This window comes from Brachyistius frenatus, unplaced genomic scaffold (genome assembly GCF_029030835.1).
Source record: "Brachyistius frenatus isolate BFR_SWC_R1_liver_20210118 unplaced genomic scaffold, ASM2903083v1 Contig_422, whole genome shotgun sequence".
NCBI lineage: Eukaryota > Metazoa > Chordata > Actinopteri > Embiotocidae > Brachyistius > Brachyistius frenatus.
Window position 1 is genome coordinate 2,459 of NW_027211021.1, and position 70,920 is coordinate 73,378.

The 70,920-nt window shown below is 43.5% G+C and overlaps 5 protein-coding genes across 10 annotated transcripts in view; 3 read left to right on the forward strand and 2 right to left on the reverse strand.

Moving 5' to 3' along the window:
- Positions 1-6,918, forward strand: part of ednrba (endothelin receptor Ba) — a 7,208-nt gene extending 290 nt beyond the window's left edge. Inside the window, exons 2-8 of the mRNA XM_069725423.1 lie at positions 870-1,352; positions 2,452-2,564; positions 3,132-3,336; positions 3,808-3,957; positions 4,662-4,795; positions 4,934-5,042; positions 5,930-6,918. Of these exons, the coding sequence (XP_069581524.1) occupies positions 939-1,352; positions 2,452-2,564; positions 3,132-3,336; positions 3,808-3,957; positions 4,662-4,795; positions 4,934-5,042; positions 5,930-6,067 (1,263 nt within the window). The 5' untranslated portion in view covers positions 870-938 and the 3' untranslated portion in view covers positions 6,068-6,918. The remainder of the gene's footprint in view (positions 1-869; positions 1,353-2,451; positions 2,565-3,131; positions 3,337-3,807; positions 3,958-4,661; positions 4,796-4,933; positions 5,043-5,929) is intronic.
- A 7,922-nt stretch (positions 6,919-14,840) lies between these two features.
- On the forward strand, positions 14,841-28,407 carry LOC138636996 (ETS-related transcription factor Elf-1-like). 5 transcript variants are annotated; one of them, XM_069725409.1, is made up of 9 exons: positions 14,841-15,006; positions 15,083-15,127; positions 18,830-19,221; positions 19,398-19,524; positions 22,532-22,639; positions 22,877-23,032; positions 23,131-23,205; positions 25,119-25,314; positions 26,313-28,407. In XM_069725409.1, exons 3-9 carry the CDS (start codon positions 19,129-19,131, stop codon positions 26,893-26,895), a joined length of 1,338 nt encoding a protein of 445 aa, XP_069581510.1. In that variant the 5' UTR covers positions 14,841-15,006; positions 15,083-15,127; positions 18,830-19,128; the 3' UTR covers positions 26,896-28,407. The 5 variants fall into 5 exon arrangements, with proteins under 5 accessions (XP_069581510.1, XP_069581509.1, XP_069581511.1 ...); XM_069725408.1 differs by having other exon boundaries at positions 14,841-15,127; XM_069725410.1 differs by lacking the exon at positions 15,083-15,127.
- A 2,189-nt stretch (positions 28,408-30,596) lies between these two features.
- sugt1 (SGT1 homolog, MIS12 kinetochore complex assembly cochaperone) lies at positions 30,597-51,946 on the forward strand. Its single transcript, XM_069725414.1, has 13 exons — positions 30,597-30,701; positions 30,794-30,842; positions 31,451-31,541; positions 31,721-31,790; positions 32,297-32,367; positions 33,902-33,955; positions 35,824-35,852; positions 36,046-36,068; positions 36,363-36,459; positions 37,816-37,923; positions 47,386-47,476; positions 48,915-49,087; positions 51,156-51,946. Exons 1-13 carry the CDS (start codon positions 30,688-30,690, stop codon positions 51,255-51,257), a joined length of 972 nt encoding a protein of 323 aa, XP_069581515.1. The 5' UTR covers positions 30,597-30,687; the 3' UTR covers positions 51,258-51,946.
- Positions 51,947-53,955: 2,009 nt separating this feature from the next.
- On the reverse strand, positions 53,956-61,985 carry LOC138637003 (leukocyte cell-derived chemotaxin 1-like). Of its 2 annotated transcripts, none has more exons than XM_069725421.1 (7): positions 61,901-61,985; positions 61,477-61,617; positions 59,692-59,832; positions 59,079-59,192; positions 55,482-55,632; positions 54,969-55,084; positions 53,956-54,214 (listed from the first exon to the last, which is right to left on the reverse strand). In XM_069725421.1, the coding sequence occupies exons 1-7, from the start codon at positions 61,970-61,972 to the stop codon at positions 53,990-53,992; spliced, it is 960 nt and encodes a 319-aa protein (XP_069581522.1). In that variant the 5' UTR covers positions 61,973-61,985; the 3' UTR covers positions 53,956-53,989. The 2 variants fall into 2 exon arrangements, with proteins under 2 accessions (XP_069581522.1, XP_069581520.1); XM_069725419.1 differs by having other exon boundaries at positions 54,969-55,108.
- Positions 61,986-63,217: 1,232 nt separating this feature from the next.
- Positions 63,218-67,317, reverse strand: LOC138637004 (protocadherin-8-like). Its single transcript, XM_069725422.1, has 3 exons — positions 64,503-67,317; positions 64,181-64,406; positions 63,218-64,073 (listed from the first exon to the last, which is right to left on the reverse strand). Exons 1-3 carry the CDS (start codon positions 66,978-66,980, stop codon positions 63,721-63,723), a joined length of 3,057 nt encoding a protein of 1,018 aa, XP_069581523.1. The 5' UTR covers positions 66,981-67,317; the 3' UTR covers positions 63,218-63,720.
- Between the last annotated feature and the right edge of the window lie 3,603 nt (positions 67,318-70,920).

The following is a 70,920-nucleotide window of genomic DNA, read 5'->3' on the forward strand; positions in this document are numbered from 1 at the left end:
GAAAAAAAAACAACCCAAAAAACAGACCCCACCCAGGTTTATTAATGTTTTTTTGAACCCTCCTCTTTCTGTGAATCCTCCTATTGAAAACTGTAACACCTTCCCCACAACAAGTACACATTTTGTAGTATAAATTAGAACAGCTTGTTTGCTCATGTACTCCAATTAAAATCATAAAGATCCCCTCTGGACATGTTCAAAATAAATACTCTGCAGTGAATACTAATGGAAATAATTTTTCTTTGATCATGTATCTGGTTAAACATTCTTAATGTGTCAACACCTCATCCCTCATTGAAAAACCCAGAGACTATGAATATGCAGTTGTATTTGGATTAGCATCTACATTAGGTGCGATGTCTCAAATCACACCTTAAATCCTAATTACAGGTGAGCTCAGAGAAACTTTCCTATTTTAAAATAAAATTGTGAAAGCTCTCCTCTGCTTGGGAACTCCGAACAAATACCATTCTCATAGTGAGGCTAAAACATTTGACAAAAACTCACTTTGACTTTAATATCTTCTAATTTGAGTCACAAAGAATGTCTGAAATACTGCCAAAAAATTAAATGACTATCCTACTTTAGGCCAAAATAAAAGTTACAAACTCCACCTCCTTCCCTAATAATATTTATATAGTCCCTAAAGTGAGTGAAAAAGTACTGTAAGGCTGCAGTAGGGTGGGTCTGTGGTCTTAATTGATTTATTAAAGATGCCTGACAGCTGGATCAGTATAAATTCTGGAGCCTAATATGCCCCCAAGGACCTGTGGTGTGCAGCCTTGTAGGCCTATTTCATATGGTAACCATATTCCTGTAGTCAGACAATAGGCCAGCTCAAAGTACTCACTTGAGTTTTTGTGTTCCAGGCACATTAAAGAGGATCAGTTGCAGCACTGTTTGTTGGATAAAAGCCACATTCAAAATCTAACTCCGGGATGAAGTCTCGTCTCCTCTTCTTGGAGTTCATCCTCTTGGCGGCTCACATACTTGTGGCCAGTGGCCAGCTGGAGCCAAAGAAGCAGCTGCCCCAGGAGCCTCTCAGCGTGACCCAGAGGATCGGGCTCGTCGAGAGAGATGTGCAGGGTCCGGTTAGGCCCAACATCACCATGCCCCGACGCCGCCTGCCTCCAATGTGCACCGGCCCAACGGAGATCCGAGACACATTCAAGTACATCAACACGGTGGTGTCCTGCCTGGTGTTTGTCGTCGGCATTATCGGCAATTCCACTCTCCTGAGGATCATCTACAAGAATAAGTGCATGCGTAACGGACCCAACATACTGATCGGCAGCCTGGCACTTGGAGACCTGCTGCATATCATCATTGGCATCCCCATTAATGTTTACAAGGTAATGCAAGGTGCAGCATATAGCCGAATAAAAAGTCTATACCACAGAGGGCTGGTAACACGTTTATGATAATGATCCTCTGCTTTGCAGTATTTTTTTTTACCTGCAGTCAATTCAAAACTCCTTTAACATTTCAATTCAGTTTCGTTGAATTCTTTTTCTATATAATATCTCTGTAATGTTTATCACAATAACTTTTTACGGTCATATGCAAATATTTTGCTGCATATTAGACTGTAAACCCTTCACACACACACACACACACACACACACACACACACACACACACACACACACACACACACACACACACACACACACACACACACACACACATTCATGACATGCACACATAATCAAGCACATACGTACACACACAAGTAGGGTTTAACATGTTATTAATTTAAAGCATTCTGAGCCCTTCTACTATCCCCTATGTCTCTGGTATGTTATTATCTGTTGGGCTCATTTTGTGTGTGTGTGTGTGTGTGTGTGTGTGTGTGTGTGTGTGTGTGTGTGTGTGTGTGTGTGTGTGTGTGTGTGTGTGTGTGTGTGTGTGTGTGTGTGTGTGTGTGTGTGTGTGTGTGTGTGTGAGAGAGAGAGAGAGAGAAAGAGAGAGGACCACAGTATCTGTATATTTGGGTAAGGGGGCAGGCTTGTTAAAACAACTGGTCAGAGTTGCATACCAGAGCAGAGACAGGACAGACAGGGTGGTATGGAGACATACAGGGCCACATATGATTTCAATAGATATCCACTCACATTCCAGTCGCTGTTTCAAAAGGGCATAAAAAGTCTCATATTGTGCAGGTTTAGTAAAGTTTTGTTGTTCTCCAGGAGCTACTGTAAGCTTTACCTCAAGGGGTTACACTGTCTGGAGGTCAAGGAGAGGCCTCACTGTTTTTAAAAGAAAGGCTGGAAAGAAAAAAAACATCTCTGGATCTCTGGATCTCTGGATGGTCACGGAAACTGATAAATTCAGGGTCATGCATATCTGGCTTGCTCTGGACAGCTAAGGCTGATAAAAAAAACTTTGTGGAGCCAGATGATTTGCTTCAGTCTCTACATGGTTTAACTCAGTCATCGACTCTCTCTCCAGCTCCTGGCTGAGGATTGGCCGTTCGGGGTGACTCTATGCAAGCTGGTGCCGTTCGTGCAGAAATCCTCGGTGGGGATTACAGTGCTGAGTCTGTGCGCTCTGAGTATCGACAGGTAAACAGCCCACCAACAACGTGCTCCCACTTTTTCATTCCTCTGACAGTAGTTAACTGGGATTAGAGAAACATTGTCAGAAGAGTGACTTTTGACCTGACCTTTGACCTCACTGCAACTGCCTGCTTTTGACTCTAACGATCTATAAATTGACACTTGAGTTTCAAAATCAAAACTGCCATTAGTTGCTTTTTACCTGCATACCTACAAGCTTATCTGCTCTTTTGCTGACAGGAAGATTGATGTCATTCTCATGGCAGCATTGTTAGCTTAGCACCAGACTGGAAGCAGGGCAATCTTCGGTCTGTCCAAAGATTAAAAACAACTCTAAAGCTTATTTATTCTTACATTATATATTGTTTGTTTAATCAGTACAAAACCTAGAGAGTAAAAACAGCTCTTGGTTTAGAAGTGCTGGTAGCTGCTTGCTCTAGCGATATATTCACCATACAGATATGCTAATGAAATGTAAAGCACTCTTTGAAAGAGAGCAACGTTTTCCCGACATGTCAAACTGTTCCTCGCATTAATTTTCCGTACTGATTGCACACTAAATGGATCTTCCAGGTATCGCGCTGTGGCCTCGTGGAGTCGTATCAAAGGGATTGGAGTTCCAAAATGGATGGCTATTGAGATCACCGTCATCTGGATAATATCCATCATCCTGGCGGTGCCAGAGGCAATAGCCTTCGACATGATCACCATGGACTACAAAGGAGAACACTTGAGGATCTGTTTGCTGCATCCCATGCAGAAAACAGACTTCATGAGGGTGAGTTTTGACACCTCGACCTTCAGAGAAATGATGTGTACATGCTACAAACATGCACATATAATATACAGTGACAAGCACAGACATACTGAGGTGCAGATGTGTACGCTGTGTGTGAATATATACGCGTGCTGAACTTAAAAACATTCACTCACAGTCGTGCTGTGATAATGACAGACTACATCAGGGTTAGAAAGAGTTTAGAGAAAATGAAAAATGTCAGATGTAAATCAGGAGTTTAGGTTACAGAAGATAAATAGCATAAATAAATAGTTTTATTTCCACTGAAGTCTTTAGATAAATTGACATTCAAAAGCATGCCAACAGCAATTTGAAACACACCCTTGAGTCCCCTGCTGCATTGCAGGTCAAGCTGCGGATACACTCCATTAAATCTGCTTCGCTTTTTAACTCAAGCTCTCCAGATGTTTGTGCATAACACAAAGCTTTTCTCCGATTTTATCTGTGCAGTTTTATAAATCAGCAAAGGACTGGTGGCTGTTCAGCGCATATTTCTGCCTGCCGCTGGCCTGCACTGCGATTTTCTACACGCTGATGACCTGTGAGATGCTGAGGAAGAAGAACGGAGTGCAGATTGCTCTTAGTGATCATCTCAAACAGGTCAGTTAAGACCAGTCACAGTAATAAGCTTATTTGTTATTAATTGCTGACTACCCAACGAGAAATGATGCAGTGTTCAACGAATGTTTGAAGTCTTTTACTTTGTTTCCAGAATGTTTTTGTAAAGGTGGGATAACGTTCTCTACAAATATCATAAAACGCTCTAGAAATATGTTACCACAAAACATGTGTAATGTTTTTAAAACACTTTTTATTTTTTAAACTTGCCGCTAAAAACATTTTAGGAATGAAGCATAATGTTCTGACAGTGTTATGATAAACATTTTAAGAATGTTAATAAAATATTCCTAGACTGGTTTTTGGGAACATTATCGTACTTTTAAGAAGAGCACTCTGGGAACAAAAAGAAATACTTTAAAACCTGAATACCTGGAAACATCCCAATAACATTGTATAATATTCTGAGAACTTTTAATTTAATTTTGTTTTTTGTTTTTTTGTTTTTTTGTTATATAAGGTTCATATTATTAATTATTAAATCCAATTGTAGCTACAAAAATTGTTAGGCCTTTTAGCACCAATTTAGGCTTAAAGGAGACTTAAACTCAATTGTATGTGATTTATAATAACAAATATTTTAGATTTTAGAAAAGAAAATGTGTCTCCAGTAATATAAAACTCAAATTTCACCTCAGGTATTTCACTTCCAGCTTGTGATTTATGTGTGTTTGTGTGTCTCTCAGCGGAGGGAGGTGGCTAAGACGGTGTTTTGTCTGGTTCTGGTCTTCGCTCTCTGCTGGCTGCCGCTGCACCTCAGCCGTATCCTGAAGCTCACCATCTATGATGAAAAAGATCCAAACCGCTGCGAACTGCTCAGGTATGGAAGGAAATATAAATCCTACTGTTTACGAGGGGGAAAAAAGGAAACACTTGACAAGATAATTTCGCAGAAAAATGAATCGCCCCTGCAGGAAGTGAGAGGAGGAACATTAATGTGTCTCTGTAACCCTTTTAGTTTCTTTTTGGTGTTGGACTACATCGGCATCAACATGGCGTCTGTCAACTCTTGCATTAACCCAATCGCCCTCTACATGGTCAGCAAGCGCTTCAAGAACTGCTTCCGGGTAAGATCCAACTCACTTCAGGAAATAGCTAAACATTTTGGTAAATGTGTTCCTGCACTTTACGATTGATATCCAGATATCCAGATATTTCCTGCATCCATTTGCATAAAGAGTGACAACAGTGGCAGCGGCAAGCTACCAGCACCCATAAACTATATATAAAAATGGACATAGTCTCAGGTTCTGAAAAGTAAAGCCAATGTGGAAATGCTTTAAAGTGTAATACCTCTGAGGGCCACCAGGGGTGGGCGCCCAAAAACCTCTGGGTCCAATAGATTCCCATTGAACAAGTGTCAACTTCTCATTAATTAGTAAGTCAACTATTTTTCCACAAGTCATTATGGTATCATGAGCTAAATTTGCTCCTTCTGATTAGATCCACGGTGGTCCTTCTGAAAATAATTCCATAATTAGTTAGATATTAGGCCTCAAAGAGAGTTATGTTTGGAGCATGTCTGGGGTTAAGTTAGGTTGCCAGTATAGGTGGGTGGGCACGGTCTCCCCTACTCCTCCTCGTACAAATTTGATGTTTTATGGCGCTAAAAAACCAAGGTAGGGAAACTGCATGGTTCAAAATAGTTCACAAACCAATAAGAGATGTCATGGTGGGCTCCCACTTGCCAGCACCTCATAAGATCACATTAATGTGTTTAATTTATATAAAAAAGAACACAATTACATCTTAACCAGACTTAATCTCCTGGGCTAAACGAACCAGCTGCCGGCTTCAGCTCCACAGTAATGTGCATGGAATTCATATCGATCCAACTCCCAGCAAGAAGGTGTATTTCCCACAATGTTTCAATATTTCTTCTTTTTTTAAACTGTTAATAGTATTTGCAGTCTGGGCCTCACACTTTCCCTCATCACTTTTCTCTCCTATCTAGTCCTGTCTGTGCTGCTGGTGCCTGCCGGCCGAGATGTTAATGGGCGAAAAGCAGTCGTGCATGAAGCTAAAAGTCACCGACCGAGCCTCCGACCAGAGCAACTCCCGCATGACCAACAAGTCCACTACCACAGCCTGAGGAGAGGCCTCGAAGTGACAAAACAAGCGATGTAAGGACAAAAAAAAAAAAGGACATGAATTATTGAAGTATCATTAAGTGAATGAGGATAAGGTCCCACTTCTGCCTCATCTACGACATCAGCCACAGATGTGCCTTTGAAAATCATTCCAACCTAAAACTCTAAACTGTGATTACGGAGGGCTGCACACTCTTTCTGTCCAAGAAGAAACAAACATCGGTACACTTCAAAAGCTGTATTCTCGGAAAACAAAGAGTGTGAAAAAGGCAAACTGGTGTAAATACCATAAAAAAAAAAACATGGAGAACTGAGCGGGGCAAAAGTTCAGCAGTGTTGTGTAAAATTGGGGTTCAGGGGTCGATTAGCAAAGACAGCTCATCAGGCTCATAGCCTGGATAGTGAATGTTACTTTGACGCTATTAATCCTGCGTTAAGTTCTGGACAGTATTCAACTGTGACGCCGTGTTACATGTCGCTAACGTATACTGCAGCAGCTTGGAAAAGGTTCAACAGCGACTTTAATGCTCTTGTATTTTGTATGTATTTCCTGTAAAATGTGTGTATGTGTTCAGCATCTTGCATGCTTTTGCACACGTTACCACTTGTCAGCGTAGTGACTTTTAAATGTATTGTTTCTATGTATTTTCCCACTAGTTACTGAACTACTGATGTTGTGTGATTTCAGCTGTGTGACCATCAGCTATTGTATAATACTGTTCATTATTGAGCCTTTAATGACTGTATTTGCGCTTCATTATCTTAATCTCACTCCTCACCTCAGCTGGTACGACAGGAGGTAGGTTTTTATTTTTTTCAATGAATGAAAAAATAAAATGATAAATATAATAAATTAAAAACTAGTCAGTTGTGAAAAGATTTTTTTTCCAAGAAAAGTAGCAATTTTCCAGGAATTAAGTAATCAGACACACACGCTCATAATCATTTATGAGCGTGAATCCTTTAGCCTGTTATCGGCCTGACTGTGTCCCGCATTTGTGTGTGTTTGTGTGTGTGAGAGTTTGTGCATGTGGGCTTGATTTGAATGTGACAGCAGGCAGCATCATGTGATGGTGAAGACTAACAGAACATTACTGTGAAGTCTCTATTTTTCTCACTACTTCTTCACTCCAAACACACACACACACGCACACGCACGCACACGCACACGCACACACACACACATACACACACACACACGTCTGACCTGGGAACGTTGCTTTAGGCTAACCCAGTGTCACGCATGTCACATTAGCTGTCAAAGAACCTCTCTGTCCTGTGATCTCTCACCACCACCCCTCCTCGTCTCATCTCTTCATCCGCTCTCCTGGCCTTCACTCTCTCTCCTTTTTCTGTCTGTTTTTACTTGTTTTCTTTCTATTTTTTTTTTTTTACCTCTTCCTTGCCCTCTTCCCTTCCCTTTCTCCCTGCATTCCTGTCTCAGCGTCTCCTCATAACCTCTCTGCCTCTGTTCCTCCAACATGTCTTCAAACAATCCAGTGAGGTTTGACAGATTTAATCAAGCCCACCGGTGCTGCAAGCAGGCTTAATTGAGAGAAATCACATTCAGTACATTCCTCTCTGAATTACCTTCTTTTCTTCTTCCAACAGAGGATCAACTCATGTATCTGGTTTGGATACTGCTGGCCCTCTACTGATAGGATGAATCTCCTCTAACATCAGTGCTACAAAAAAGTCACAAACAGCTGTAAAGAAAGTAGCTGTTATAGTGATCTATAAATCAAACGGTAATTGGCTTGGGGTCAATTTAGAATCACATATTCACAAAATTAGTGATTAAAATTAAACTCGTTTATGTAACCAGGCAGCCTTGATTTATGGTCATGTAGAAAGCAGTGCTGTTTCTGTCACAGAGTTTATATAAACGCTTTTTACTGGTTCAGTACGTCAACCTATGATAAAAGAATATTTTGACACTTTTTGTTCGAAATATTTGCTTTCTTCCTCGTCTTTACATTAAATATGAAGTTAATTCTAGAAGGCACTTAGTTTAACAGAAAGAAAAGAAAAATGGCACTCAAAAGTCACAAAATCTGCCTATACACCAGACATCTGTGAACTTTAGCTTGAAACATGTGCCCGCTCTTTTGGGGGAAAAAAACAAGTGACATTCGTCATAGACTTTAATGTAAAATAGCTGTAAAGATAAACCAAACTAAGAAAACCACCAGTTCAAATGACCCAAAGACACTATAAAGTAAATATGTGTCTACTCTGCCTGCCATTGAACATGCAGAATAAATCAAAAAGTTGAATTTGATCCCTGTTCAGTCCCTTCAGTCTATTTTTACCTTCTCGAGTCTCCAGGGAAGCAAATTACAAGTGAAATATTTCACTTTTTAGTCCTGCTCCACAAACAGTATGCTGGCTAGCAAGAACACTGTGCTCTGACAAGTAAGCGTGCCCCATTATAGCCCACAGAGTCTTCCCTTCACAAAGCACGGCACCATAAAGCCCTTCTATCGGGATTGTTTTCAGGACATGTCAGGGGAACAAATCGGACATCAGATTTTTACATTATGTTGATGCAACTCTTCAACATAGCGTCATTATTTAAACCGGTTAGTTTAAAGTAGAAGTTTAGAGCAAAGTCTAAACTGGCTTCAGTTCACCCTTGCCATCAATGCAGTACTTGGGATTGTTTTCCCCCAGAAAGGGGCATGGTGACACGATGAATTAGCACATGAAGTTCACATTATTAGTCATTTGTTACATTAGAAGAAAAAAAGTGTAAAAAAAATGGGGGTTTCCCATGTGATGGTAACTCTGTGTTAAGCTAAGTTAATGGGCTGCAGGTGGTTAGCTGGTTATCTTCATATGAATTATATCAACGTAAGAGCAGAAATTAGCAAACATTTGGCAAGAAAGTTTGTTTGTAATTATTTTTGCATGTGGACAGAGCCAGGCTAGCTGTTTCCCCCTAGTGGTCTTAATGGTAAGTTAGGGTCTTTACACATCAGAGGTACGACGAATACCTGGCACAAAATACTCACCAGCGATTGTTTTGGATAATACCTATCAATACTCCTAAATAATGTAAAGTGATGTGAATTTGCGTCAGTTGATCCAAAAAAGTTCCTTCTTCAGAAAAATTATGGATTCAAAATGGCAAAATGATCTTTTTAAAATCAGTGCAGCTGGTATGAAGGTACACTGCTGTGAGAAACTTCAATTCTGTCATAAACATATTCTCCTGTTAAACTGAGACAGATGCTTTAACATCATCTGTGGTTTGGTTGAGGCTTCACTTTGTGGTGCGAAAGCTCAGAAAACTAGACCTTTCAAAAACATAAAACTGCTGTTACTTGCGTGAAAGTCCTCGAGAAAAACAACAGTTTGTTAAAACATATTTATGTATGAATTAAAAGTGCCCCCAGTGTGCAAAGACCTTTAAGATAACCAAATTGTTGCTTGGACTTCATAATAGACAGGAATTAGAGTGTTTCCAATCAAATAAGTGTATTTCCCAAAATGTCAAACTAATGGTTTGTGTGCAAAAAATATTCAGCTTAAGTTATCTGTCCTTAATTTCTTATATGCATGCTTTCTATCAAGATTGTTGAAATTATATAGGAAACACTTGATGTTAGGAAACTGTGCTACAACTGTTATGTTGCTGCTGTATAGATTTACCCTTTTATTACTAGAAAATTCTTTAAAAACAGATTTAAAGATCAAAGACTGCTGTATACTTTTTATAGACTCAACTTCTTTTCAGCCAAGAAAGGACTGTCGACATTTCCTTTATCAAATGCATTGAGCTCAGGATGGAACACTGAGCCTGTAAAGTCCATCTCAGGACAGATATACCGACACACACACACACACACACACACACACACACACACACACACACACACACACACACACACACACACACACACACACACACACACACACACACACACACATCCAGTACATTTGGACACCAAAGAAGCACAAACAGACCCAGACATACCAGAACGCACAGTTTGTCTCCTCTCCACAGTGAGCTGGGTTGGAGGGTTAATAGTTTGGGGTTTGGGTCTCCAGGGTCGGGGTGTGAAGAGATCCGGTCTGGCTCCTCTCTGCTCGCTCTTTCTCCAAAACATTCTTTCACGTTTTTCCACTGTTTCCATCCGCTGTTTTGAATATTTACGCAGCACGATGGGCAGGACTGTGCCAGCAAACTCCAGGCAGAATGCGATTAGCAGCATTTGTATGAAAAGAATGTTTGATTCTCAAACCTTTGTGGTAGCGTCTTCTTTTCTTGACCTTTTGGCACACTGTGACATGTCCTGCATGCTTGGCATCTATACTTATTAAGCATTTAAACCAACACGGGCATGTCACATCTACTTTCTTTGACTCTAACGCCTGTCTTTTGATCTTATCTGAATACATCTGACAGATATGTAATAATTTAAAAGTGTATGCACAGCTCTTGATGTACAAGATTTGCTTTATTCCTTCTTGGTATTACAATATTTATTCTGGATTGATATCACGAGGAGGAGAGCTTTCAGTCTGGCAACGCTTCTCCTATCATTTGGAGAGAACAAAGAAAATATGCTTTCATTGTGAGTGTGAAAGAGTATGTGTGTGTGTGTGTGTGTGTGTGTGTGTGTGTGTGTGTGTGTGTGTGTGTGTGTGTGTGTGTGTGTGTGTGTGTGTGTGTGTGTGTGTGTGTGTGTGTGTGTGTGTGTGTTGCTGGAGCCATGGAAATAATTTCTACGGAACAAAATGTTGAACCTTGCACAAACTAAGAGCCTTATTCTGCCCAAAAACAAAGGTATGTAAGCTGAGGGTGCGGCTGTGTTTGTGCACGTATAAAAATGCTCGCTGAATTTTTGTCTAATTTGATGCGCTGTTTTTTGGCCACACACCGCTGATTTCACACTTCAAGGAATGGCTGATAAATGACACCAAGACGCAACTCATCACTCACTTTCACAGATGTACAAATGTCACACACTTGAGCACATGCATAGACAACACAGAAACATACACACTGTGCGCAGTAGAAGCAGCAGAAGGTGAACAGACGTGGCCGGCAGAAGGAATTCATCAGACTGACGTAGCATGGACGTGTGCAGTTCTTTAATCTATTTCCCCCTCAGTTCTACATCAGGAGACAGTCAGAAACTTTGTGTCACAGTTTCTCAATGTTAACATGCTTCTCCCTTTATTGCTTTTGTCTGTTGATGGGATGACAAATCTGCAGGGCCAGAGTACAAGATAAAGTATGATTAATCAGCAACAGATACACCAATATGTTGAGCCAAATACCACAAACGGGACAATTGTCAACATGTAGCTTATATCAAGTAAATGTGCAGATGTCTGCCATTGATGTCAATGAGGTAGAATTTATTAAAAAAAAAATAAAACCATACATGTCGTTGACCCTCGTTGACTCTGCAAAATGTCAGAAAATGTAAAAAAAAAAAAAATAAATGCTCATAAACGTTTTCACATTGTTTTGTTCAATCAACAGTCTGAAACTATTGTATGTACTTTACTTGCAAGACAACCACCATATATTAAAATTGAATAGCTGGAAACAAAGAAATATCACTAAAGACTCTACTGTTTATGAAGTATTTTCATGTATGGTTGGTTTTTTTTGTCATTTTATCTGGGATTTATATTTCTATACTGTATGGTATTCATTAAGTGTTCCTTTCTATTTCAGCAGTATATTGTTGTCAAATATTTTCTATGCATTTCTTGTCATATAGCCTACAGTATGTTGCATGTTTTTGTGGTGCCTTTATGCTTTAGTGAGCCAAAGACAATTTTCCACTCTGGCCGACAAGTAATAGCCGATAGCATTATATTACATTCTTTTTCTACTTATGCTTTGAAAAATGACATAAATGATTGGTTGATTATGAAAATGTAGGCTGTCATTTGACCAATCAATTAATGATGTCGGCTAAATTATATATTTAATTAAAAAAAAATTAAAAGTAGGCCCTCTCGATGGCAATTCATGTTTTTTAACTGGATAGCAACGACAGGCAAGTCCTACGAGTCTGATATCAGTCACTGACTGATTGATAAAGTTGTATCATTGGTCGATCAAATGCCCAGACTTCCTGTATCAATTTAGAATTAAAAGCTCTCATTTCAAATTAAAAGCCATCTGGTGTTTCATACACAGTCCAGCCTTACCCTTGGTTTTGACCTACTTTTGTTAAACCTCTTTTTGTAAAAAAAAAAAAATTACAACTTTCATCCCACAACTTGTTAAAATAATTGCTTCTGCGTTGTGCAGCCCATTGTCCATTGGTGTTTTCCCCACTGTCCCTGGCCACAGGTTCCTGTCACAATATGTGGCGAGAGTGGACCCAACTGCAGCACGGACAACAGTTGGATTACAGGTAAGAAGATTTATTTCCAGACAACAGGTTATCTGGCAGGTTGACTGTATGGTTCCCTTGGAATAATACAGCACGTCACAGAAGGTCGACTGTGTGGCGCCCGTGGCCCGACACAGGATAGCAGCCTTTACTCTTAACATTGGGATGATGTCAGAAAAATAAAACATATTTGAAATCGGTTAAAGAGTTAAAATAACAGACTGAATAACTGAATATTTTTGTTGTTGTTGGTTTTTTTTCACATTGTTGCAATATTACAAGTGACCACTAGGAAAGGTCAGCAGCAAGGCTTAATGATGGTTCTGTATGAAGCTCTCTTAATAAAGCCATGAAATTCCAACTGAACTCTTGACGAAGTAGTTGGATTGTCTGCAAATATTGGTACAAGTGTTTGATGAGAAGGTGGAATGGAATGAAACAGACAATATTTGTGTTGATGCTGCATTGTTTTGAAGCAGCATTATCTCTATTTCTACATGGTGGTCTTGCAACTTTTAAGTAAGTAAAAGATCTGAGTACTTTCCTTTCAGTCAGTGAAGTGCTCTTCCAATATCTTAATGGCCCAAATTAATCTGCGTCATCAGTGCACACATTAATAACACCCAGAAAAAAGAGACTAAGGTATTGTCATAAATATGCATATGCATAAAAGAAAAACTTAATAAACCAAGCATGTCACAAGTTATATTTATGTTACTATTAACTATAATTCAAAGAAAGATTGAAGTAAAATATAAATTTTGAGTCAGATAAACATAAAAGATCTTCCCAAAAACTCAGACCTGCCATTAGTCAAAATTTGAATTTGTATACTATCCCCTTTTTCTCCCCCTCCCCCTCTCCACCTCTAACAATTTGTGTACAGTCCCTAAATCATTTCAGATTTACACTATGCATGTGGATTACCAGCTTGGCTGGGCCCCAGAGTAATGGCATTATATCATCTTAATTAGAAAAAAAAAATGCACATCTGCCTCTTTTCAGAAACAGAATAAAAAAAGCAACTTTCTAGGACTCTAAATTGTTTGTGATTATTACATAAACTACAATAATGCCATTACATTGAATTTAAGATCAATTGCATTACTTCTCAGTAACAATCCATCCCAATCCTACCATCTCTCTCTGTCTCAAACACAAACACATCCTGCAATAATGAAATCCTGCAGTCTGCTACTTTATAAAAACATTATGGGAGTTAACCTTATTTTTGAGCCAAACCAGCACATTCTTGTAGCTGCCCACTGTTGTGGGAGCGGGAGAAAATGACAAAAGAAATGAAGGAATGAAGGTGAGGTTTAATTTATTCTGATTTATCAGTCCAACCACTGCTATGGAAAGTATATAGATCAAATGAAAAGTATAAATGGTATGAAAACATTTTAAAGAGAAAAATTGCTGTTTTTCTTTTTATAGGTGCAATACGAAATCCTAAATAACAAATTTTGCAATAAATAAGTGACTCTGATAATTGTAAAAACTATTTTTTTAATCCATTGTGTCTATTCTGGGAGAATTAATGTCGGCATCTACTCGGAGATCTTCACACACTGAAGTGTTGCTAAGTAAAGCTCTTAGGACAGATTTAACTATAAATTATGTTATAGAACTGATCGAGCAGTTTTATCTGCAGATATGATTGTGATGCACTTCAAACTAGTTTCTCTTATATGATGCTCAGAGACAGTGAACTTATGCAACCATTGCAGCAGTGATAGTATACAGACACAGAGCTGGCTCTTCTCATGGGAGAGCTGATGATTTCCAAGAAACAGTGGAAGCCTTCCCCAGATCCCCACGTATCACTGAACCACACTCTGGGACGGATGTCTGCCAGCCTTTTCTCTTTCACTTGTTGTGTAATAAAAAAAAAAAAATGAGAGGAAGGAAAGGAAATGAAAAGATGGATCAGACTTTGTTTTTAAAGGCCTCAGTGCAGAGTTTTGCCACTAGGGAGCGGCAGCGACTGGCTAAAGGACAATCCTCTGTTCTGCCTGTGTGTCCGTCTGCAAGCCTTTTTGTTGTCTCTCATTCAGCCTGTGATTATATTTGTATTGTGTTGATATAAACTGTACAAGGCAACAGGTAGAACTTCATGATACTGAAAATCCTCTTGTTTATTGCTAAACTTGTGATTTAATGTAATACTGTATTAGGTGAGATCACCCCACACTTCCTCTTTCAGTCCACCCTCATATGAACCATGTTCTGTTTGCAGATCGGTTGCTTGGCTCTCCGCTGCTTTACATTGCAAATACACCCGTGTTTACATTTGTTCCACACTGACAATGGTCACTACGGGTTACCTTGACTCACAACACAGGTAACCAATCAGACCTCACAGGATAAGGAAGGAGAGGGTGTGTGTGTGTGTGTGTGTGGAGGGGGGGGACTTAGTTCATTGGAAAAAAAACAAAAAAAAGAGGAAGTATGACATGACAAGGACTAAAGAGAAAAAGAAAAAATGAACACGATCTCCACTGACCATTGATCTAAAGTCTGTGCTGCACACTCGCTCTGCTGACCGGAAATTCACAGAAGGAAACTGATCCCAGGTCAGTAGGCAGATGAGGGTTCTGTGTTTGCCAAAAGTAATGAGAACAATTTCCGTTTCTCTCTTGGATCCTCCAGGCAGCTGCTGCTCTGTCACACACAGACACGAGCCATAAACACAAGGTAAGCACGCTGCTTATTCCATACAGTAGGCCATCTACTCTGTAGAGTCACAATACTTCAATCGACAAAGTAAAATAAGAGTAGGTCTTTGGGTGGCTGTATGTTGGTTCACATGTGGTGAAGGGAAAGTGAAAGTACTGCTGAGAGAGCGGGGTTTCTGATCATCACGCTGTTTTAAACTGCCAGAACATGTTTATTAGAAAAGACCTTTAAATGATTTATTTTCACTGACAGCTAAACCACTTACACATATCCGCACCAGGAAGGCTGTCAAAACATTGCTGCGACCACCTCCACCGATTCTCAATCTCCTGCTTTCGACACACACGCGCACACACACACACACACACACACACACACACACACATACATACATACACACACAGACAGACATACGCACACACACAGACACACTATATTTCACTGTGTTCATTTAACAAGGCCCGGTTACCCCAAGCAACAACAGGGGCTTATCAGCTGCTCCCCCACTTGCCATACTGTTATCAGCCTGGCCTAGTTCACACAACACACACGCACACACACTCTCTGCCCCTTTCTGTCAAACACACCCGTACTCTCTCTATCTCAGTCTCTGACTCTCCCTCTCACACACACACACACACACACACACACACACACACACACACACACACACACACACACACACACACACACACACACACACACACACACACACACACACACACACACACACACACACACACACACACAAACGCATAAACTGGGGAATGAATGTTATGGGGGGCTTATCAGTGTCCTTAGGGGCCTGGCAGCCACTTCACAGGCTCAGATCCCAGTGCCGAGGCCACAGAGACAAACCTATGTGACCAGAGTGCAGATGAACAAAGGCTCTATACTGCTGAAGAGTCCTCTATAGAGGCAGCAGGCTGCAGGGCACGCTGACAATGAACACATACACGTGGCACAATGCAGACAGCGGTGGCTACCACTCAAAGAACAGAAAAAGGTCTTAAACGCAGGAATTCAATCGGCCTGTTACATCAGATCCGTTAACTCTCATTGTCTTGTTCACTTCTGCAAAACACAAAATGCGAGCCGCGTCCTTCATGTTTTGTTCCGCCTTCACTGACATTGAAGTAAGCGTGACAGCCTGCCATCTGCATATATCTAGATCCTGATTTTCAGGTTAGGAGGTGTAAAGTATTTGTTAGTTTAGTAGGTTCAACTTGCATTGCAACCTGTCAGGAACACACAGAATGAGTCTATAACCAAAATTTTAAGAATATATATCTTAAAATATATTGGGATACCACAAAGGCCATCAAGACCATGACATTTTTGACCATTAACTCAATTAACTGACAATTAATTGTCATTAATTGTAATTGGCAATTTAATTGTCATTTGGTCATTTTATGCCACTATTACTGCAATAGAGTTAAAGTTGAATAATAGGATTTAATAATATGTAGCCTGTACATATACAAAATCAATGATGTTAATGTCAACAGATGCTCACTGAGTTGCGGTCGGTTTATGGCGCTAAATCTCCAATCGTGTCATGTTAAACAGAGCAGAAGAAGGAGGTGCAATAAGGTGATAATGTAAAAATTGTGACAGGTCTAGATATAACTTAACAGTGACTACAGACTGGAAACCCTGTTTCACATGAAGGTCTGCACAGCCACTCTGAAGAGTGGACCAACCACTGTCACCAGTGAGTGTGGCTCAGTACGATGATGCTGAAGTCAAAGGTTTGTTTCAAAATGTAGTTGCAAGAATAGTGGTGGTGGTGTTGGAGCTTGATGAAGTGATATGAACACTTGTAACGATGCTCGCAGATATCTGGTAACTGAAGCCGGAGCAAGAAAAATACCTTAAATTTGGGGGGGGGGAAGTGTGTGATGGTCATTTACCAACATGGAGTTGTAGTCTGCTCACATTAGTCTTGTTTATAGCTTGGTGAGCTTCGGCATGCAACAACAGTCATATGGTGGCCAATGCTGATTGGTTAAAGGCTGCGCCAGTAGTTTCAAAATCTACGCCCACTAGGATGCAATGACTAGAAAGTATTCCCAATGGAGCGTCGCCAGACCCATATGTTTAAGAAGTAAATTTGGGCGTGCAAACATCAGGCCAACTCATTTCCTCTGGAAATAATTTAAAATAATTAAAAACTAATAGTGACACAAATAGTGTCTTTAAATTGCTTGATTTGAACAGTCTAATACCCAACATGTTAACCCTACTAAAAATAGCAAATATTCACACTTCAGACCATTATGCTTGAAAATGGTTTAAATAATTAACTGATGATGTTATGAAACTGTAAACTGATAGTTAATTTTCTGTCCATCAGCTACAGGCTCCAGCTCTACTCTCCTCTAAAATCAAGTTTTGATTGTGACAAGGACAAACAAGGACTACTTTTTCCTTTCTGACTTTAAAATCTTCTCGTGCTGTCAGGAGTAAACTATCCTCCATTTCACTCAGGTCCAACCAAAATTGTGCGGGTGCCAAATGACATCAAAGGAAGTCAAAAATGAGAAGGCCACTGCTGGCACAGATGTTGGCAGTGGTTTGGCAGCACAACTCAGGAAGCATCATGAGCACTCATGAGCTGTGCTTCCTGTGTGATAACTGACCAAAAACATGTTGTGCCTCTATCGCTCTCTCACACACACACACAAAGACAAAGACACACACTTATATTCCCCCTCATTTTGGCAGCTAAGGGTTTTAAAAACAAAACGAAAAAACCGAGGAACTGTGAGACTAGCGAGGCTCTTTTAACCAAAACGGAGGATTAATGGGATTAAAATGTAGGAGCTTGGCGATTAGGATTAATTCCTTAAAAGCAATTTATTCACAGCGCAAGATCTATTGTACACAAAACCTAAATGCTGGCATGAGCCTCAGAACAAAGGGGCTGAAGGTAAGTGTAGGTGTGGCAACACTGTCCACAACTTAAATTTGACACTTGTGAGGGGGAGGCAGCTCGAGAAGAGACTAAATTCACTCAAAGGTTAGCTTTAACCTAATTAAACGAGGAGGGCGGAGGAGCAGCGAGGGTCGACGGACTCAGACGGCAAAGTGAGAGGAAGAAGAGCGAGCAATTCAAAGGTATCAACGGTGTTGTGACCGCAGGAGGGAGGAGGAGAGAAAAGACGAGCGAGGAGGAGAAAGTGAGGGGGAGCGAGTTGGTGTTGTAGTTTTTTTCTGAACGTCCCCTTCACGGTCATGTTGTGAGGAATGTGCACATAACGGCCCTGAAACCATGAACGTTGTGCAAAAACGTTGTGATGTCTCAAGTTCAACACCAGCTGCCTCCCCCCTTACATGCACACACACACACACACACACACACACACACACACACACACACACACACACACACACACACACACAAATATACACAAACACGAACACACAAAGGCACACAGAAGCACACATTGCAGTGCAAACGCTTCCTTCCTGTTGCTGGTTGAGCCCAGTTCAGAAGCAAGATAAGCGCAGAAGAAAGACATACTTGCAAAATGAGATGCTGTTTTTTTTCTGCATCTCACACCAGAGGGACCTCATTTCTTTATTTGATGAACATTTGGATATTTCATTAAACTTTTTCTCCACCTACAGGTGTGGCCTCGCTGTTTGTTTGGCCTCTAACGGCTCTCCGACTCCCCACCTGACACACATTGTGTTTCTGTTCTCCTCTGGCAGGTTCGGTCAGACCACAGGACAGTTTAGCAGCCCCCACTTCCTCATCGAGAGTCGCAGCGCTGAGCGAACATGAGCTTCCTGTGACGCCTCTGTGTCCCTGGTCAATAAATATAGTCACTGTTGAGCTGCGCTGCATGGAAAGACACCGTCTTCATCGCATCCAGGGGAGAAGCTCTCCGGTAGATCAACGCTGACAGTTACCTGCTGTTTATCGAGAACTGGATCTGTCTGGATTCAACGACGCATCAGACCTGTTCAGTTACCAACAGTCCTCATAGGAAAGCTGTGATGCTGTTTTTATGCAATTAGAGTTGTGTAAAAGATATTCAGCCATGCTACAGCAGTCCGAGCTCATCTTTGACTTTGCCAGTGACCATTTTAACGTGTTACAGGTGAGTCAGCCTGCAGAATAGATCAACTTCTTTTTGCGTGCGTGTGTGTGTGTGTGTGTGTGTTTGTGTGTGTGTGTTGGGGCAGAGCTGGCTTGTTGCGCAACACAAATTTCTAGAGTAATCTGACAAATTGTGACCTGATCTCACCTCATCTCATCTCATTTTCTGTGTTGCAGATGGGGGGTCACTTAGATTACCCTGCTGTGATTGTGGAGCAGGTTCCCCATGCACACCTGCTCTCATACTCAGGTCTGGCGTGTGAACAGGCACAGACAGAGGAGGATCACCAGCACCTGCTCAAAGGTCAACACGCGTACACGCATACACAACTCAGCCTTTCTTGACATGTCACATTTCCTGATTGAAGCCCACCTGCCGTCTCGGCGCTGGTGGATATTTAACAGTGAAACCTTAGTTGAGTGAAGTTTCTAATCAAGTCTACGATCAGAGAAAGCCTTGCCTTGCACATGCGCAGTCGTCGCCCTCGCACATGGACCACCCTCTGCAAAAATTTCAGGAAGTGAAACAAAACATTCCTGGCTCGTTCCTGGGAAACACAGTTAATGAATCACATTAGGATGTAGACGTGGTCCAATGTGGCTGCAGCACACATGGTATAGCTCGTTCCTCACCGGTGCTGGGAGTTCAAAGTAAGTTACGTCGCCGTGTCGGGTCGTGTTTGCGTCAGCGTCGTGTTTGGAGGGAGCAGCGAGGCTCGCTTAACTGAGCTAACGGTAACAAAGCAGACAGCTGTGGAGCCTTTACTTTAAAATTACAACCTTTTCTGGGACAGTAGCTCACCTCCCGTGTGTTTCTTTGAGCGAGGCCGTTTGTTTTGACAGGCTGCGGGCTGCTTTTCTCGGCGGTAGTGTTTTGAGTCCACGGCAAACAGCTGTTAGCTTGCAGATGTTTTCTCACCTCATGAATAACAACACACTTCCTTCTGTGTGATGTTTATCCTCGAGGACGTTCATGTGGCAAAATATATGCTGTTGGATATGATGTGATTACAGCAGCTCGTAGCTGTTAGAAGTGTTTGTGTGGAGGTAAGAGCACTGAGAGCAGAGAAACATCAGTCGGTCAGAAACTACTACGATGCGCAGAAGGATAATAAAAAAAACACTTTACTGCGCACGTAGCGAAATTCAGTGATGCAAAAAAAGTGACGCAAAAAAAGTTGGTTACTCATTGATTGAATCCAAGGACAAATAACTACTGAACTAGACCATCTAGTTAGTCTATTAAAGGGTCAATTCACTCAAACACATGCAAAAAAAAAGAAGGTCAAAACCTTGTCTAGGGCTGTACTGTGTATGATAAGCTTTTAATTTTAAAGGAGGGTTTTTTGCTGAAATAAATACAGGAGGTTGTAGCATTCAGCTAACCAATGGTAAGCCTCATCAGTTAGTCATTTGTGCCAAAATGTGTTTAGAGTCACATATTAAGTTACTGACACCGACCATTTTGATTGCATGTATGTGTCACACTGTCACGTATGGAAACGTGCAGTGCTCTATAAGTATGTGGATCATTTGTTCACAACAGTCCACAAACTATGAAACAAGGACACTTCTGACCCTCAACGGTCGCCATAATAGTTATGTAGCCTAAAGGGAGGGACTGGAGGCTGTGGCTCAGACAGTAGAGAGGGTCGCACACCAATCAGAAGGTTGGTGGTTCGATCCCCAGCTCCTCCTGTCCACCAAGTGTCCTTGAGCAAGACACTGAACCCGAAGTTGCTCCCGATGGTGTCCCATCGGTGTGTGAATGTGCTCCTGATGGCAGCACCTTGCATGGTGATCTGTCTCATTAGTGTGTGTGACTGGGAAAACCATGTTAAAGCGCTTTGAGACTGAAAGGTGATAAAGCGCTATACAAGTACAGACCATTTACCGCCGAAGTAGGCCAATTTGCATCCTTCCCTTAGTACTTTTACATGTTGTACAGTACCTGTTAAGTACACTTACTTGAATGGTGCGTGATTTTTGACAGTGTAGTTTTGGCTCAAATCAAACACTGCTGTTGTGCACTTAACGGTAGCGATGACTGCAACATTTGAACGTGTCACCCGCCAATATATCTGATAGCTTTGTTTGGTCATTTGAATGAGATATTAAAGATTTTTTTCCACCCTTTGTTTTACACACACAATAATCATACTGATGGATTTTATCTAACAACAGCAATATGGTACTTTATGTAAAATATACGCTTTTATGTGGATGGTACAACATTGCTAAGTGTAATGTTTTGCTGCACAACTGCAGCTTCCTTGGCCACCAACTTCAGCAGTTTGAAAATAAATCGACAGTCCCTCCTCTTCCACCACAGTGGGGGCCGTTGAAGTTGAGAGGTCTCCAGCGTTTCAGTCCAACATCCTGTTACTGCAGTGCACTGCATGTTGTTACATGTGCAAATTTGGACACAGCCTCTCACTCAGCGTCAGACATTGGTGCACTGAAGGCTCGCCTGTGTTGCGGTCCAGCTATCAAACATGTTCTCACTTCCTTCCAGTGCTGTGAACCTCACACAGGGTTCATCTGCAATTTGAGTTATCACTTATATCACTTGCCATAAAAAAAAAAAAAAAAAAACTGTTCCTGCTGCAATGATCTGACTGCATAGAACACACTTTTGTTTACCACCAATATGTGTCAGTTCCAGCACCATAATTACAAGCCGTGTGAAAACACAAACAGGGTCTTTGAAAGTAATGGATAAACTTACAAATTAGCAGCTTCTGCCACTCAAGTGGCAGGAATGCAGACTGACTACTGGCTAAAACAGCTGTCTATAAAATCCTGCACCTTAACACGGACAGCAACTGGATCTCTGTGTCTTATAAGAATCCACATGTGCAGCCATAGATAGCAGCCACTGTTATCAATAATGTCTCACTATTGAACAGTTTCTGTGAAGCCCACCACATCTACTGAAGGGGTGCAAAGAGAAGACACTTGATTTACTCTAATGCTGTGGTCTGATTATGCAGAGGATCGGGGACTTGCATCTGGGAAGAGATTTGCTGTTGAATGTTTTAAAAATGCTCGAGCACCACAAATGAAAGCCCTTCTCTAACTGTTGTATTGGATAAACAGCAGCAATCTCTGAGGTAGAAATGATCGAACCTAATCTGTCTGCACTGCTAGAGCCCACTAGAGGGGAGAGAATGTGTTTGGGTGAGCTGACCCTTTAAAGTCAAGCTTTATCTTCAGTCTTTCTCACGTTTAATTCTCCTCGTACTACACACAGCCCTCCTCCATCCTCTGAAGGTGTTTTTGTATCTTCCTCCCTTCTCTGTGGTCTGCAGTGGAGCCATATGAGAGCGGCGAGGAGGAGATCATGGAGACACTTGTTGCTGCTGACTCGCTTCTCAACATGGACTGTGCAGATACCCTGTCCCTGGAGCAGCACTACTGTAAGCCCACACACACACACACACACACACACACACACACACACACACGCCTGAGTGAACACCACTCGCATGCATGCTTAACCGAGTGAAGTGACTCCCAGTGAAGATGTCCCAGTACTGTGCTTTTTGATGTAGGACATGTTTTGACTGCAATATGTTATTTTTAGACATGGTGGTCACTGTGCTGTTCTCTTTCATTACATCTATTTAATGCCCCCCCCCCCCCCCCTCCTGCAGCCCAGACCTTCTTACCATCACTGGGTGATGTCATCACTACTCCTGTTACCCAGGTGACCGTGTCAGCAGAGGGGGTTGTGGGAGCCGTTGATCAGCCACAATGGCACTCGTCGCATACAAAGAAACCTGCGACACAGCTGCAGTCCAGAAAGAGAAGTCAGTCACTTTTATAGTTTATCAGCTCATCTGAGGGGGAGTTTATGGCTTGTGGTTTGTACGGAATATTTTTAAATGATGTTTTTGTGCCCATGCAGGTAGAAAACCTCGACATCGCAGGGCAGAGTCTCCCACACCAGAGATTACAGTGAAGAAGGACAAGTACAACAAAGGTATTGTCAAACATGACAGAAGTCGTTTTTAAGAACCCATGGCCTCGATCACATGGGCTCAGCTAGAACTGTGATTGGCTGCTTGAGTTTTTCTCTATTTAGGTCTGATGCTGGTTGAGTTTGTTGAGAATAACATTGGGGAAGTTAAACAAGTGATTACACAACTAACCTATCACAGCTCTTCAGCTTCTATTCAGAGACACCAACCTTCACGAAAGGTGGATCAATAAGTCCCGAGACTGATCCTGTTGTGCGTGAACTGAGTACAGCATTGTGACTTGCACGCAGCACAAAGAAGCTGTAATTTTGTTTGTAAATGTAACAAATGTCGTTGCTTGATCAAAATCAGCCCCTGAGTTACACATGCTTTTGTGAGAAGGGATCCGGGTGTGTTGACGATTCTTTACACACCTGAAACGTGAGCACAGAGTGCACATCAAAGTTTGTGACAAGTTTTTGGGGAACAGAAATGAGCCAAATCTGGTGAGAAGAAGTGGTGGGGAGCGACAGTTGTGTTGTTGTGGTTGAGATACTTGTACGTTTTCAATGCGCTGTTGTGAGCGTGCGTTTGGTAATGTTGGAGAACTAAATTGACATTGTGCGCCAGTTCAGGTTGTTTGCACTGAATATTTTCCCTCAGACACCTCAGAAAGTCACAGTTGAACTCTGCGTGGACAGTCTGACCCTGAGGGATGAATTCAAGGTGCACCACCCAGTGAATGTAAAAGGTGCTGATGCGCCTTTTTCAGTTTTGGATGGTGATGTTCCGCTACTTGGAAAACACAAATATCACTCAAAACACCTCGGGCGGCTCAATATTTCACTGCCGTAGGCTTCCTTAGCTTCCTTTCCTTTTAAGGGTCACTGTTTTCATTTTCTAGAGTTTGACACAAAATTTGATGTGCACCCACTGGTCATGTCAACGGAGAAATCGTAGACACACTGGACCAGCTCAGTTCAACTCGGGTGCTGATGATGATCAAATAATAGAATTTGTAACACTTCAGGTTCTCCGTGCACGTCACAGTGCTGCATTCAGTTTGAGCACAACAGGAGCAGTCTCTGAACTTATTGTTCCACCCTCGTAAGTTACCTGGTTGTAACTGAAGATGCAGTCCACCGTTAATCAGTAGCACAAAGTGAAAGGATGTATTGAAAATACAGCATGATCCGATCCAGTGTTACTAGCAGTGGGCGAAATCCGACCCTCGGCTATAATTCGAAGGCTGAATGCAAATGTCTGGACATCAGTGCTCTGAGAGGACTCGAAGCATCTTCCCAGGAAGTCCGATTCAGATTCAGACAACTTTACTGATCATAAGAAAGGCAATTAATTTGCAACTTACCCAGTCTATACACACAACTTTAAACACTCACAAATTTGTCAGAGGCAACATATCAACATACATAGGTTGACACGTGGAAAGGAGCAGCTGTATCAAAAAACTGCATTAGATGATGAGTCTGTGAGTGCTGTCCAAACCCGCAATTCATCCAGACAACAAGGGGCCTCAAGTGCGCTTCCTGCAGAGTCCTGAAGAGTCTGCTTGGGGTTTCCAATTTTTTTTTTTCCAATTAAAGACTAAAAATCAGAACTTCTTGTGAATGTGAATCCAACCTCATCATGATACACGTATACGTAGAAGTAAAGGCAACAGAGGGAGTCCAAATGCCTTTTCTTATTATAGTCTTTAAGCCTGTATATCAGCAGCTTATGCAGCCTTGCACTGTTGTGTCTCACAGTCAGTCTGTTAGGGATCATACCACAAGTCCAGAGGTTGGACATTTGGATTCAGCCAGGGCCAACAGCAGGGACTCCCCTTCACTTCACTTTTTCAACATGGTCTTCACAAAAGTTATTAAACCCTCGTGACTCCTCTTCTGACGTCACGTTTCCTGTGTTTGTGCTGCAGGAGGAAACACTCTCTACCTGTGGCAGTTCCTGATGGAGCTGCTGCAGGACAGACAAGTCTGTCCCCGCTACATCAAATGGACTAATCCCCATGCTGGCATCTTCAAGCTGGTCAACTCCAAAGCCGTGGCCAGGCTCTGGGGGAAACACAAGAACAAACCGGATATGAATTATGAGACAATGGGCCGAGCACTCAGGTACAACACGACTGCTTTAAAATGGAACCGTAACGTTGGCATGCATATATTTGTTCTTTACTTGGGTGAAAACACATCTGGGTCTTGTTTCCCAAAGTTGATCAATCTTTAAAGTCCAGAGGGTTTTCTGAGAGGATTCATAGGAACAACTATTTTACATGACTTTCACAAAGCAGGACTCAAAGCAAGTACACGTGAATGCTCTTAAAAGTTTCATAAAATTGGCTTATAATTCTGCCTTCATGTCTGTATTCGATCCATACACTGATCAGTCATAACATTAAAACCACTGACCGGTTAAGTATAACAAAACAGTCCAGCAATCAATCCTCCCTTGTGGTGACTTTTGTTTAATGCTCATTTTGGAGACTGTAATTTGTGGCGCTGTTGAACCGCACTGTTGAATACCGAGAGGTATTTCTCATTTATTTTCAACCCAGTGCAGAACAAAACATACAGAACACCTCTCAGTATAACCCAACACAGCTCATCAGCACCACAAATTACAGGCTCCAAAATTATCATTAAAATGAATCAATAACTGTCTCAGTCAGATTGAATAAGAACTGAACATTATAATTTTATGGAGGATTTATTGCTGGACTGTTGTATTGCTTTTTATGCTTCAACTGACTTTGGTTTTAATGTTAATACGCAGTGCATACTCCAAGTGAGTATCAAAGCAGTGGGAAACAGAACATTGTTATTTCAGTCAGATGGGGTTGAAGTAAATACAAAAAATTAAATAAATATATTTCATTTGTTTGGTGTATTTTTTTAATTTTCATTTAACAGAGTCAGTGAACATGATAAAAGACCTTAACGTATAAACTTACAAATTTATGGGCGAGTAGGCTGCAACTTCTTAGAATCATCTTAGTTTTAAGATGCATGTGACAAGCAGAGCCCTGATGGTTTGATATTCCTGGTTCTTAAATTCTGACCCAACACACTGCTTGATTAGTGTTTGTTAATGCAGAACCGTTGTCTTCATGCAGGTACTACTACCAGAGGGGCATACTGAACAAGGTTGAAGGCCAGCGGCTCGTCTACCAGTTCACCTCTCTGCCCAAAGACATGATTTATATCACAGAAGGAGATGGCTTCAAAGAGGAGGAAGATGACGACCCCGATGACAACGACGATGTCGTGACCGACGACTCCGACAGTACAATATCGTCCAGTGACCATTCGGTGGACGAGGAAGACTCTCACCCGCCGCAAAAGAAAGCGGTCACTGCCCGAGCCGCGGCCCCGCAGCGGACCAGGTCGGCTCCGAGGCCGTCAGCCCAACGCGATACAGTCCTGCGACCCGCCAGCAACAGTTTGATCCAGGAGCAGCATTTGCCCATCGTGTCTGCCGAGATGCTGCGGACGCTCCAGAACCTGCAGAAGGTCCAGTCTCTGCAGCCCGCCGGTCACGCCTCAGTCTTCAAAACCGCTCAGCTGCTGGGGAGCATGTGTGAGCGACAGGCTGCCACCGAGGTGGATAGGAAAGGTGCCCCGCAGACGCCTGATGAAAAGTTACATCCAGGACAGAAAACTCCACAGCTGGTGTTTCTGACGAGCTCCGACCAATAATGACCAACACCTAAACACACACACAGATGCTCACACACTCCACTGACTCAGGACCACTTACACAGCTGCACTTTGCAGGGCAGCATCCGCACACCAGTGCTGTTATTTCTCAAGTGTGAAAAAAAGTGGGAGTTTTGATCCAGAATTGATTTTTATATTTTAAAATGTGTCATGAATCAGTAGCTCCTCATGACATCTGACAGGAAACCAAAATCTCAGTAAAGGCAGACTATGAGAAGTCATGTCCTGTAAGTCAGCCTTCTGTGGTTTATGTTGCCTTTAACAATACAAGACACCAAAGACAGACATGCACTGGAATCGACAGCCTCTCTGCAGACACATCCTCTGCTTGCACTTCAGCTCCAGAATCATGGAGCCAATTACCCGATCAGCACACTGTGCCCTCCTTCTCTGTCTTTACTCTCGCTCTTTCCTACCACTTTGTTGTTTGTTTGTTTTTTTAATAATCCTATCACACACACCGAATCATTCCTTTGCCTTGAAAAGTGGCTTTTGCACTAATGTTTACCCCTGCTGTATGTTTCTTGTCTAAGTGCCTGAAGGTCTCAGTCCATCCTGTCCCTGCTTCCTCTGTTCCTGGTTATCACGAGGTTATTGAGGGAAAACATTCCATTATTATTATTATTATTATTATTATTTTTATTTTTTATTATTATTGTTTTTGTAAGATTAATGAATTATGTTTGTGTTATGGAATGTTTAAAAAAAACAAGGGATCACTGTTATTTCTAGAATAGTAGTTCAGCACTGTTGCTGTTTATTGTTTGTGTATCTACACTTTGTTTTCTTGACAATCACCAGTGAGAAGCTCTTGTAGCCTCTTTGCCTTCCATAGATTTCTACTATTTAGCCTCTCTGCAATGCACACATCCTGCTTTGTTATTGTACGTATATAAATGCATATATACACCTGTAAAGCCTTCATATCTGTATGTGTTGTATGTTATATACTGTATGTCTGTGATAGTGCTCGACTTGTGCTTTGTTGCCATTTAATCTCTCAGGTTCATCAACTTTTTTTTGTACTGCAAAGACTATATATTCTATGCAGGGAGTACAACTTCTGGCCTTTAATGAAGTAATTTGTTTCTTCAGTTTGTCTTAATATAGCCTCACACAGTCAGCCAACAAAGCTCACATCACTCCAAATGAAAACTGACCTTGTAAGAATTTGTCTGTCTCAGTTGAGAGACGCTTAAACAGTAAATGTGCCTTTAACCTGCTGGGAACCCCATATGCAAAACTTGTTTTCACTTTATTAGGCTTTTTATTTTAAATCCCCCTCACTTTGCTTTATCTGAAGGTCTCTTGATGCTGTATGTTTTACTGATGTGGATTTGTAACATTTCTAAGCTTAAAGCAGAGGGGGAGGGGGAGTTTCTGTTGCTTTTATTTGTGTGTTTCTACGTGTTTGCTTTCACGCAGTCTGAAGGTGTTGAAAAAAGTAATGTCCTCTATATAAAATAAATTTAAATTTGTCTTTGTGGGAAATCCATCTTCACTCTTTTATTGACCCATGTAGTTTACAAGCACCAGCAGTCACAAGTAACAGTGCATTCACTAAAGTACTTTGGAGGTACTTATCCTACTTTATAGCACATTTCAGTCAAGCATGAAGAAATACTGAAGTATTTTTTACTTAATTTTCTGACACCCATGTTCACTAGTTATTTAGCATAATGAAAATGTACATATAAAACATGCAATCACATTGTAAAGTATTATATTATGTAGATAAAACTGCCAAGGATAAAAAGTGTTAAAAGTTATCTCCACCTTAGTTTGTTACACCATACTGCCCACCCAATATTAGTGTTTGGATGTAATTAAATACATTTAATTAAGTACTGTACTTAAGCACAAATTTGATGTATTTAATTTACTTGAGTATTTACATTTTATGGAACTTTATACTTATACTTTACAAAATCTAGTAGAATAAATATTGTACGTTTTACTCCACTACATCTGTCTGACAGCTTTAGTTACTAGTTACTTTTACAGTAATTTGCAGTAAAAAATTACAGTTTTTAACACACTTCCTGTCCAGCGAAAACCATGCATCTCCAACTTAGGTGGTTTTTAATTGTATTTTATTTAGTTTTGTATATTTTTTAAAACATATTATATGATAGAATACTGGCAGGAAACCTTTAAGGCAGAGTGTGTATTTTTACTAAATGTGCTTTAAATACATTTTACTGATAATACTAACATACTTTTACTTTAGTAAGGTTTTGAATGCAGGACTTTTACATGTAGTGAAGTATTTTCACAGTGTGATATTCATACTTTTATTCAATTAAAGGACCAGATTACTCCTTCTATCACTGGACGGTAAGATTGCTTTACTTACTGCAAGTGAGTTTCTTGGTAATACTTATGTAGACTTCTAGTGTAGTATTTTAATTGTTAGTTCTGGGCCACTAGCAAATTAATAACTTGACTACTGTGAATTTATAGTTAATATGTACAGGTTTTCTATGAAATATTTGAAACTGAAATACATGATTAAAGAAATGTCAGCCGTTTTTGCACAGGTACCTTTTCATGCCAATTGTCGTACAGTTAAATTGGTTAAACTGGTTAAGAAGGCCGGTTCCATCATCGGCTACAAACTGGACAGCCTGGAAAAGGTGGTGGAGAGGAGGACGCTGAACAAACTATTATCCATATTGGATAATCCTGACCACCCTCTCCTCCACCTGCTGCAGGGACAGCGGAGCACGTTCTCCAAAAGACTCCTCCAGCTCCGCTGTCACAAGGACAGATACAGGAGATCATTCCTGCTGACCGCAATAAGTCTGTACAATAACTCACCTCTGGCAAAATCCATCACACAACAATAACACTGTTGTCTGTGTTTCTTGGTTGTTTGTATATAATATATATAGATATATATAATATTTATAGATATGTACTGTACTGTATATACTGTGCATTTTATATTTAATATTGAATATTTTTTTTACTGCTATTTTATTGCTTTTTATTATTATATTATTATCTTATTGCTTCCTGTATGCTGCTGTAGCGGGGGAAAAAAATGTCCCCTTGGGGATTAATAAAGTAACTACCTAACCCAGGGGTGTCAAACATACGGCCCGCGGGCCGGATCCGGCCCGCCAGGGAGTCCAGCTCGGCCCGCTGGATGACTTTGCTAAGTGTGAAAATTACAGAAAGACATAAATTGCATTTCTATGAGAATATGGAGGTTTATGAGTACAAATGTTTTGTAATTGTTTTTAATCGATCCAGTAATTGCTTCAAAAACAGCGTAAATGCAACGTCAAACGCGTCACAAAGCGAGGGAATCTGCAGAGGAGAGCCCAGGCAGATAAACAGTGGGCTGATGTCTGAGTTTTTGCTCTTTATGTTTCTAGTTTATTGTAGAAAGACCTTCAAATAGGATTTATCATCCAAAAACCTTCACCAATGATTTAAACATAGAGAAATATTGTCGTTATTATGCTATGATTTTACTGGTCTGGCCCACTTGAGATCAAAGTGGGCAGTATGTGGCCCCTTAACTAAAATGAGTTTGACACCCCTGACCTAATCTAACCTAACCTACAGAAAGCTGTGGTTTCCCGATGACTCCTCCAGGCCGTTAGGGGGCGACGGTGCGCGCTGTGAGCTGTGCGCGCGGCGCCGCGGTCGGATGTTGACAGGCCTCCTGCTGGGGCTCGCGCTGTGGGCCGTTGCCGTTATCACGTGTCGGTCTCGAAGTTTCCTGTCACTCCAGAAACAGTCCGCGGCCGCAGCAAGTCCATGGCAACCAAACGGCAAGTCAGACGAAACAAACGAGTCATCTCCTGCTGTATTTTGTTCCGTGTATTTATGTCTTAAAGCTGGTTTGTGTCTCTTTCCGCTGCAGCAGCTTCCCCGATAGCCTCATTGACGAAGACCCACAGAAAGCCCTGCAGGTACAAACAACAACATGAGCGTTAGCCGCGGACCAGCCAGCCAGCCAGCCAGCCAGCCACGCTCCCCCGGGGGGGTTTCACATCAGACCCGAACAACATGTTAGCAGCTGGTTTATTGAAGAACTGGAGTCCGTGATGTTCATGTTTCTGATGTTTAACGCTGGTTTTAAAACTGTAACGAGCTAGCTAAGTGAGCTAACGTTTCCTCCTCGCACCACTTTACTGAATCGGCAGTTTATCGTTAAAAACTTTTTAAAAAAACAACAAAAAAAAACACGTTTCTGTCAGCGGGACAAGTTGTTTTGTTTTACTTCACCACCTTTGTAGTCTATTTTTCTGCATAAACGGTCGTTTTTATGTCTCTCGTCGACAGATTCAAACTGAAGTCGGTAATGAATTGTGTGTATTAGTTGTGCAAAACGATTCATACGACTCACAATCACCATTTCTGCTGTTTCACTTACCAAATAGATTTGACTGAATAATGCATCGCCTCAGCCAACTTTCCAAAGACAGGCCTTTGCTCAATGTTACAATCTCCCACTAACACGCCTCTTTCTCAGTCAAACCCATAAACTGTCCCTGTAAGAGCATCTCTTTCCTTTCAGGCGCTGAATGAGGTCGTCGAAGGAGACTCGGACAACGCTGAGTGGTTTTGTCAGCGTGCCTATGCCCACATACTGCTGAAAAACTACAGCTGTAAGTCTACATGGTGCATTTAGTGGCATATGGTGTCAGTATATGAGCATAATCTGGTAGTTGTGGATTCCATAAACAGGTGATTCGCTTTTGAGGTTTACAGAACTGAGCAGTAATCTGGTGTCTTGGATGAATGGGTATGCGGTGGATAACAAAGATGTGTGTTTTTAAATCTACAGGTGCTGCCGACGATGCAAAGAAAGCACAACTGTTAAAGCCCGGCCTTCCCCAAGCGCTCATGCGAACAGGGTGTGTACCGAGACGAAAATGAGGGAAAATTAGCATTTAGGTTTTAGTGTGCAAGCTCAATTTATGCGACCGATAGGAAAAAGAAGCAAATCGACAGACTTGTAAAGGAAGCTGCTGGTTTTAAGTGATTTCACACACAAGTCACTGTATAAATTTGATCTGTAGACATTAATTGTTGTATTATACAATTGATGTTCCAAATTAAGTAGCACACTTGCTTCAAGTGAAAAATCTGTGCAATAAAATAAAATGTTTTTCCTGTTAAGTTTTAAGTTGTGTCTTTGAATGTAAAATAATTAGTTGATAAAACTGTGTAGGACTTCTAGTTCTACAAAACTACAGAGTTTGTAATTAAAAATTAAATGTCGTTCCACATGGCCAGAAAATTTATTTACAATAACCTATTCAACATGATTCAACTTTTGCGTCTCACAATGGGCCACTTTTATTTCTCCAAGATTATCTGATCTAAGTGTGTGTGGCATGTTTGTCTCGCCCAACTACAGAATAGCAGAGTACCACCTGAACCACTATGAGTCAGCACATGCAGCCTTCACACAGGGACACCAACTGGATGGTGAGTACAACCTAATTTGGCCTCAAGTAGAGTCTCCATAAACCCACTCCTTACCAACTACTGTTCGCAGCAGCATCCTGTCTGCTTCGCTCTCCTCATTGAATCCAAAGCTAAATTTGTGTCCTTTAGCTTTAGGAATATAATGCATTAACTCCTAAACTAAATCAATGTATTCATGTAGAAAATATGTATTAAACCGCAGGAAACATAGCAACAACGTTTTGTTGAATTTAAAAATGACTTGCTTCACGTTGTTTTTTTTAACTATAACTTGTCCATTATATTAATTTATCAGGAGATCTTGCTGGGTACTAGTCTTTATATACAGTATATGTAGTTGATACCTCGCTGCCTTTGCTTGGGCAGCCATGTAAACAAAAAGAGAACCTGTTCTGACAACAACAGAACAAAACACGGGTGACATGCCATAAATGTGCTGACAAAAATTATTACTGTTGGAGTCAATATTGGAGTTTTGAGAGGCAAATAAATCATGTAAGGTGCAGTATGTATGTTTCACCTGTCACCATTGTCAACCTGGATAGTCCCACCATTTGTCAGTATGAAGATCATTTGATTTCATCCATTTATTTACCATCGAGCTAAAGTGACTTTAACTCTGTCCATCAAACTGAAGGCCACTCAAACCGCCTGACGCATGTACAACAACACAAGGATGCTCCATTTATGATTATAATTGCGTAAATATTTTCTGTAACTGACCTGCAGAAGATGATAAAGGAAGTATTAAAACATCAGTCGTCAAGGCATCAGTTGATTTTAATTAACGTATTGTTAGAAGCTTTAGAAATGATATGAAAAGAAATTGTATTAGAAAAGACATGCACTGGGTCTTTTGTGTAGATTTTTGGCCCAAACATTGGGCTTTATTGGCAATTTAGCAAGTGCCTAAAGTGTCTTAAAGAAGCTTTCTGTGGGTTTGTTGTCAAATAAAACAGTGGGATGGTGGAAAAAGACTGAAGATTAATATCAGATTGGAAAAACAATCAGCAGTGTTATGTTTGTTTAAAGAACTTTTCATCTTTTTTATTATTTTATTTGACTTTATTACATCTCCTCTGGTCTGGTAAAATAATCTACAATAATGTGTTTTATGGAGCTGTTGATTATGTTTGCCCATTCTCTCACAAGTCATTTCTGCTTTAGAAATCCCATTAAATTGATACCTTCAACTTCCCCAAGCTCCAAGCCCCTCTCACACAGCCTCTTCAAGGCGGAAACATTGCACCATTATTCCACCTCACCAGTCTGTAATTAAAATACCAAGTATTTGGGGGAGGGGGTCTACGGGGGGTTGCTGCACTCTTCTTTACCGTAATGTTATGGGATGTCTGTTTAAAACAAGCTTTAGTCAAAGCCCTTTGGGTTTGAGTTATGCCTCACTGATGCAATTTAATATCTTCACTAATTTCTCTACTTCGGCCATGATGTGTAAATACTTACTTTGTAAAAAAAATTTTTTTTTAAAAAAAGGACAGAAAAGACATGTAAGCATTGTTTATTCTCTTTACAGTTTCTGACCAATCATTTGAGGTCTGGATCAAACGGTGTGAGGAGATGATTGGAGGTAAGTAGCTCACTCAAATATAAATATTTTTATTTCAGTTCAACCATTTTTACAGTTTGCCTCTATTTGTTGATAATGTCTTTTTTTTGTGGATAGTGAAGAGTCTTTGGTTGTAGTTTACTTTGTCTAATTATTATAAGATGTAAAATGATCCAAGGTATTAAAAGACCAGTTCATAAAATCTGCATTATGGCTGACATCCTCTCGGGTTTTGTTGTGGCACCCGCCTCTTTCCTCCCCGTTTCAACCTGATATCACCACATTGAATGCGCAGCAATAACATATCACCATACAGCTAATATTAACTACTCAACTAACGACAAGCTTCGCTGCTATTGTTACACAGCAAACCAAGTGGAAGTCCACCACAAATGACGAATGTTCAGGACGGTTCTCTCTCTCTCTCTCCTGATTGGATAACGCAGGATAGCAGAAAATGTATGCTCTCTATCCCAGAGTGGAGGGACCAATGTTACGGCCCAAACTCTCTTCATCTGTGATGGCTGTTGGAATATAGAGCTATTTAACACTTATTTTAATAAAAATATATCCCTCACTGCACCTTTAAATATTAGTGCACCATATTGCGTGTGGTAGTTATCTCGCTATTAAGTCAGAAACTTGTTTGAAGTACAATTTCTGCAGTATGCTCTATTTACTCCCTGCTATCAAACACAAAGCTAAATGGCACAGTCAGGGAGCAGATCAGCCCATCTGATCAAACAAATGAGCATGCGTTCACAGTGGTGCAGGCAGAGCTGCTTAGTCCAATAAAAGATGCATGCCATGTCTGGGTGGTTTCTGTTTGCTGGTGATGCCTGGGCCCTCTGGATCATCTCAAGTAAACAAGAGCACGAGTTTTGACAAACACACTTCACACCCGCATGCACACATACTCCCAGGAGCGGTATGATTCATCAGAGTTAACGTTACTGATGTTTGAAAGCTCCCAATGAGACCCAACCCCTTCATAAGCCGGCTCACAGACAGCACACACACACACACGCGCACACACACACACACACACACACACACACACACACACACACACACACACACACACTCGCTCACACCAGGAGCAGTCGTCGTTTCTTCTGGTGACAGTGTGTTTACCACCAGCCAACACACATGGCACTGGTTTTTCTATTGCATGTGGCACCCCGCGTGTTTCAGATCACACAGACGCAAACACACAGCTTTTTTTCTCCCCTAACAGTCCCCCTCCCCACCATTTCAAACGCGACCTCATTAAGACAACATTAACACGCCTCCTATCATCTCGTCTCTCTGTGTGTGCTGCCTCTATGTAATGAAGTCAGTGAATAATGTATGATACCATGCTGGTAAACGGTGTTCAGGCTTGCTGCGGCTCACAGGGCTTTTAATGGGCGTGGATGGACCAGTAAACAAACTGGTGGCAAGGCTTGGTGTGTGTGTGTGTGTGGGGGGGGTGTTTTTGTTATCTCTTTTAGACCCCTTCCAGCATAAACAACAACCTTGTTGGTACCAGTAGTCCTCATGGCTACCAATGCCCGTTCCTAATGAGGCAAAACGTCATTTCATAAGTGCTGGTTGAGGTTAGGGGTGAAGTGTGAATCGATGTTAGGTCGAGGTTTGGATTCAGGTAGAGCTGTCCACAACGAAGAGAAGTCAATGCAGTGTTTTAGCAATGAGAGCTGCCAGACTTGTGTGAACGTGTCTACCTGTCCGTGTTGGAGCATATCTGTCTGCTATTGGGATTAAAACTTGTGTTCTTACAACACTTTGCAATCAATAAATTTGAGAGATTCAAGCCCACTTTAGCCGGGCAAGGAGTGTATTAAACCTTTCCACGTGCAACACACCCATTTTATTCCTTCTCTCTACAGATCACACAGAAAACAGCAGCGTCAACAGGGTAAGTTTCTCTGCACGGCCACCTGGGGGCATTGTTGCTCTCAGCATCGATAGAGCCTGTTGTTTATGCTCCTCATAAAGGAAGCCTTGCTAAGCTTCTTTTGTTGCTGCTGGTTGGTTGTTGTTTTTTTCCTCTCATTTGTGTGTTTTTTGTTGACATTTCCTCTCTAATTGTCATCTCATCTCGACAGCAGACACTGGCAGTTCCATCTGTGAAGTAAGTATATGAATGTAAATCCGCCCTATTTAGGTATCTGTTTATTTTGTGTAATATACCGGATTAATATTCAACCATGCCTCAGTGCTTCAAGCAGCCCCATTCTGTATAACAATATAAATACAATGTGTGCAGACAGTATATGTTCATATAAATTAGCTGCTTTTTGTTATTTCGTATTCTGCATTACATGAAATTTCCATATTGCAATAATCAGATTAGTGGTCAAAATACGAGAAGTCTTCTCGTGTCATCAACTCCTGTTTCATTCATACTTGTGTGTTTTTCCTTCAGGCATGACTGGTACCAAACAGAATCTCAAGTCATTGTCACAGTCATGGCAAAAAACGTAACCAAGGATGGTGTGTGTGTCAACTTCATGGAAAAAGAGGTATAAACACACACTTGAATTCAGTACGGAGGTGAAGAGAGTCTGTTTTCTGTGTGTGTGAATGTGTGGAACAGAGATGGGTTAGCTCTTGGGGGTTTCCTCAGGGGGGCCCATTAGATGGGTCTCGTATACACATATACACTGACACACACACACACACACCCACCCTCCCCACGGACCCAACTATGCCTCCAGTGGTGCCTTGTTAACATTGGCCCCAAAGTACAGATCTAAGAACAATTTACCCTCCCCAGCTTCTCCAACCTCCTAATTGTCTGTAGATGGAAGGCATAACTGATCTTGGATCAGCCGCAGAGCCCTCCAGGGACAACACTCCTTTCTCTCTCTTTTTCCTTTCCGTCTTCCCACTTCTCTTTCCCTCTCTCCGAGGGGTAACTGCGGGGCACCCCAGGGAACGGCTTTGTCTTTCCTAATAGAATAACAAACTGAGTTTACCCCATTTCAAAAGAAATAGTTGACTCGCTCCGAATCACACAGTCACTTGTTAAGTTCCCTCTGTGGTGCAAAGTACAGATAAGTTCATATATTTTTTACTAGGTCAGTATATACAAAAGAAATTAAAGATGAAAGGCAGTGGTTCCAGTTATTTTCCCTGGCGACTGAGTGTGCAGCAGCAGCTGTATACCTACACCCAGCACAGGAATTCAAGTAGAAATGAATATTTAGGCTTTGATAGTTTTGTGGAATTGCCCAAAAGCAACTTTAGCTAACTTTCGAAGCTTTTATCCCCGACGAACTACTTCTTACATTAATTTCCAAATCCGAAAAGTCCACTTTTAGTGTAGCGGAAGGTGAAGAGATTCCAAGTTGAAATGTTCATCCAAAAAAATAACACAATATGTTCTTCTGTGTGGTGTTTGCCAAGTGATGAGCATGTCAGGGGGTTTTGGGCCGTCGCTGAATCCATGTCTCTCTTCAACCCACAAGCCGCCCACCTACACAGCCGCAGTGAGTGACAGGCTGTTAGGAGCTGTCTGACCCCCCCTCATCACTGGTCAGTCTGTGGCTGAAGGGGACAGGGCGAGGAGACTCCTGGCCGTCACACCAGCCACATCAGATGATTATTCTCATGGACATGCCGACACCTTAACACCCTCCTCACTGCTTAACTTTAGTTCAGTTTTGTGGGACTTTTAAGGACTGGATTCATGTCGCAATTTCAATATGGGGATTGTTTAGCATTTATTTAATCGAGCGGCAATTATTTACTTTGTAGTCAGGGTGCTACCTTAAAGAAGACTATTTCAAACCTTTTTTTGATAATTGTTTACTACAAACCTTTATGACAGCCTATGAGGGACAACGGCTTATTTCTGTTGTGTGTTTTGTCTTCAGCTCTCTGCCACGATACAACTGGCCTCAGGGGAGAACTACAACCTCCACCTCCACCTCCTGCACCCGATCATCCCCCAACACAGCGTCTTCAAGATCCTCACCACCAAGGTATCACTTTCAGTCTATGTAGTGGAGTTAGAGGGCTGCAGAAACCTTAAAATCAAGTTTTGACATTAGCAGCTGCATATGGTTTACATCCCAACATGCATTTTGAGTGACGGGTTTAACAGAAGACATGTTCATGAAGCAGAAACGAACTGCACGTATCAGACCGGCACGCTTTCAGAAACACCAGTTGTGTTAAATGGTTCATCGTGCACTAAAAGGTACACCGACATATTGCGACGTTCTCTGTCGTCGGAGCGCAGAGGACAAAATAACTGCTCACTTCTGTCCTTGCTGGGGTCACAGCGACCACAACTGACCGACACTCAGGAAGCCGAGATGATAAAATGGCCCTCAAATTGCACACACGGTGTATTTGCCGGGAAACAGTTTGTCATGTCATGTCTGGAATATCTTTGAAGTTTTCAGAAGTGCATTCAAGTCTTGGAAAAGTTTGGAAATATGAGACATGGATTTATGGAATTTTACAGAATATGTTGCATAACTTGTTTTAAACATATACAGTAGCATTAGATGGTGTTTTTTTCAGATGTTTTTCTGCAGCGCAAGCTCAGCTGTAGCAGAAAATAAATCTGTTTACTACTTTACAACTTTTTCTGAGCTGAAAAACAGAAACAAACAAGGAGAAAACAAACTTTTTAGGTCAAGCTACGTTTTTGAAAGTCAAATAAACGTCATTGGATTTTTGCTCAAAACCATTTGGGGAGCTGTTGCGGTGAAGTTACTCTCAGCAGTAAAAGAACAGACTGTTAAACATGTCAGGGAACATGTTTTATGTTGCACTGAAGAAAATATGATGTAGTAATGTCACACATTGGAGAAATGTGGGCGATTAACTGCACTGAACTGCGGTTCTATCAAAGAGCATCGAATGATATGTCGGTTTCTGTGTATTCTGGGTTTTATTGCCTCAAGAGCGGATCATTAATTACTTTTCGTGCGAGTCAATTTCTTTGTTAAGAACGATAATAAATCAAGTGTCAGATCGCAGTAAAAACGTCAAAGAAGAAAACCACGCTGACGAGAGTTTAAGCAGCTTACTGAAATAGTGACTGATCATTACTCGGGTTACCACTCGGAGATCAACATCTTAATCTCTTCAATAATTTATAGCAGCATTAAGTTGACTGTCACTACCTATAATTCCTTAATGCTGGTGAAGCTTACTGTAGCTGCAGCTGAAATGAGAAAATCCACGCTGGCCGTATACAGTGCAGCTCCTGTGGATACGTGAGCACAGTTCATCTGAGTCGCTAACAGGAGATTCACACGTATGCACAAATCCTCACTCCCACATACACACACAGTCACACACACACATTCATAAGGGTTGTACTCGCTGAGGGTTCCTCAGCACTGTTTAAGGTGATTACGGACCTAATGAGTGGGAAGGGCACTTTTTACTATAGACTAATTAGTGTGTATTATAGAGAATGGAGGCTAATGAGCGTGCTGGCTGAGAGGGTGCTGATTCAGGGCTTAGACCACTGTCAGGCTTTAGCTTGCGGATCAAGTGGCAGGTTTTTGTTTTGATTGTTTTGAGTTCATCATTAAGAGGGTGGATTTGGATTTTTAGGGCATTGATCAGTCCGAGCTTGTCAATAGGGAACACCACAAAACTCTGCTCTCTTTGTTTATGCCGTCCTTACCCAGAAATCTCAGAAGAATCCCTACATGCATCCTCATTTAAAAAAGCAGCTCCTTTGGTTGTATTTTATAGTAAAAAAAAAATAATAATAACTAAATAAAACCATATTTGTCATGATAGCTACATATTGTCACTTCAGATGGTCAAAGCCTGACTAACAATTATACAGTATTTAAGGCTGAAATAGAAACTCGATATTAACCAATTACAGTTTAATTTCTGGGCAATTTTTTTTATCTGCTTTACTCATTTTTTGATAAAAATGTTCTGATTTAAATCTCTATAAAGTTCTTAAGGATTATATACAGTGAGAATCTACTGTAAATTGTATTTTAATGATCTGTATTTCACAACATTTACTCATCAAACTTAAACTCCACTGAGAGAGAAAAAAAAAGTCAGAATTATGATACAACTATCCTCAGTGCTGTAATAATTCCAGCAGGAGACGGATGACCATTATGTGAAATGAAAAAGATGAACACAATGTACACGGACCTCCTACAGAAGTGGAGAGAAGTGAATTGATAAGACGATTAGGAAAAAAAAAAGGTGAATTTCATCATCTACATTATTTAAATGTGCTGATGAGGCGTGTTGTGATTTGTACAATATAAATATCATTACATTTATATTCATGCTTAACGAACACAAGGCACACAAGACGTCCTCTTGTTGATCCCTCTGCTTGTTTGGTACAGAATAATGCGGAGCAGCTCAGGTCTCGTCTTCTCTCTGGTCTTTGCTTTTCAAAGGTGGAGGATTTTTCACATGAAGTTGATTGTTGTGAAGTGCTGGACCGCGGTGAACCGTAACCCATGTTAGCACGTCTAGTATATGCATGATATTTCCTTAAATGGACATAGACGTGATGATATAGAGACGCTCTTGCTAAAATGACCCGCAAACGGTGCCATCCTGATGAGCGTGTTTGATAAATACACCACAAATGCTTCTGTTGAAAAAGTAGCTTTCATAATAACGATGTCTCAGATTAAAAACAACGTGCCAGTGTTGCTGTTGCTCATAGAGATGAACCCACAGGAAACGTACCACCCAAATCTGCTGCTCACCTCCCCTTTAGAAAGCGTGATAGTGAGTTTCAGTTCATTGTGGAGCTGTCAGGTCCCTGCACTTGACTTTTCTGGTTCACTCTCACCGCCCCCACCGCCTCCCAACCCCAGGAACAGCACTAGGCTGTGCTGTAATGGCCACACCATGTTAATAGTCAAGTTCAGTTAGCATGTGATGCACACAGGCTCATAGTCACAGAAAATTAAAAAAAAAAAATTAATATGTGTAACATTTAGTAAGTCTAGAAAAGCCTTATGAGTATATTATTTTACCCCATTCATTTGTTGGTGGAGCCAGCAGGAAGTTTCTGTTCATGATCTTGACTGACTCAACCAAGAAGGATGCTAATACGCATGTTTTAGAGGCTTAAAAATTGCAAAAGTCTGCGGCACGTCCGAGTCCACTGAGGTGCTTTCATTCGAGGTGGAATCTGCTAATCTGATATTTAGTTCTTCCCAATACCTCCATGGGTTTTCTGCAGCCTCGAGTAGTTGATCAAATTAAGCCTGTATATTTTCTCTTAGATTTATATTTGCATAACGTCTCTGAATGAGCATCAAAAGATTCGCTATTGTATTGACATTGAAAATCCCCAACAAGTTGAGCTATAAAATTGCTGAGAGCATCATATATGTGTATATATATATGTGTATATATATATATATAACATGATAGTTCTTTGAGTTTATTTTACAGCGAGGCTACCAGGGGAGCAAAAGGCCAGTCCACGGTCACAGGTGCTGGAGTTACATAGTGTTTGGTGTCAAAGTAGCAAAAGAAGCTATTGAGAAATTTGATTCGCAGCATTTCATACCCCGACGTCTCCATTGTGTGCATTATATCCTCTGGCTGCACGGTGCAGAGTAGTCCAGGCTGACCTGCACAGAAACTGCCCCCTCTCAAAAAACACTTCCTCTCACTCACTTTCTCACTTTTCCATGGCAACAGTAGACACTGCATACCAGAGGTGCACGTGGGTTGCAGCTTAAACAAGGGCTCAGTCTTAGAGAGACCGCAGCTGAGGATGGTCTTAGACTCCCTCTCAACTCGCTGCTGTTACTATCGGTGTGTTGTTGCTTTTTTATTTCGTCCTCATTTGCTGTCTTTTGTCTTTTGTCATTCTCTCCGCGGCCCCCTCAGACAGCCACGCTCTCTCTGTCTGTGTTGCACTGATAGAAACACAAACACCTACCTCTGGGATAACAAGAGAGCGTTCAGACCCGCCTCCTTCTCTCCCACAAAGCTCTGACTGTTCCCTGGTCCAGTGGGCTCCTCGGGTACACACGGCCCCTACACACACACACACACACACACACACACACACACACACACACACACACACACACACACACACACAACACCCAACACATAAGCCCTCTTTGGTAATCGCAGCATTCAGTGGTTTAAAATGGCATCCTAACTCTTGACAGACTGTACAGGTGAAATGTGTGGACACGGACAGCGTGAGACCCCGACAACCCGAGCAGCTTTCTCAAACCGTGGCTCATTTAAATATTTTGGAGCTGATTCTTTCTTCTTCTTCTTTTTTTTTTTTTTTTTTTTTTGAAGCCCAGAAGCCACTGGGGGATAAAAAGCACCAAAATGAACAACAGCATCAGCAAATCAAGTTTCTCCAGATTGGCATGCATCCCTAATGAGCGTTACAAAAAAAAAGAAGAAGAAAAAAAGCGTTGCCCTCAGAGCTGTTGATTCCCAACCAGTGTCGGTCTGTGTGTCTCTGTAACAGGCTGCCCTGCACTCTGGGCTCCACAGTGTTTACGCTTCATCTCCTCGCTGTCTTTAAAGACAACTTAGCAGGGGGAAGCTAAGCTGGGCGTGCGCGCATGTACACACACACCACACACACACACACACACACCACACACTAAGGCAAACACTAAGGCAAACACAGAGGCTGAACAGTAATCTTTCAACACACTTGTGCCATTTAAACTAAGTACTTTCAGTGTGTGTGTGCGTGCGTGTGTCTCGTCTCTAGCACATTATCGTCAGAGCGACCTCCTCCTGTCCTCCATCACGACAAACATTCCAACCGCAGGGGTCACCGCGACAACGGGGAGCCAATTACACACCAGTGTGTTTGATCAGAACAGACGGCTGACGCACACACTCACTCATACATACACGCACATACACACACACACACAAACACACACACAAACACACACACAGAGGCGTGCGCACAGTTTTGAATCCACACTCGCTGCTTCATTCATCTCCAAACTCATCTCTTTTCGGCAAATAGCTAAAGTGGCGTCTTCCCTCTTTAATTTGCACGCCTGTCAACGTCTAAGAATGTTTATATGTATTTCATTTATGTGTCTTTTTTAGCAGAGTTTGTTTTGAAATCTGCCGGCATCTGAAAAGAGAGAGAGAGGATGCTGGAGAGAGAGGGGGCCGATGGTTACAAACACATGTGACAAGCGACACGGGACCCCAGTGCCCCTCTGTAAATAGCATGTGTGTGTGTGTGTGTGTGTGTGTGTGTGTGTGTGTGTGTGTGTGTGTGTGTGTGTGTGTGTGTGTGTGTGTGTGTGTGTGTGTGTGTGTGCACATGTATGTGTAGTGCAGTATTGTATGGTCCAGCCCCTGGGGTCCTGTGGGTGGTGGTCTCTGATTGTGGCTCTGCTGTCACATCCCTTTACGAGCCATCGCCTCGCCTGTCATACACACAGAAACACACACACAGACGAACACACACCCGGCGCCTGGCCTGCCATGTCCCTTAAAAGCCAGGAAACACAGATGTGGCAGCAGATTAATGTTGTATGGCCCAGGAGCACGCATAGAAACACACACACACACACACACACACACACACACACACACACACACACACACACACACACACACACACACACACACACACACACACACACACACACACACACACAGAGCGCCTCAGCTTGAGTTCTGTCACAGTTCGTGCTGCAAAAACATTCATGACAATAAATGGCACCCGGGGCACTGGCTGGTAATTTTAAGGTGATAACATTTAATTTGCTTGGTCTTCAGTCCTTCTCTGCTCTCAGGGAGCTGTCACATCCACCGGACTGTCAGACTTTTCAGTTTTGTCTGAACCAAAATAGAAGATGTAAAAGGTGCCTCAAATCCCGGTCCAGAACGAAGGACCAGAATCTGGTTGAACCAAAAGAGGTGAAATATGGTTCGGTTAGTTTTATGGACGGTTCAGACTTTCGGAATAATTACAGGAAATTGAGGCAGTGTATCATCACTTATTATTACAACAGAAAAAGAAAAAGAACTGGAAAAGTAGTAAAAAAAAAAAAAAAAAAAAGAGCTCTGACAGCACGTAGTGAGAGGAGCAGAGGTTTTAACTGTTATTCGGTCCGATAAAAAAACAAATAAAAATGCCAAGCTTATAATTTATTTTCTTAGAGAAAAATAAGTGCTGGTAGTAACGATAATATTAAAAAAAAGTACTAACAATAATAATTATAATATAGTCGCAAGGAAATTCATCTGTTTTTTAATAATTTTTTTCTCCTTTAAAACAGAAAAGGCTTCTGGCTGAATTGACCGGAGTATCGGAGTACAAAAATGTCGCGCAATGTTTTATAGTGCGCTCGGAAAATTGCAAAGTGAAACCAAAACGAACCAGATCAAATGTTCCCAATGTAACCAAAACCTCAACCTCGCTTTAAGCTTTGGTCTGAACTTTCACGTGAAGACACCCTTAGGTTTCGGGTACTTTCACACCTGCCTTGTTCGGTACAGACAATTGGACTTTTCCAGTTTGGTCCAAACCAAAACAGCAGGTTTGAAAAGTCATGCGGACCACGGTCTGGACAACAGCACCAACATTCAGCTCGACCCAAAGAGGCGGGCCGAGTCAAACTGAACCGTGGCTCGGTTTGTTTGCAGGATGAAAACACTTCATGGAGAGGTTACTCTTTCGGACCAGTTACAGAAAATTGAGGCAGTCTATCATCATTTATAATCCAACAGAAGAAGAAGTAAAAATGAGCTGTGGTAGTACATAGGGAGAGAAGGAGAGTATTTAACTGTAATTTGGTCCGACAGCAGGATCAAAACGCAGCTTGAGAAACGCATAAAAATGCCAAAACTTATAACTTATTTTCTGAGAGGAAAATAAGTGCTGGTCATAATGCCATAATGATAATAATAATAATTTAGTGTCAAGGAAATTACTCTGTTCTTTCATTTTACTCCGTTCAAACTGAAAAGGCTACCAGCTGAATTGACAAGATGATGATGATGATGATGATGATGATGATGATGTCAGAAGCGCGCCATCTTCAAACCAATGAATGCCAAGTAAAGGGATGCAGATCTGTCATGCAAAGTTCTTTAGTGCACTCACAAAATTGCAATGTGAAGCCAAAATGAAGTGAATCAAACTTCTACACTGGAACAAAAACACAAAGCTTGTTCAGAATTTGGACTTCACGTGGTTCTGACTTTTGGACCGTTACAGAAAGCTGAGTCAGGCCGTCGTCACATCAAACAATAGAACAAGAAAAAGAAACGGGAAGAAAAGTGAAAATGAAGCTGCAACGTGAAACCAAAACTAACTGGACCAAATACAGAGTTTCCACAGCTTTGAACAAATCTGAAAAACGTCCGATGCCGTTTAGTTGCTGCCTTGTTCAAAATTAAAACCTTAATAGATTTGCTTGCTACATAACTGGACTGAGATTATTTGAGAATTAACATCAGAAACTGTTCATGAACTGGATTAAACAAAAACTCCAAACAGACAAAAGATCTTAAAGGAATCTGATGTAAATTCACCACAATTACAAACACGTCTACAAAAGCCGTGTTAGGCTCAACACCTGTGATCAGTGTGTCGGTATTGAAATCAGCAGCGTGATGCATCAAACCTTCAGAGCACCGATAACGGAGTCAAAACTAAATGCTGCTCTGAACGGCCTCGTGAAGGTGGTTTGAACTGCTGGCCGTCACGATGAGGGGCGAGACGCAATGAATTATTTAAATGTGGGAGAAAAAAACAATGCACTTTCTCAAAGACTCTCCTTGAAGACACACAAAGTGTTGCACGGAGAAAGTGAAGAACAAAAAGGTGCCAAGTGTGCGTTAACGTCGACTTGTCAGTTTCCAGAAGTCACAAAAAATAAGGGATGTAGGCCGCTGAAATCTGACGCTGTATATGTGTGATGTTGAAGCCTCTCCTTGTCGATGCATGTACGTGGGATGAATAGATGGAGGCCGCGCTGTACTGTTCCTTTTATTGCTGTGGATGTCAAAACAACAAGAGTTTCCCTTTCATGAGCAACATTTAGATTAACCTGATTGTTTGCACAAACTGGGCTTGGAAGAAAAAAAAGAAAGAAAAGGAGCCGTGTGACACGCTCAGGAATATGAATAATTTGGTCAGTAACCTGAACTCTCAGGAGAGATCTTCTATTTTTAGTTCTTCAGCCCTTCGCAGGTGAGCCAAAAAACAAAAAAACGTTCATTTCGGACACTGCACAGATGCCTTGGCCGTGAACGAGGCCCTTTGTGGAGCAGAAAGCGCTGACGCACACCAAAGTGATCTATCAGAGCGCCGCCGCTCGCGTTCACTCATCACCTCGGTGGAGAAAGCTCGCAGCGATCGCACCTTCTTACTTCCCTGGATCTGCTGCCCCTCCGCTCACTCTGCCTCTCTCAACCTCTCTCTGCCTCACTCTGCCTCTCTCAACCTCTCTCTGCCTCTCTCAACCTCTCTCTGCCTCTCTCAACCTCACTCTGCCTCCCTCAGCCTCTCTCTGCCTCCCTCAGCCTCTCTCAGCCTCCCTCAGCCTCTCTCAGCCTCCCTCAGCCTCTCTCAGCCTCCCTCAGCCTCACTCTGCCTCCCTCAGCCTCTCTCAGCCTCCCTCAGCCTCACTCTGCCTCTCTCAGCCTCCCTCTGCCTCCCTGCTCCTCCCTCACCTTGTCTGCCTCGGTCCCCCTCTTCTCTTCTGGCACCCTCATAAATGAATCATCACATCGCCCAGCAGAGCAGAAATGTTCCTTAATTGCACCGACATCACCGGCTCTGTCTTTCACATGCACAGATATCAAACACACACACCGTTAATGAGAGGAGGGGGAGGGGGGGGGGGGGTGCGTGTCTCGCTGCTATGTGCCCTGTCAATGCAGCTCAGTGTTAAAAGCATGTGTCCACATCCCTTCTCTCCTCATTGTTTTCCTCCTCTACCATGTTCTCCTGGTGTAATGATTTGGATCAGATGCTGCTGTGTGGAATTAGGACTCCTTCCCTCCCCCTTCTCCCCCACCCCGCTCCATCTCTCACACTGGCCCTCTGGCTGACAGGCATCTCGTTAGTGCAGTATGTCTGTCAGTGAGGTTTGAGATTGAGCTGTGCCCCCGCATATCCCTGATGTCTCTCTGTCTAACTCTCTCTCTCTCACACACACACACACACACACACACACACACACACACACACACACACACACACACACACACACACACACACACACACACACACACACTCATTCGCAGGCTAAGTTGACGAGAACTCCGAAACAAGACAGTCTTTCTGGCCTCAATAACGATCTGATGTCCTGTACTTTTAAGATGTCACTCTAATGGAAGTGTTATTTTTGTCCCATGCACCAAAGACAGCCATTTTGTTAAGCATTGTTATACCCCCCTCTCTCTCTCTCTCTCTCTCTCTCTCTCGTTCCTTCCCCTTCTCTTCCTGTCAGGTGGAGATCAAGATGAAGAAGACAGATGCCATCAGATGGGAGAAGCTGGAGGGTGAAGGACAGGAGTCCAACATCAAACACTTCAATCCCGGTCAGTCCACAGATTCGGCATTTACACCCCCCCCCCCCACTCACTCACCACCACCACCAACTACCCTCCTGTCTCTGCTCTCATCACTCCGTCTCCCCCAACGTCTTCTTATTTCTCTCTCTTTCTCTCTCTGCAAAGATCAATATAAGCTCCCATGTTTGTCTGTTCTGCAGTAAAATGAGAGTGGGCAGTCAAGCTACGCGAGAGTCTTTCATTTAGTCGGCAAAAGTAGGCATGGAGAGGGAAAGGTACGACAGCAGAATATGACTCAGTATTTTAGCCCACACATTCCTATTACTGACAGGATTAATTACTTATGTAAGTGTGTGTGTGAGGGAGAGAGAGAGAGAGGGAGGGAAAGTTAAGTGGGCAGCCAAACTATCTTTTTCCTGCTCCATCTCGAGGACGCCCCGTTTATTAGCGCCTGTTTACAGCTCGGACCGCTGCTACATTTTAACATGTTATTTGACATCTGATTTTGTGGGATCACATTGCAGTATGTCCACACTTGGCCTGAATCTGTCTGCTGCGCGTCTGCTGCTGTATTTATGTAAATCTGCGTCTGGATTACATTTGCTGCTCTCCATCTCCATCCCTTGTTGGGATTACAGTGGTCGTACTGCATCTAGAAAATATAGAAGTCAAACCACAATGTGACTCTTCGCCATCTCAGTTGGATGCCGGTTAATAATTGTTCGCGGTGTGGATAGATGATGGAAATCATTCGTGAACATTCGACGTGTTGCATAAACGCAATAATCAGCTTGTTTTAATTCTTTGCCGTGATGAGCCATGTTTACATTGAGCCGAATATTCGGATTAAAATCTCTTTAAAATCCCGAACAGAGAAAAAAATGCTCCACATAAACACCTCAATCAGAATATGCTGCCTGAAATCGATGGAAATTTCAATCAGATGCAGAGTTTAATCCTTTTCATTAAATTATCAAAAGAAGAACTGTTTCCTGGAAACGATGAAACTGATCACTGCCTGGCTCTGGTCTCTCTGCGTATGTTCTCAGTTTTGACGTAAATGCGAGTGGACGAACATCTCTTGTCTCCCAATTCCCCCAAAAATGGCGCCCTCTAAGGTGAATCGGACCCCAGCCGATAGTTTGTTTTTGGTACGAAATCTTAAAGCAAACTCCGCTGACGCTGAATGCAAACTCAAACACACGATGTATTCATTATGTTGCCACACAGCTGTTTGGATGAAATGACTCCGGACGTGTGAACACCCGACCATCGTTGAATACATCTCATCCCATAGAAACAATTGACCTGAAATCTTCAATCAGAATTTAAAAAGTGTCCACGTAACCGCAGCTACTGAAGCGTTTTAATCTCTTTAATCCCAATCCGCCTCTCAGATGTCTTTTAACTCTCGCTGATGTGGTTTCTGTTGGTCTTTTCCGACACGGTTTCCTGTCTCCATCAGATCAGTACCCTTCATCGTCCCACTACACCTGCAAATGGGACAAGATGGTGGTGGACCTAAAGGAGGAGGAGAAGACGGAGAAGCTGGAGGGAGACGCGGCGCTCAACAATCTCTTCCAACAGATCTACACCGACGGCTCCGACGAGGTCAAACGAGCCATGAACAAGTCCTTTGTGAGTATCGTGTTGAAGTGACGCGCAACTTTCGTCACGCTGGGAAGTCGCTGTTGTTAGCGGCAGTTCTTCTCAGCTCACTGAAGAAAAGCTTTCTGGTATTTGTCAACCTTTCTCCTATTGGTCAATAATAAGTGCGCATCACCACCTCCGCTGCACAGATTTGGGAAGAACTGAAAACAAAGTCTATCGGGGGGTAACGCGCGCCTCACTGTGGGTAACCATGTAGACACCTACCTCAAATAAATCAATACAAATTATATCTTTATAACTAGACCAGGTCATATCGGAAATTTCTGAATGATATTTATCTTCATGTTTTTCTAATGTTTCAGATTCATCGTAACTCATCATTGTGTCGCACTTCTGCAATCTGAGGCTCGAAGTTTTGCCATCTTATTGATATAAATCTCTACTATCGGTTACGTCATTTAAACACTCACACGAACGCTCTTCTGATGAATCACAATTGTAATCATTCACACAATGGATCTGCTGCTCGTCTTTTTCTTTGCAGTTGTTTCTCCTGCCGGAAAATTAGAAGAAAGAAAGAAACCGGAGCGTTCGAGATAAATTATAGATCCACATAAATAATTTCAAACACCTGTCTCTGAGTCTAAACAGAACAACACAGATCTTTGCACTTCGAAAGAAAAAGAAAGACGTGCTATTTTCACTAACTGCTCAGGGGTGTACCCGGGAAACGAGTTGGCTACCCGAAGTATCTGTTTGGGTAGACAACCAGCCAACTATCTATTCATCTGTAATACATATTTCATACTTTACTTTAGATAATTGTTCTGGAACAATTACATCCATGGCAGCAGCTCTGTGAAGCTGCGCAGCAGCGCTTTAAGCCAAATGTGATGCTAACCAGGTCCCTGGTGCTGGCATGTTGGAAAGCTTACATCTGCTAAGTGGTGCACACGGAAACTGATGGGAGTTAGTTTTAGTCAAAAATAAATATTGATGAGTATTGAATAAAGTTTTGACTTGACGATGTCACTCGATTAAAAGTTACAAGGTGACCAAAGTTGTAACGGTTCATCCTGAAGAACACGTGAACGCGAGTACCAAATAAGTCCACCCACCTACTGCGGAAACCTGACTGCACCAAAGGGCCTGTCAATCAAACAGACACGCCCCCAAAAACACCTTTTTGAGGCCTAATATCTAATAAATGAAGAGATTAATTTTTAGATGGACTGCCAGAAAACTAATAAGAAGGCGTGACTAGCCAGCAACACCATAATAGCTTGTGTATAAATACCGTCTTTGTATTTCATGAGCGAGGTTGAATGGGAGTCTACGGACTCGGGTCCTTTTTGAAACCAATCTCTAGTGGCGCTCGGTGGTATTACAATTGAAGACACATCGCATTGGTCTTATTGTTCACTTTTATTTACAGTCTTAAGTTTGTGACTTTTTAGTTCAAAGTACATTTAAGCTGATGGGGTGCTCAATCAACCAATTTAACTTTAATGTGCCCCAATTCTTAGAATAGGACTTAGAAAATTACATAATTTTCCTTTAACGAAAAGCTACATTAGTTTTTATTTACACAATTTCCATAAATTGAATGTGTCGCATGCGATGTTGACTGAGCAGTAACAGATTGTCTAGTTAATGAGCTCCTCTAAGTGCTTTTAAGTGTGAGGAAGGAAGCGTGTACGATTGTATTTGCGTGTTGATTGGAGCGTGTCAGCAGTCTGTGTTGTGAAGGATCTCAATGTTGGAGCACAACTTTCCAACATGCAGTCTAAAGCTGACGGTCTTCAAACATTCACGTCACGTAGTCCTTTCTGCATTTGGCTTGAACATCCCAGAGCTCGTGACCTTTAGGAGAGGAAAGGGCAGCTTCCACGGAAATCAACATTTTGAATTCTCCGACTCTTCGGCTTGTTATAAATAATAAAATAACGCTTATGGAACCGAAGGTGCTGCAGTGGACTTATCTGAGCCTGAAGAATTCTGAAGCAGAGGGAAGTTGTTGCGTAACTACTAATGAAGCTACGGACCGTTCCACTCTCATGATTTCTGCCCGTGTCTCTCTCCTCTCCCCCTGCAGATGGAGTCGGGTGGTACGGTCCTGAGCACCAACTGGAAAGATGTGGGCAAGAGAAAAGTGGACATGAACCCGCCGGATGATGTCGAGTTCAAGAAGTACTGAGCTCCTCGCCCTCTCTCTCTCGACTTCCTTGTTCCCCCTCCACCTCCGTTTGACATCGTCTTTCTTCACACTCGTCCATCTGAGCTCCAGTGGGGAGACCTCTTTGCTCCGCAGCCCGGGTGGCCGTCCACTTCCTCTCTCCTCCGGTGTTTTGGTGTTTTCACTGAGTCCAGAGAGCCACAGCTTTCTCACGGTCAAACATGGCTCTGCAATGGCTCACGAGCAGATGGGGTCAGTTCAATTCAATAATCTGTTGAATGGTTTGATTTACATTTTCAGATTTTTCTGACGTACTGAAAAGGGAACTAAGGTCTTGCTGCAGATGTGACTGACCGACCTCACGTGTTCCCGTTCAACCTTCAGATCCGTTTTGTTTTTCTTCTTTCCTCTCCTGGTTTCCTCTAAACGCCCACAACCTTTCTATTTGGGAGACTTTCATGACTTGCTATTATCAGCACTTGAGAAAACTGTAAAGTTCCTAAAGATAAGAACCCTGTGGGATGTTTAAATGATAACTCTGACTGCGTTTCTTGGCTCATTTTCTCCCCCCTGTATACCCAATTAAAAAGTCAACAGCAACACTTGGCAAACTGACTGTGTGACATGTCAGCCGATGGCTTAGCACCGGTCGTTCCCGCAGTGCGACTCAAAGCTTCAGTGTAAATAAAAGATTTGTTGTTTGGCTCAAACTTCGTCTCTTGTTTTATGGTTTGTTGTGTTCTGTTTTTGGAAAGGTTGGAAAGTCGGCGAATAGATCGCTCAGACGCAGAAACGGCGATATATGACGACAAGGAGCCGTGCTTTGTGATTGTGTGCTGGGAGCGATGAAATGTGGTATTACTGATATGAGCGCCGGCAGTTCAGATATGGTTGACAGCCTGAGGATATGGTTTACGTATTTGCGGTTCGATCGGTATCAAGTAGAAGAGGCCCGGAGTTGTTTGGCCAGGAGGCGAGGAGGAGCAGGAGGAGCGGGCGCCTCCCCTGTTCTCCAGCCACATATATGCAGCAGCTGTAACTGAGGGGGCGTCCTGCCGAGGCAGGAGAGCATTAATATGGATCAGCCTCCTAACCGCAACATCAAGCCTCTCACACCGAGTTAAGTGTTAAATTCATCACATCGTTTCATCTCTCGTGACGATCAAACGCCCATTTGTGTCTCTGGATGGAACTTTTAGCTCCGCAACACTTTTCTCTGTCACACGCACACAAACACACACACACACACTCCTCCATTACCCCTGACACACACACACACACACACACTTCTCCACTACCCCTGACACACACACAAACACACACACACACACACACACTACCCCTGACACACACACAAACACACACACACTCCACTACACACACACACACACACACACACACACACACTCCTGACACACACACACACACACACACACACACACACACACACACACTCCTCCATTACCTCTGACACACACACACACACACACAACACACACACACACACACACTCCTCCACTACCCGACACACACACACACACACACACACACACACACACACTCCTCCACTACCCCTGACACACACACACACACACACACTCCTCCACTACCCCTGACACACACACACACACTCCTCCACTACCCCTGACACACACACACACACACACACACTCCTCCACTACCCCTGACACACACACACACCGCCCCCATCCTTACCCCCTACCCCCGCCTGAGGCGGCTCTATGACATCAAAAGGAGCTAAGCGCTTTGCATCGTGGGTAAGATCTGGGAGCGTGACGGCTACAGAGTCTTTAGTCTCATTAAAGAGTTCTAGAGCTGCAACTCTCACATTAAAGAACTCTGGAAACTTCATCCCTTTGGAGCGGCTACCAGATGTGACACCGCTCAAAAGTGTTTTTGAGTGTGAATCAGAGAGAGAGGGAGTTCCTGAATAAACCCGACGATGTATTTATGAGCAACATGTATTTACAAACAGGATAGAACGTCGTTCGGTCAAGACGGGAATAAAGGAGGGCGACGCTTCCAAAATTTACTTAAAAAAGTTTATTCGGTGATATTGCACTTCGAGATAGCTTCTTCGATGCAGATGAAAGTTTAAGAGTACGGTACGTTTTATTTTTTTAATGAGCACCGTATGAAGACAAAATAGAGGAAGAGTTAAAAACACAAAAGTATTCCTCGCTAAGGTGATGAAAAGTAAAAACAAGCAATAGATGCTGTTAGAGCCGGCTGACTGCTACCGAAACGCCACATACACTTATTTACAGAAAGCAAAGAAGAAGTCTGGTTATCAGCTCTGTAAATACGAGCTCATCTGCCTTTCCTACAGATATACGAAGAGATGTTTTACACGCTGAGACTGAGTGACGGTGTGGAGCCGCTGGATGCTGCGTGTTGGGCTGAAGTTCAGAAGGCTCTAAATCGATAGCTGCTATGTTGTTTTTAATAAGACAAGCTGTGCAGTGCGCAGGCACTGCGTACCTTTACATGTGAGATCATGACTGTCCTAGATTCTGCTCCATGCATTTATAATGTGTGGACACGGCTTCTGATGCTGTTCATCTTGTACAGGTCTACTCCGATTTGCAGGGACCTACATTAGATGAGATTAAGAAGCCACCATCTTTTCTTTTCTCTCCCCCCCCCCCCAACATTTCCCTTCATCCCTCCTTCCCCGTTACCCCCCCCCCCCCTCCTCCCTGGACTCTACCATCTCCCAGGTGAGAGGGTCCTTACACCAGACCCAGAATGCGTGCCACCCACCAGCTGCAGGGCATAATGACCCGACAGACCACCCTGCAGCCCCTGAAGTGGTACGGCCAGGGATGGTACCCTCCCAGCGGCTCGCAGATCCTCTGGCAGTGGGTGTAGCTGCGGCGGCATTCGTGGCAGCACAGGCCCTGGTGGTCCAGCATGGGGTCGATGTTCATGGTGCCCTGCTCGCCCTCCAGACCTCTCTGAGAGGGAAAGAGGGGGGAGGGGGGTAAAAAAAAAAAAAAAAAAAAGAGGACAGGCGGTCAGAGCGTACAGTTCTGACTTGTCATGCCGTACATCTTCAGCTGCGGAGAAAAACTCATTCCAAACCAATTAAAAATGGATTTCCGACAGGCTGGAAGGGGAGGAGGGGATGTTGTCAGATGTGGGTTTTTGTTGTCAAATATTTTCTTTTTCAATGTGGTGCTCGCTGTTTACCGCCTTCTGCAGTTGTCAGGAGTGTGCTGGGGGGATGCTTCAGTCTGAGGGCTGGGAAGGGAGAGGGATTAGGGGGGAAAATGGGGCCCAACATAAGGGGTGAGGATTTGAAGTGTGGGGAGGGGAGGGCGGGTTGAATGTGAATGTATGGGAGTCTGTGTGTGCTTAGCAGGGCAAAGGGGCCACAGAAGAGGAGGAGGAGGAAGAGGGAGGGATGTTGTGGAATTATTCATACAGCCTGAATGCTGAAAGGAAAGCTTTGGACAGCCACACACAGAAAACGCATGCAGACAACACAGCCGCGTCTACACTCAGATTTGCAGTGACAATCCGGGCCGCTCCGCCGTGACCCCGGCATCTGCTGCCGCTCGCGCAGCTGCGAGAAATTCTCCCCGAGAAAAAGCCTCCTCAGGTAGCATCCTCAGATCCGAGAGGACAGAACGCAGCGGCCCGACATAAACAAAAGAAGAAGACGACGACCAAGAAGACCAAGAAGAAGAAACGTGCCGGTTGACTCACCTGATAGGGGTTTTCCGGGTTGAACTCGGCCTCCACGTCCTCCGCCCCCTCCTCCTCCCCCTGTCCTGCCTGGCGGCGCTGGCGGGGGGCGGCCCCCCTCTTCCTCCTCTGGGCGCCTGCACACATCACAGCCTCGGTATCTGACAGCAGACCAAATTTAGGAGCGGAGTGGCACTAATGTGGCACGGCTCCTGATTGCACAGCCGCTTCTCTGGCAGCATTTTTGAAGTCCTCAGATGAAGTAGAATGAAATTGTATTTTGAGAACTTTTGACCTCCCAGCATGCTAAAAAAATTGTACCATCACCAGCTCGGAAACTTCAAAAGGACTCCGGCTTTTCTTTTTTAGCCTGTTTTTCTCTCTGTAACTGCAGTGTTAAACGGAAATACTTGAGAACGTTTGACCCATATCACCTTTGTTTTATGTAAACCCGGTCTTAAAAAAAAAAAAAAAAAATGAGTGCTTTCCTTTTTCCCCTTTCAGATTCTCAAATCTTTTATCTTGATTGCTTACTGGTTGAGTAGGTGGGACGGAGCCAGAAGATTGGCAGGTCTCCACACAAGTCCTTGATCTTGTTGCTGAGGAAGGCGGAGTCAGAGAGGGGCGTGTCAGCCGCCACCCAGATCAGATCATCCTCAAACTTGGCCGGCATCACCTCGTCCTCCTTCGGGGAGGGGAGAGGGTGGGGGGGGGGAGACACAGAAAAAAGTAGGTGAGGCTTGATTCCCAAGCACACAAACAACACATCTGCTGAGGGTGTAACATCACGCTTGTTTACGTATCTTGTTACTGGCCTTCTGCTTTAAAAAGCCCACACGCTTCGCATCCTGTCCGAGTCTAATCTGCATTAATGCTGCGCTGTTAATGCTCTTTATAAGAACATAAAATCAAGTAGTAAAAGGAAAGCCCTCGAGGCTTCACTACACAAGATCCCCTCTGCGTTAACATTTAGCCGCGCACACGGTGTCAGGACTCATCATCATCGAAAGGGGAGATTGGATGTCCTAAATTTACAGGTTTCTGCAGATAAACTAATGAGCTTTCCACAGGAGAGACTGAGTAAACATACACACTGAATCCACAGCCTGCAGGGTGAAAAAGGGCAAATTCTGTGGGGATGATTTTGCCCAGAGGCGTTTGTTCCCAAGGGCTGTGCTGCAGCCATGTTTAGGGAATGTTATCCTCCAACCTTTCACAAATGCTGCTGCTGATTTTTTTTTTTTTTTGTATTATTTTTTTTCCAGCTCAAATGATTTGCTGGAGGGACAAATAAAAGTGGGGGTCCTTCTTCACTGCTCGACTGACTGATAAGAGTTTATCTGACCCACTCTGTCTGGATGGAGACGCTTGTGTGTGTGTGTGTGTGTGTGTGTGTGTGTGTGTGTGTGTGTGTGTGTGTGTGTGTGTGTGTGTGTGTGTGTGTGTGTGTGTGCGCACGCGCGCTTATCTAACCCACATTTGCCATCACTCTAAATTATAGCAAATGACCAGCCTGCAGCAACCATTATAACAGCATCTCCATGTCTGCACATACACACACACACACACACACACACAAACGTCCAAATGATCATTTATGAGGCAAATAGAGGCAATAACACAAACACACACAAAAGCACAAACGTGAAATAAATGATCGTTTATGAGGCAGACAGAGGCAATAAGAGCAGCCCTGCGTGATAATTATTATTTGTGTGTGTGTGTGTGTGTGTGTGTGTGTGTGTGTGTGTGTGTGTGTGTGTGTGTGTGTGTGTGTGTGTGTGTGTGTGTGAGTGCGTGAGTGTGAGTGTGAGTGTGAGTGTGGAGGCGTGTGCTCGTTCATGAGGTCTGGTGATGTGGATTTATGTGGATGGGAGGCTTACGCAGAACTAAATGATTTTAATTATCAGACAGCCTCAATTGAACAACCACAAGCTGTAGCGTTTTTTGATAACGATGCTGACACACACACACACACACACACACACACACACACACACACACACACACACACACACACACACACACACACACACACACACACACACACAGTACTGTATATTAATTGTAGACCTCTGTTGTGTATATTCTGTTTATCTAATAGAGTCCACTGAGCTGTTACATGAAGCGAGGCGACACATGAAAACCACCTGTGTTCCTGGCAGGTCATTTCTGTGGATACCTCAGCACACATTAGCAGTATATGAAAAGTGACAACAATGCAGGAACATAATTGTTGATATTAAAACACTGCTAAACCAAAGACGACTGAGGTTTATAAGTCGTGACTGGTGGCTTAAATGAGCTCCTAAAATCATTTATTAAGTCATTTTAGTAATTCTCCTCTTGCGAAATGTTCTTCTATCTGTCTTTACTGGACGGTGAACATAAAATCCTTTTCAGGAACCCAAGTGGACCAAATGTCCTTCACTGATTAATGACTGAGGTGTCGGTGTGGACCGATCACAGCAGCGAAATGCTAACAGCAGCACGCTAACGTGCTCACAGTGACGATGCCAGCTCGCTGATGTTTAGGAGGGTAAGTCGGTTTTGTGCGTTGCCGTGCCAACATTTGCTAATTACCATATATTAGGCTTTAGTTAAAGCTAATGGGAATGTCATTGGTTTTGCAGATATTTGATGAAAGCATATGGCTAAATCCACACCTTTTTTTTTTTTTTTTTCATTTTGGCTTTCAAACGCGAAACCTTCGTGACATTTACGATGAGCTTCAACGCGATTCTGAACCTCCGAACTGGAAATTGTCTTAAAATGCTGCTGAAGCTGTTTTAGTTTGAAAACTCCAGATTTTTGTGATTTAGCGTGGAACGGGAAGGAACGGAGGCTTTTATAAAACGATGACGCAGAAACCCACATTTGCTTCCTGATTGGGTCTCGTCAGACACGTCTCGTTTGCTGATTTTTTTTTTTTTTTTACGCCCTCATCGAGTGTCCCTTTTCTGGAAGAAAGACAAGATACATCAGCTTTGACGACTAATAGTTCATTCAACATAGATAAGGAATTACAGATGTTGCTGACTTTGTTGTCTCTGCAAGCAGCTGTTGTGCAGTTAAACTCTGCGTTTCATAATGCTACTTCCACCTCCATGCAGAGGAGGCGATTATTGGAGCGATTTGCAAAAAAATCCCTGTGAGCAGCGCCGTTATCAGCCCCCATGAAGCACCAGCACAGATCAGATTTTATGACCTGCTGTGATATCTGTAGTCTATCTTAATCCTCATTCTCAAACCTAACCAACAGCCCGGGTCACAGAACCCGATTGGTCACCAAATACGTTGCATCACCAGTTCTGGGTGGCACGTTCGGTGTATGTGACGGGTCATGTGACTGGTCATGTGACGGGTCACGTGACGGGGGTTTTCAGGTGTGTTAGTACGGACGGAGGTTAGTACTGAAAACTGTGCTTAAACTGTCGTGAAATCGGTGACGGTTTTCATATTTTCATTTAGTCAAATTAAAATTTAGACCTGATGGTGATGGTGGAGGAAACGTTAAGGGATCACCAAAGTGATTAGAAACTCAAACTGTCTGCGACATGTTTTGTGCCAATTAATTTGGTGTTTTCTGAGATATCTCACTAGATGAGTAAAAACTTTGACCATCTGGTTAAGTGGGATCCATTCACAGGGAGTCATGTACATCTGAACATCATTTTATTCCAACCCATCTAAAAGGTCTTCAAATTATACTTCATAAATAATTTCGTGACTTTCAATTATTTTTTTTAACTGTGAGTTACAACTTATTTCTTCAATAGACAGCAGTATCTAAAGTGATCAGATTACTTTGTTAGAGCAGTGTTTCCTGATGCTCCCATGTTTCAGCATGTGGTTCAGTCAGGTACTTTTAACTCTGACAGTATTGTCAGTAACGACTGCTCAACCAGATGTTTGTTCCCACAGATACGACTACGCCAGAGCAAACCACTAATGACGTGTGCTAGAAGCTGAAACATCTGGATTTGTACCGTAGAGCCCCAAAGAATGACTTGTAACCAAAAACCTTCCAAATATCTGAAGATTAAGATCCCCATGTTGTGGGACTTTGAATTGACACACTGGTGGAGAAAAAAAAAATGCTTTTTAAGACCACAAACAAAATCAACCTACCAGGTCAAATGTCAGCGAGTCCTTGTTTAGAGCCTCCATATCAGGCAGCCGAGCTTTCACCTGGGTCTTGATGTAGCACTTCTCTCCTCCTGAAAACCTGATCCCTGTGATCCCCTGGAAACATCAGGACGGAGACAAAGAAGAAGCTGGAGTTTACAGCTACTCCTCCAGGGATTATTAATCTGAAGCTACACATCAAACGTTATATCACAACAAGAATCTGTCTGATGTGGATACAATTTAGGGGCTCATGCCTTTGTGCACTCTTTAAAAAATACAATCAGAGGGCCACTGTGATTAAAGGTCAAAATTGTAATAGTTAAAAGGCTAAAACTGCTGCTTCGCTAGTCTGATTGGCCTGATAGGGGCACTTTAATTAAAGGTCAAAAACCACCAGTCTGACTGTAATGAAAATTGAAGGGACAATGCATGATGACACTGATTGCCCTTAAGGGGAATAACATGTCTACTTGTTCTTAATTTCTTTGCAGTGGTAATGAGCCACAGCAGAGAAAGACACCCCCCCCCCCCCAAAAAAAGGCTCTTTAAAGTTTCAACCAGTCTGACTCTCCTGATATTTTTTTTTTTCCCGATTACTTTTGATGAAACTCACAATCTCAAAGTCGTGGACCTCCACGGCCTCGTCAGCCCCGCTGCCGGTGCTGAATCTCTCCATGTTGTTGGCTGAGTCGATCTCCATTGAACCCTCCTCCACTTTGCCATTGATGCTCATGCTGTAGTGGACATTGTAGACCTACACACACACACACACACACACACACACACACACACACACACACACACACACACACACACACACACACACACGTACACACAAGATTTCAGACTGGCATGTAAGGTATGAGAGTCCGGAGGTTCACCCCACCTCCCCCCCTCAGCGCTCCCTCATTCCCTCTCCTCCCGCCTCCTTTTCCAAATCTTACCCCGTGACTTTCCACCTCACTCGCACAGCCTCTCTTTTCTAAAATTTCTCTCTCGGACACGCACATTCATTGAAACTTGTTCAGAAGAATACTGTCCTCACAGCTCCTAGTAACGTAATTACTCTCCTACAGAACCTCTCCGTCATGTCCTAACAACATTTTCTAACTTATTGTTGGAGAATAACGCGCTCAGAAAACCTCTAATCTCTTTACACCTCCTGCCCCTGGAGCATCAGCCGGACCAGAGAGCCCCCCCCCACCACCACCAACCCCCACCCCCAGCACACCACCTCTCCCTCCCGCCCCGCCAGGATCCTCCCGACACACACACCAAATGCACACAACGCCTCCATTCACTGAGCTCTGCCTCAGACTGTACAGTGGAGAAGGAGTGTTTCATTTACATTTTACTGTTTGCCTACACTGCAAAAAAACAAACAAAAAAAATCCATCTTGAAGAACTGCTTTAGTCAACTGAGACCTTTTAATTCAAACAAGTTCAAAAGAAAATCCACCAGTGACGACTAAATTTCACTTGTTTTTAATTCAGAAGTGCTTGTTTCAACAATGTCTGTAATTAAGAGGCCTTTTTATACAGTGTGAGAGCTGTTTTTTGTTTTTGGTGGTGCCATTTACTTTAGAGACGTCCAATGAAAGTGCACTGGAACAAAAGGAATTCGGTTCAGACTGAAACTGATTCGATTTTTAGATTGAAATTTTTCTGGGGCCGCACCGTGCTCAGTCTTCTATTTCCTATATTTATTTCCTATATTTAAAAGGAAAGGCTATCCCGGTGATATTACAGTTTTGTTTTTTGAAAGAGCTGTTACACCCTCCCTATAACAGGTCTACATAATTAACTGTGTAACTGTGATAAAGTTTATTAATCAGCTCAATTTAAGTCTGAATCTTAATGGAACTTCTAGGACGCACAACCAAAGTATATTCAGATAAAATCCTAGAGACACCACGTTTATGATTACACCTACATTTTCTACTATACATAACAATATAGTTTCATGTATGAGAGTTTTCCCTACAATCGTAACACTTAGGCTTCACACCGAAGTGTTTTTTCACACCACCTGAGCCAAATGAAAAGAAAAAAACTGGTGTCTGGAGGAGGTAGGAGGAGAAAATTGTGGTTCAAATCCCTTCAATACAAGCCTGGTTTTACCAGTGTTTTGTAATTATTAGATTTTAATGGCATATAGTGTGTCGATTTAAAATAAATAATGTAATCAAAACAGTCCAAAATCATGTGAAAATGCCGTTTTAACCCCCCACCCCACACTGCAACCACTAAGCACATAAATCCTCAAGAAACTAAAGGACAATAATTTCCGTACAGTCCCTTATTAGAGCTTTTTTTTTTTTTTTATTTTTTTTTTTACAGTGTAACCTGCACTTTTAAACAGATAATGATATAATGATGTAAGTGAGAGGACTCTTACGTGTTTTTCATTGTTGTTCCAGAAGTAGAAAGCTCCGACGGCTCCCAGCAGAAGCAGCAGGGCTCCGGCTATGAGCACTGCGATCCCGGCTTTCAGGAGGCGGCCTGTGGCGGCGGGCTTCACCGCCACGGCGGAGTAGGCCTATACAGTGAAACAAACATACCCCTCACTAAAACGATAACCTGTCCGCACACCACCCTGTTAGAAGATTAAATTCGATTTCTGATTGTTTCTGATGTCCACGGAGGTAAAATGTGACTGAAAGTAAGACTCTGAGTAATCTGTCCAGCCTTTGAGAGGTCAATGGATGGACACAGTTTGGGCTATTTTAATCGTGGTCCCTGGCTGGCCACTGGCTGCACAATATTACATGAGAGTCATTTTCATTCGAGCTCAGATGAGCTGTTCTGCCCTAGAAACTCACCGGAGGCATGAACTGGTGCAGGTCCTCTGGTCCCGCCGAGGCGATCGGTACTTTCTCTGAGCTCCCGGCCATGACTGGAGCCAAACACCTGAGGAAACCCCAGTCCACTAACTCTCCCCCCCCCCCGCTCCTCCTTACCCCTTCACTCTTTCTCCCCCCTCTTTCTCAGAGGAGGAGGAAGGACACTCCTTCTCAGACTCTCAGGTCCAGTTTTGTGCAGTCGTGCCAAATGCGTTTTCAAGTTTGGTGACTGTAAAGAAAGAAAGAAAAAAAGGTAAAATAGAACCTCCGGATTTGAACTAATTTGAGCCTGAAGTTTGCTGCTTTCTTTCAGAAAACCATTAATCATCTTTTCCCCTTTGAAGATCATAAACGCTGCTCATTGCTTTATCCTCAGAATTTCATATCAGCTTTATGACGACCTCGGAGGGTCAAATCTATTCAGCAGTGAAGAGGATGACGAAGGCAGGATGAGGTTGTATCCTCACATCACCTGCACACCTCCTCCCCTCCCGCTGTGTTTCTCAAAGCCTCCACAGACTGTTTCGGGTCAAAGGTGACTCCGGCGGAATGTCACGTGTTTTTTTTCCTCCATCCTTAAAACACCATATTTACACGGCAGTGTGCAAAAGCAGCAGCTTGTTGAACAGATGTATATATTTCCCCACATTTTCCATATCTGAACTGTCGCCGCGGTTATTAAAAACGCCCAGAATCCATGAATGCGCATTTGGCACATCGACCAAAAAAACACCCTGACATGGTAACAGGAACATTTCCTCACAAGGACTTCACGTTGTTTAACAAAAAAAAAAAAAAAAGCACACGTGCCCTGTGTGCACTGTCAAACTTATTATTATACTTCTTACTGTAAAGGAAACAGCTGATGCGTCTTTACGCACAGTAGCCCTCATTATGCACGTGTCCTCTGTGCGCACGTTTCAGGTTTTAATCATTTACGTGATAGAAACCTGAGCTTTTCTTTAATTCCTGCATTAGCATGCAGGTCCTATGCACACGAAAAAAAATGCAGCTATTAAGTGCATGAGAAAAAAAAGAATAACTATTGCTGGGTATGCCTGAGGTGATGGAGCCATTTACTCAAAAACCTTGGCGTCTGCTCTGGCATCTCACCAGCAGAACCGTATTCACAGAGGGGGGAAAAACTTAACTGACCTTCTTCAGCGGGCTGCAAGGACAGAGGAGCTCTACTGCAATAACAGCGACGCCTGTTGGCTTTCACCGGACTGGCCTGACTGACTACTGCTCATGCTCACCTGCACCCGGATGTCTTGAAACAAACACTTGACTCACATGTTCAGAACAGTATTTCAAAGTTTATTTTCTTTCAGAATCTTGTGATGATAAAAAAGAATCTGTACAATTAATTATTATTGCATTCAAATAATTCCATAGTGTTATCAACTTGATACATTGGGGGTCACCAGCCCTCAAACTCAACAGTTTTCTGGGGCTATTTTTAAATAGTAAGCATGCTTTAAAGATCAATAATTGCAAGTCATATTTACACATCTTTGCTTAATTATTACTTTTATAAAAAAATAAAATCTCTGTATGTACAAATCTTGCATATAATACACTTCATGTCCAACAAAATGTCCTCAAAGTGATTGAATGGACTCCAAATGTGGCTTCGACAGGAAAACAAAAATTCACAAATATTAGGAGATAAACTTATATATGCACACTCTCCACGACAGATAGTTACATTATTCTCATTGTCAATCAGTCATAAATTAAAACTCTAGATACACTATACATTTCTTTGAGAGTGAGCTTCACTGTGTATGTGTGCAGTTTTAGACGTCATTGTTGGGACAGTGCGTCGGGGTGGGGGTGTAAACAGGGATGGAAATGTCACCGATCTCCTGCACCCTCACAGGTCTGGGTGGGGTGACCAGGACGTAGTCGTACTCTCGGTGCAGCACCTTCTCGTACACGCTCTGCAGCCCCATCGTTTTGGGGATGTGGGCCTGGTAGTAGTTGTCCCGGCGGTTGGGGTCCCGGGGCAGGGAGGCCGTCTTGGAGAGGCTGCTGAAGGAGGAGAGGGTCGGGGCCGGGGAGGGTGCCGCGTTGGCTCTCACTGCTGAGGGGCTCCAGCAGCGATCTGAGTGACCCAGGACCTTACACTCACTGGTGCACGCCCACAGAGCTGAAAGAGAAGAGGAAAAAGAAAGATGAGTTCGAATCAGACTGGTGTTTACTCACTAAATCACATCCTCATGTTCATTTTCCTCTTTTTTTCCCCCTTGCTCTTACCATTTTGGCCCCCCATGGGAGGAACCACTGCCCCGTCCTTCTTCAGGCCGTTGTCTCCACTGACATCACTGTCGCTGTCATTGAAGTCACTGTCCCCTTTGCCACTGTCTTTGCCACTGAAGGCTGGGTCCCTGGCAGAGATGGTGGTGTAAGAGTTCCCCTTCCAGATGGTAATGGGCCTCACAGCCTCCTTGCCGTTCCCGTAGCCTGGCAGAGTGGAGTAGCCCTGCAGAGAAGAGAAGGGAGAGAAGACACAGGTCAGACAGAGGCTCTGTAAACTCACACAGATTTCTCCTTGTTGTGTCCCAAAGGTGCATCTCACCTCGTGTTTATTCCCTCGGAGCTTGCTGTTGTTGTCCGAGTCATACACACAGGGCACCTCGCTGCCGTCCTCTGAGGCCGAACACATGTCGCTGCCCCCGGGGTGAGCCGGGGTGAACCCACCGGGCTGGCTGCTGTACGAGTGACCGTCAAAGCCCGCGCCTCCTCCTCCTCCTCCTCCTGCTGCAGCTCCTCCATGGAGGGGCAAGAGCGGGTTGTCCGCCACGTGGGTCCTGCCACGCTCCAGCGTGCCCTTTTCCCCGTACGAGTCGCTGTCTTCTCCGCTTTTGTCCCTCTTGCGCCGGTTGCAGGTGGTGGCGATGAGGATGATGGCGAGCAGCAGGAGGGTGCAGCTCCCCGCCAGGACAACGATAATCACCACGGACAGATCCCACTGCGCGTGCACCTCGTCCCCGCCGCCCGGCTGGTACATGGTCCTGTCGCTCGGCGGGGAGCCCGCGATGATGAGGAAGTGGAGCGTGGCGGTGGAGGTGAGCGCGGGCCTCCCGTTGTCACTCACCGTCACGGTCACGCTCAGCGTTTCGTCCACGTCGTGGCTCAGCACCTGGTTGAGGTATATTTCTCCGGTGGCTTTGTTAACGGAGAACACGGAGGGTTCACCGGTGGCCAGCCCGAAGGACAACTCTGAGTTCACGCCCTCATCTGCATCTCGCGCTTCTACCCGGGTGATGACGTAGCCGGCTGGTGAGTCCCGGGGCAGGAGGACTTCAGCGGAGCCGTTGTTGAGCGGCGGCTGAGTGATGACCGGTGCGTTATCGTTCTCGTCCACTATCCTCACGTAGACATTAGCACTGCCGGACAGGGACGGGGAGCCACCGTCACTGGCCGTGATCCGGAGTTCCATCTGCTTCATCACCTCGTAGTTGAAGCTCCGGAGCGCGTAAAGAGACCCGCTGGCGGGATCCAGCGACACAAAGGTGGAGATGGGGGAGCCCATGAAATAAGTGTCCGCCAGTTTGTAACTGACCTTCCCGTTTGACCCCATGTCCAAGTCCCGCGCCACCACCGTGGTGATGTACGCGCCAGGTGCGTTGTTCTCCACCACGGCCACTTCGTATACGGGCTTACTGAACACTGGCGCGTTGTCGTTCTCGTCTGTCAGCCTGATGGTATACTGAGTGATGGTCCTGAAGGGAGGGGAGCCCAGATCCTCCGCCACCACAGTCAGGTTATATTCGGGGATTTTCTCCCGGTCGAGCGGGCTCGTACTCACAATCATGAAGCTGTCCTCGTACGCCTGCTGCAGTCTGAAGTGATCGTGTCCGTACAGCGTGCAGTGCACCTGCCCGTTAGCGCCGGAGTCTCTGTCCGAAGTGCTGACCAGAGCCACGAAACTCTCCCTGGCCGCCGCCTCAGTGATGTACGCTATTCCCGCCGTGATGGACGTCATGGGGGTGATCGAGATCTCCGGTGCGTTATCATTAACGTCCTGCACCTGCACTACAATCTTACAGATGGCCGGGCTCGGATTCGGACCCAGGTCGGTGGCCTGGACGTCAAACTCGTACGTGTTCTTACTTTCAAAGTCAATCGGGCTCTCCAGTGTGAGCCGCCCGGTCTTCCTGTCCACTCTGAAGAGTTGTCGTATTTCTGGGGGCACCTGGTTACCAAACCCGTACACCACCTCTCCGTTCAGCCCCTCGTCCGGGTCCTCGGCGTTCAGGTCCAGGAGGAGGGAGCCCACCGGTGCGTCCTCGGGCAGGTCAACGGAGAAGCTGTTCCTGTCGAACACCGGGCTGTTGTCATTGTAGTCTTTCACCTTGATGTTGATGCGCGTCGTTCCGGTACGGGACGGGTTGCCGCCGTCCATGGCGACCAGCTCCAGCGCGTAAGAAGCCTGAGTCTCCCGGTCCAGCTCCTTCATGAGCACCAGCTCCGCATATTTAACCCCGTCGGCCCTGCTGAGTACGTCGATTGAAAAGTGGCTGTTGACGGAGATCTGGTAGCTTTGGATGTAGTTCACCCCAACATCCTCATCCACAGCAAAGTCCAGCGGGATCCGCGTGCCCACCACTGTGTTCTCGGAGATCTCCAGGCTCGACTCTTTCCGGGGGAACTCGGGGGAGTTGTCGTTGATGTCCTTGACCTCCACCTCGACGTGGATGAGTTTGAACTGCTCTTTGGAGAAGCTGACCACGTCGAAAGCGATGAGGCAGTGCAGGGTGTGTTTGCAGATCCGCTCTCTGTCTATCCTCTCTCCGATGGTCAGCTGCCCGTCGCTCTCCCTCAATCGGATGAAAGACGAGTTGAACTGTTTCATCATCCTGAAATTGGTCCTGGAGCCCCCCGAGGAAGAGGAAGAAGAGGAGAGGTCCTTGGCCAAGTTGCCAATCACTGTCCCAGGTGCGTCCTCCTCAAATGTCTGATATTTCACCGTCTTTCCTTGTGTGACAGCAGCCAGGCTCGCCAAAGAGACGCACACCACCACCAACAGCCCGTTCCACCCTGTTTCTCCCATCTTGACACCTTCACTCCACTCTGAAATTCAGCAAACTGTCCAACTTTGACTTTAAACAAAACGCACCTAGAAAAAGCTGTATCTTCCGCCCTCCTGTCGACTCTCCGGGGCTCTTTTTTTTTTAATGTAAAACCTGTAATAAATATTCCATATGTCTTTTCAATGCGCACAGGATGCGCTCCGCTCCGCTCTCTCTCTCTCTCTCTCTCTCTCTCTCTCTCTCTACTGGAGGTGTGCTGCTCTCTCAGCGCAAGAGGGCTGCAGTGTCTGCGGGAGGGTTTATACGGCGAGGCATGCAAATGAGCCGCACTGTGACCAATCCGGGCTTTGAGATGGGGGGGGGGGGGGTAAAAAAAAGGGGGACTTCTGAAAGACCTCTAAACCCTGTTTAGAGATTCCTGGACTGTGCGGAGAAACTTGGCACCCAATATGTGGGCTAAACGCGGGGCTTGATTTAATACAGCTATAGTTTCCGTTGCTTGTTTATGTTCCTCGGGCTGTTAAATGAGTCTGCGCACCGACACATGAGGGGGGGAGCACGGAGATGCGCAGTGTCCCTGAGCTAGAGGACAAAGCATTTGAATAGGAGTGTCTGTTCGGGTGCTTTACCTCTATGAGCGTTTTTTTTCAGTGGAAAAAGAGATTTATACTTTACCACTGTACAGTTGGATCCCGGGCGCACGTGTCCGGAGCCTAAAAGCAGCCACTGGCAGGCTGAGCTGTCACCTCCACAGGAAGAACTTCATGCATGCAATAAAATGACATGATATGTCCTGTTCTCCAACCTCAGTGCGCCCTGATCGACTCAGCCAGACAGATAAGGTTTCATCTACTTCTGACAGACTCGTAATGCTGAGACAGCTCAACGTGCTGAATAATGGCAGAGGCAGGCGTTCAAAAGGATGTGGTGTAACTGGTGGTAATAGCATTTTAGTGCTTATTTTATTCTAATTAATAAATTCCATAAATTGTCTCTGCCTTCTGTTCATTCATCCCCCAAGTGTGTTGTAATCCAGTAATTGTTTTCCTATCAGATCATATCTGAGGCAAGAAAAAGGGGCTATATCCACTCCAGCATTGATTTTATTCTAATTCGGTCTCAGCTCAGATCTACTCACGAGATGTCTTGTGCGCGCGAGAGAGAGGGGATTTTTTTTTTTTTTTTTTTTTTTTAAATTAAAGCCAGTGTAATGGCAAGGTTCAACATGTCACTCTCCCTGGCCTCGGCTGCCAGAACAGAGAAGCGCAGGTGAAGACGACACACACACACACACACACACACACACACACACACACACACACACACACACACACACACACACACACACACACACACACACACACACACACACACACACACACACACAGAGAGAGAGAGAGAGAGAGAGAGAGAGAGGCGGTCACGCACGCACTAACACAGCCTTGCACGAACCCGTTACAAATGGGATTTGGCTGTAAACGCAGGAGGGATTTATCAGGATTTCAATAGTGAGATTAAATCAAAGGCCTATGAAGCCCTCGTTAGTAGCGGCGGGGATAATGGCGTGGCAGGGTCTCCCTTTGCAGCCGTCCACGCCGGCATTGTGGCCTCTGAGCCCGTCTGTGGGGACCCTAACCCCCGCTGCCTCTCCGCAGCCCTCCGCCTAACTGCAGCATAATGAGGCAAAGCCACATGTAGGCTTTGTGTCACCCCCCTCCTCATCCCCCTCCTGCCCTCCAGACTTGCCCCGGTCCCGGCCACGACTCCTTTCATTACATGGAGATGGGAGATGAATTGCCCCGGACATCAGGGTCCCTCCTATTAAAATACATTTAGAGAGAGACCGGGGCCCCGTCACGGCTCCTTAAGAGATTTTTTCATTCTTCCCATTGCCCCCCCCCCCTCTCCTCCTCCTCCCTCCCTCCCTCCCTCCCTCCCCCACGCACACTCCCAAGCTTTTTCAGGGGCAACACTTTGCCTTGCAGTGGAAGCTAATATCAGTTGGCATGTTCTATAAAGAACCCATCTGCCACAGAAAGTCAAATAGAAGACACCTGAATGGACGACATCTAGTCAAGCAGCTTGCATAGTTAGACACAGTCAGGCCTGTCCGAAACGATAAGCAGACGTCATTGCTGAACTATCAGCCCCTATAGGAACATTTTGTCCAATCAGACAGAAATAGAAGCCTAATTAATTCATAAGAGCTACTTTGGGTTGCCAGGTTGTGGGCAATCCCTCTGACGGAGCAAAAAACGGAAAAGGGTTGATTAGATTAAACTTCATAAGATAATGCAAACTTTTATAACTCCCACAAAAGATTTTTTTCACAGCTTTGCAACCTAAAATGTGTCAATTATAACTATTATAAACAATTAGTGTAGAGCAGGGTGCCAAGAAGCAAAACATCAATGAACTGATGAATTTGTTGCAGCTGCAAATTTAAGTCTGGAGCAAAAGATCATTCAACCTCCAGCAATGTGAAGAGGCCCTATCAACTAGAGTTTGAACTACTTTATATCCAGTTTTATATCCAGGGACAGCAGATGAATCTGAGGGGTCATCAGATGATGACCGGGAGAGGAAAGACGAAAAAGGTTTTGATCCACAAATCTGTTTTCAACTTGTTTAACTTTGTCATTAGACATTAGATTATTTGAACATATTTGAATAACAACAATCACAGTTTGGTGGAGCTTTGAACAACTCGGACAACTGAAATGTGACCCACACTGCACAGATTTTGGTAAAACATCCCAAGTCAAAAAAGTTGGAAACCACTGGTTTAATATTTTACTATGCGTTGTTTTAAAAGCTGGTTATATTACGTATTGTGTCAATTCTTCATCTGAACATAATTATTTTGTTACTTTCCTGCAATAAAACCTGCATGTCTCCTTTTATTCTGCTGTGTGAGAATCGACTTGTTTATTCTCATTTCTGTGTTTAGAGCTCACAGGACTCCCGCGGTATTCTAACAGCTCTCAGCAATTTCCCTCTCTCTCTCTCTACACACACACACACACACACACACACACACACACACACACACACACACACACACACACACACACACACACACACACACACACACACACACGCACACACGCACACATTCACAGACGGAGCAATTAAAAGCAAATGACACTATAGGCCTATATGTTGAGTCCCGTGGATTAAAATCTTTGCACGTGCATGTGCGCGTACATTAGAAAGACAGAGACTTTTCTTTCTTTTCTTTTTTTTAGACAATGTTGGACAGGCTCTTGATCGCCCCCTCTCCCTCCCCTCCCCTCACTCATCCCCAAGCAAAGCTGTCATGTGAAGGACACACACCTTAGAAAAAATAAAAATAAAGTCTCTCACGTGATCACCGTATCAATCTCGCCCGTCTGCACGCGAGTTCAACAATAGCAGAATTAGAGAGTCCCCGAAATCCCCTCTATTCTTCACGAGACGTATTAGCATTTTCTTTAACATATATAAATATATCTTTACAGGACCCCCCCCCCTCCCCCCTCCTTTCTCCTATCGAGCATTGTGTTTCCATTTGCTCTAGTGATTGCCGGGTATTTTGGGGTCTGAAGCCGGTCGCCCGATCCCTGCCTCTTGTTGGGGCTTAACTCTTTGAGATGGAAATAGGCGATTTGGTCGCTTTTGTCCACAGCATAAGCGGTGCAAGGAGAAGGGGGGCGGGGGGGGGGCGATGTTGTGTGTGTGTGTGTGAGGGAGAGGAGGACGAAGGGGGGGGGGGGTGTCTAAAATAATCGATCACAGCTCTGACCCCCTCGATACACCCCCCCCCTCTCTCAGCTAACCTTTTCTTAACTCGCGTGCCATCACAAGCACAGAGCCCTAATTGGTTCCCAGCACTAATTATCCAATTATCGCCTCTCCACCAGAGAAGCGCACTCCAGGGCTCCTGTAATGGCCTCACCCTCCATACTATTGATGAGCATG

Excerpts from the sequence above, each read along its gene's own strand:
- LOC138636996 (XM_069725408.1), top strand. The coding sequence starts at position 19,129 with ATGCAATTAGAGTTGTGTAAAAGATATTCAGCCATGCTACAGCAGTCC. Across the intron at positions 23,033-23,130 it reads GCTGCAGTCCAGAAAGAGAA|GTAGAAAACCTCGACATCGC; the intron begins GTCAGTCACTTT and ends GTGCCCATGCAG. Across the intron at positions 23,206-25,118 it reads GAAGGACAAGTACAACAAAG|GAGGAAACACTCTCTACCTG; the intron begins GTATTGTCAAAC and ends TTTGTGCTGCAG.
- sugt1 (XM_069725414.1), top strand. Across the intron at positions 31,542-31,720 it reads ACTGCTGAAAAACTACAGCT|GTGCTGCCGACGATGCAAAG; the intron begins GTAAGTCTACAT and ends TTAAATCTACAG. Across the intron at positions 37,924-47,385 it reads TCAAGATCCTCACCACCAAG|GTGGAGATCAAGATGAAGAA; the intron begins GTATCACTTTCA and ends TCTTCCTGTCAG.
- LOC138637003 (XM_069725419.1), bottom strand. The coding sequence starts at position 61,972 with ATGGCCGGGAGCTCAGAGAAAGTACCGATCGCCTCGGCGGGACCAGAG. Across the intron at positions 59,833-61,476 it reads GGAACAACAATGAAAAACAC|GTCTACAATGTCCACTACAG; the intron begins GTAAGAGTCCTC and ends GTGTGTGTGTAG. Across the intron at positions 59,193-59,691 it reads AGGTCCACGACTTTGAGATT|GGGATCACAGGGATCAGGTT; the intron begins GTGAGTTTCATC and ends TGATGTTTCCAG.
- LOC138637004 (XM_069725422.1), bottom strand. The coding sequence starts at position 66,980 with ATGGGAGAAACAGGGTGGAACGGGCTGTTGGTGGTGGTGTGCGTCTCT. Across the intron at positions 64,407-64,502 it reads TCCGAGGGAATAAACACGAG|GGCTACTCCACTCTGCCAGG; the intron begins GTGAGATGCACC and ends TCTTCTCTGCAG. Across the intron at positions 64,074-64,180 it reads TCCCATGGGGGGCCAAAATG|CTCTGTGGGCGTGCACCAGT; the intron begins GTAAGAGCAAGG and ends CTTCTCTTTCAG.